Source organism: Pleurodeles waltl, chromosome 6 (genome assembly GCF_031143425.1).
Source record: "Pleurodeles waltl isolate 20211129_DDA chromosome 6, aPleWal1.hap1.20221129, whole genome shotgun sequence".
In the NCBI taxonomy this organism is placed as follows: Eukaryota; Metazoa; Chordata; class Amphibia; order Caudata; family Salamandridae; genus Pleurodeles; species Pleurodeles waltl.
Window position 1 is genome coordinate 524,001,111 of NC_090445.1, and position 72,089 is coordinate 524,073,199.

Consider the following 72,089-nt stretch of genomic DNA (forward strand, 5'->3'; position numbering starts at 1 on the left):
GGTAGAGCCACAGCTATTCGGGGCACAGGTGCAGCACACCTCAATTGCAAGGAAGATGAAGCTATGGCGAAGAATAGTGGACAGGGTCAACGCAGTGGGACAGCACCCAAGAAATCGGGAGCACATCAGGAAGAGGTGGAATGACCTACGGGGGAAGGTGCGTTCTGTGGGCTCAAGACACCACCTTGCGGTTCAGAGGACTGGCGGTGGACCCCCACCTCCTCCCCCACAACTAACAACATGGGAGGAGCAGGTCTTGGTGATTCTGCATCCTGAGGGCCTCGCAGGACTAGGTGGAGGAATGGACTCTGGTAGGACAAATCTTAATTATTACATCCCCCACCCTACCTGCATGCCATCACATACCCCCACCCTCGCCCTCACACCAGCACCCCAACTCCTCACATATGTCCCAACATCACAAACCACCCATCCCAACACCAAGCCCTGCATGCAACAACAAAGCATGGACACCCATCACTAAAGCATGGCCACTGCACATACCCATACAACCCCTAAACCATCCTCACACAAGGTCCCACACAGGAATGCAAGCACTGGGGTACACGGTCACCAACCCATTGCACACCATGACACACACAGATAACCATTCTTTTATACCCCTGCAGGACCCCTACCCAATGTCACCGGACAGGAGGGTCCACACATGTCCACACCACCAACAGAAGAGGCCCACAGTGATGACAGCACCTCTGTCCAACTGGATCTAGATGACCAGCCATGCCCATCGGGGACCTCGGGACAGTCGGTTCCCCTCACCCACTCACAGGCCACCACAGACCTTCCCCCCTCTGGAAACACCAGCACAGCACAAACCCAGCGGGCCATACCACTGTTCCCAGGACACGTCAATCAGCAGTGTGTCCACCACTACAGGGAACCCAGGATAACCCACCACCCCAACAACAACAGGGACCTGGGGGCAGCGGTAGTGGGCACACGGTCCAGGGGACAGAGGCCCCGGAATACAGGGGAACTGGGAGGGCTGCTGTGCGACAGGGGGCGGACAGGCCAAGGGAACCCACTCTCCACGAGGCGCTCTCCTCCATCATGGGAGCATACCACCACTCCCAGGAGACGATTGCAACAGTACTGGCCAAATTTCAGGAGACCCAGTGCCTGCAGGAGGAACAGTATATGGGTTTCAGGGAGAAACTCTGAACCATCAGCTCCACCCTGGGCACCATCGTAGGGGTGCTGAAGGAAGTACCCAACACCAGGAGGGACACTGTGGCACTACAAGGGGCCCCTGACACTAGCATGGACGATGAACTGCCCACCACCTCTGCCGGCGCTAGTGGACAGGACGCCCTGCCACAGGACCACCACACCAGCACCCAACCCCCTGCAGAGGGAGAACCACCCCGCAAACGGTCCCTGAGATCCAGGACAAAGACAGAGCACGATGCCAAGACCCTCCGCCAAGAAATGAGACTACTCTGATTGTCATCCTACTGTCCCACTTTGTCACCCTGTCCATACTTTAACTGCCCCAGCTCCACTTCCTATGCCCATTTGGGCAATGCACCTGTGAGGCTAATAGACTGGACTCCTCCATGGACATTCCTCCGCCATCACCCCTCACCATTTCACTACCCCCTCCAATATTGAGCACTTAAATAAACACACTTAAAGCACAAAACAATCTGGAGTCTGTCTGTGTTTTCTAAATAGTGTATTAGCAATTACAGTGACAAAATACTCTTTCAATTGTAATGTCAACATACCTATGTCACACAGCTCTAGTCTACGAGGAATCTAAGCAGATGTCACACAGTGGGACCCACATCTGTGAAATTGTAAGGGAAAGTGACAACTTAGTGACCATACAATGGGTGAAAACGACACACAGTAGAGAGGTAGTAGTGTTAAAGTACATGTAGTAGGCAGGTCTTACCTGTGTCTCACTGGAAATATTGCTGGATCACTGAGTCCCTGTTGTTCATGTCTTCTTCCTCTGCTTCCTCGTCTTCACTGTCCACAGGCTCCACAGCTGCAACAACACCACCATCTGGACCATCCTCCTGCAGAAAAGGCACCTGTCGTCGCAAAGCCAAGTTATGAAGTACACAGCAGGCCACGATGATCTGGCACACCTTCTTTGGTGAGTAGAATAGGGATCCACCTGTCATATGGAGGCACATGAACCTGGCCTTCAGGAGGCCGAAGGTCCGCTCGATCACCCTCCTATTTCGCCCATGGGCCTCACTGTAGCATTCTTCTGCCCATGTCCTGGGATTCCTCACTGGGGTCAGTAGCCATGACAGGTTGAGGTAACCAGAGTCACCTGCAAATGGTGAGGGACAACTGTTAGACACGCACTAACCTGGAGGGATATCCCCAGACCCAGACAACCATTCCCACTGACTTGCTTCCAGGTGCTCACCTAATAGCCACACACAGTGCCTCTGGAGTTGACCCATTACATAAGGGATGCTGCTATTCCGCAGGATGTAAGCGTCATGCACTGAGCCAGGGAACTTAGCATTCACATGGGAGATGTACTGGTCTGCCAAACATACCATCTGTACATTCATTGAATGATAACTCTTCCGGTTCTGTACACCTGTTCACTCCAGTGGGGGACCAAAGCCACATGGGTCCCATCAATGGCACCTATGATGTTGGGGATGTGTCCCAGGGCATACAAATCCCCTTTCACTGTAGGCAAATCCTCCACCTGAGGGAAAACGATGTAGCTCCGCATGTGTTTCAGAAGGGCAGACAACACTCTGGACAATACGTTGGAAAACATAGGCTGGGACATCCCTGATGCTATGGCCACTGTTGTTTGAAAAGACCCACTTGCAAGGAAATGGAGCACTGACAGCACCTGCACTTGAGGGGGGATTCCTGTGGGATGGCGGATTGCTGACATCAGGTCTGGCTCCAACTTGGTACACAGTTCCTGGATTGTGGCACGGTCAAGCCTGTATGTGATAATCAAATGTCCCTCCTCCATTGTCGACAGGTCCACCAACGGTCAGTACACCGGAGGATGCCACCATCTCCTCACATGTCCCAGCGGACGGTGCCTAGGAATGACAACAGTGAGCACAGAGTCAAACAACTTAGAGGTAAGTACCCACAGTTTACCCAGAACACCAATCATACACAAAAGGTGGCCTGTATGTTTGCTGAGTCTAGGCCTAGCTATGTGTGATGCAGTTGGAAATGAAGCCATGAAATGGCAGCTGCCTGACCTCTAAAGTGGGACAATGTGATGTGAGGTAACTGCGCTGGCATTGTACACTGTCGCAGTAGGCGGTCGAAGACCGCAGCGCAATGCTGCATTGGTTAACATTGGACCCTAGGGGTCCCAGGAGCCAATGAAGATGTATGCCGGCGGTGATGGTACACACCGCTGCGGACGTGACAGCCATTTTCTATCTATTCAATCACTCGATACCTGATCTTCGACAGGAGAGGACCTACACTGCAAGTGCTGCTGTGACCTCGGTCTGGAAAAGACAATGGCTCGAGTGCCCGGGGAAAGAGCCCCTGCCTTCACATCGGAGGAGTTGGAGAAGCTCGTGGATGGGGTCCTCCTCCAGTACACGCTACTCTACGGTCCTCCAGACAAACAGGTAAGTACACAGGGAGCATTTTGTATGTGCTATGCCTGTGTGGAGAGGGCTGGATGTAAGAAGGAAGGGGGGAGAGTACTGTGTGCATGAAAAATGGTGAATGCATGTGCCACATGGCAAGGGTAGGGATGGGGGCCAATCAGTTTGATGGTGCAGTTGGTAATAACTTCTCTTTTTCCCCTGTACATTTCATGTAGATCAGCGCCCACCAGAAAAAAGATATTTTGCCTGCCATCACCAAGGACATCCGTACCCTGGGGGTCTACCACAGACAGAGCACCCACTGCCGGAAAAGATGGGAGGACATTCGCCGCGGGAGCAAGAAGATGGCGGAGGCTCAGCTGGGGATGGCCTCCCAACGTGGGAGGGGTGCCCATCGCACCATGACCCCCCTGATGTTCAGGATGCTGGCGGGGGCCTACCCGGAGTTGGATGGGCGTTTGAAGGCATCACAACAGCCACAAGGGGGTGAGTACACTCTCATTCTGCTGACTTTGCGCGCAGTGGCGGGCTTGGTGGGGGAGGTGAGCTGTGGGTTTCCCTAGGACATGGCGAGTTCCGTAGGCAAGGCCCCTCCGTAAGGCAGGCCATGTGGCACCCCAGCCCACCTCTGTAGAGTGCCAAGTACACCTAGTCATGCCCCTGTGTCATCTATGTGTGCAGATGTTGTCCATAGCCTTGTAGGCCATTTCCCAGGAATTGAACAGTGGAGCCCAAGAGCGTGGCGTAGTGCAGGGGGCTTTCTGTGTCTGTCGTGTCCGCCAACGGTAGCGGTAATGGATGCACTCAACATGTCTTTCTTCCCCCCCTTTTTGTGGTCTCCCTGTTCTTGTGTGCATTAGCATCATCAGGCAGAGGAGCAGTGGCACCGGAGCTCCACGGCGGGGACAGGAGCTGACAACAGCGACACGGACTCGTCCTCTGATGGGAGCTCCCTTGTGGTGGTGGCAACATCTGTGCCCCCTTCATCTACAGGTACAGCCCCACCCCCCCACCAGCACCGCCCTCCCCGCAGCCCCTCAGTCTTTGCCCCGTGCCCGCTCACCCAGGAGGATGGGCATCACCTTCGACCCAGGCACCTCAGGCCCTGCCCCAGTCACCCCTGCTGCCCTCAGTGAGGAGGCCATTGGCCTCCTCAGGTCCCTCACTGTTGGGCAGTCTACCATTTTGAATGTCATCCAGGGTCTAGAGAGGCAGTTGCAACAAATGCATTCCTGGAGGGCATTCATTCTGTTCAGGCGGCCCTTCAGCGAGCTTTTCAGACTCTGGCCTCAGCACTGATGGCAGCCATTGTCCCCGTCTCTAGCCTCCCCCTCCAACTTCCTCCACCCCGACCCAATCCCCTGTACCTCAGCCTATCCCAAGCACACCATCAGACCAACATGCACACACGTCAACACCCAAGGAAAGCTCAGGCAAACATAAGCACCACACATCCCACAGGTACTCACGCAAGCATCGCACACATGCAGACACAGCAACATCCACTGCCTCCACTATGTCCCCTTCCTCCTCGTCTCCCTCCTCCATCCCAGTCTTGTCTGCACTCACACCTGCATGCACTACCTCTACAGCCACTACGTCCCTCTCCAGCACACCCACCACCCCACCCCGCTCACGTGCATCACCACCCCCACTACCATTCACACGTCCCCTGTGTCCTCTCCCAGTGTGTCTGTGACACCCCCTCCCAAGATACACAAACGCAGGCACACACCCTCCCAACAGTCATCCACCTCACGACAGCCTCCAGCGCATGCACCTTCACCCAAAGTCATCAAATGTACACCTCCTACAACCACCACCTCTTCCTCCACTCCCAAACCCCCTCCAGCTACCCGTCCCAGTGTGTCCCCAAAAACTTTTCCTGTCCAACCTTGACCTCTTTCCCACACCTCCCCCACCCTGTCCGTCTCATAGGTCCCGAACTAGCACCTCAGCCACAACATCTCCGGGACCAGTGGTGCCTGTAGTCACCGGAATCTGGAGTGCACTGGCCACCAGGGCAGCCAGTGTGGCAGGGAGCCACAGGACAGACAGTCCCCCACCTGAGAAGCATCAGAAGTTGGCAGTGCCCAGCGGGAGAGGGGGAGGACTCCAGCCACCAAAGCTGCTCCCAGGGGTACCGGTGGGAGTTTGGAGTCAGCTGTGACACCTTCCGAGGTGGGGAAGGGCCACAAGAAACCCGGGACCATTTGCGGGGTGGTTCTCATTCCGCAGGGGGTGGGGTGCTGGTGGCCTGTTGTTCCTGTGGCGGGCCTCCTGTCCACTAGCGGCAGCGGATGTTGGAGGCTGTTCATCGGTTTGGCTACTGTCAGGGGCCCAGTGGTGTGCCACGGCCTTCCTCATGAAGTTGGACATGTCTGCTAGCACCCCTGCAATGGTGACCAAGGTGGTGTTGATGTCCTTCAAGTTACTGTCCCCCGCTGCAACTTGTCCAGTATCTGGCCCATCGTCTCCTGGGAATGGTGGTTTGCTCCCAGGATGTTGGTGAGTGCCTCCTAGAGAGTTGGTTCCCTGGACCTGTCCTCCCCTGTCGCACAGCAGTCCTACCAGCTTCCCTGTTGTCCTGTGCCTCTGTCCCCAGAACCGTGTGCCGACTGCCACTGACCCCAGGTCCCTGATTGTCCTGTGTTTGTTGGGTGCCGTGGGGTCCCCATAATGGTGGATACACTGCTAATTGACATGTCCTGGGGACAGAGGTATGTGCCCCCTAGATGGGTACTGTGCTGGTGTTTCCTGAGGAGGGAGGCTCTGTGGTGGTATGGGAATGTGTCTGGGTAACTGACTGCCTGGAGATCCCTGATGGGCCAGTTTGGTCATCCAGATCCAGGCATCCTTAGCTGCTGTCATCAATGTGGGCCTCTTCTGGGGGCACTGGATGTTGCTGGCACCTCCTCTCCTGTGACATTGGGTGGGGGACCTGTGGGGATGTAAATGCAGTGTTATTATTTTATGTGTGTGTCATCTTGTGCATGGCTGTGTTTCCCTCAATGGCTGTTACTGCCCTCCCAGCTTTGCCATGTATGAGTAGTTATTTTGTGTGCTAGGTGATTCTCTCTATTGTGCATGCGTTAGTGATGGGTGTCCATGTAGGTCTTTTATGGGGGTCCGTGCATTGGTGTTACATGCATGGCGTGGTATTGGGGGGGTGGGTTGTGATGGTGGGGTGTGTGTGAGGTGGTGGAGTGATAGGAGTGAGGGTGAGGGTTGGGGTTTGTGATGGCATACAGGTAGGGGGGGATAGTAATAGAGAGTTGACTTTTCCAGAGTGCAGCCCTCCTCCTACTTCTGCCAGGCCCTCAGGATGCATGATTGCCAAGACTTGCTCCTACCATGTTGCTAGTTGTGGGGGGAGGTGAGGGTCCACCGCCAGTCCTCTGTACAGCTAGTTGGTGTCTTGCTGCTGTGGAATGCACCTTCCCCCATAGCTCATTCTACCTCTTCCTGATGTCATCTGTTGTTCTTGGGTTCAGTCCCACGGCATTGACCCTGTCCACGATCTCTGCCATAGCTCCATCTTCCTTGCAATGGATGTCTGGTTCACCTGTGATCCAAATAGCTGTTGCTCTACCCGGATGATTTCCTCCACCATGACTCTTAGCTCCTCTGAGGGCCTAAGGTGTCATTGTGGAGCCATTGGTGTAGTGTGAGTGGTGTGGGTGAGGGTGTGTGGGGTGATGTGTTGGGGTATGTGATTTAAGGTGTGTGGATGGTGGATAGGTGATGGTGGTGTGTGGCTGTGGTCTTGTCTGTGGTCTTGCTATCTCTCTTGCAGAAATTGTTTTTAATCGTAAAGGGTTGTGGGTAATGTGGGGGTGTGTTTTATAATGGTGTGGGTGTGTGGGTGTGGTGTATGTGTCTCAGGTGTGTGTTATTCAAATTGTCCAATGTGGAATGTTTTGTTAGGTTGTGTGTATTTTGAGCGCGGCGGTATGTTCGGCCAATAGTTTAGTGTCATTGAATGTCAGCTGCAGTGATTCGTGGGTCATAATGCTGTGGGCGTTGTTCTGTTGGCGTAACAGTGTGGATTTCGCTACTGCCAGTTTATCACTGGCCTTTGGGTTGGCAGACTTGTGTGTGTGTGGCTGTATAGTGACGGATTGCTATGTGTGGGTCATTATATGGGTGGCGGCAATCAGCTGGGGCAGCAGTATGTTGGCAGCAGTCAGCATGGCGGCAAGTGGTAACTTCCGCCAATGTCATAATGAGGGCCTCAGTGATTTAAACTGAAATCAAATTATTAGCACAGTTGATTAAAACCAACTCTACTCACATATTTGTACATTATAAACACTCAAACATGCTCTGGAGTTAAAGTTTGAATACACATAAAAAAATTGGTTTGTCGCAACACTAAATCATTTTTTTGAATATTAGGCTTAAAAATGCTTACATGCATAAATAGACCCACCTAACTAGTTCCATCCTTGCTTTGTTGGACTTAAGTTCAAGCACCCGCTTACATCTGTGAAAAAGTGACAGTGCATCCTAGTTAATAAAATAAAAACTCATAAAGACGGATGACACATAATTGAAACTAATTTACTAATAACTAATAACCAACTAGTACTAAGATTTACCATTTAGGTTCTCATCAGCATGCTGACATGTCAAAAATGCCAGGCAAACACTACCTACTCAGCTATTTTCTCCATTTGTTTATGGGCCTGAACCATGAATTTAGTCCCTCAACAAGAAAACGGGATTGAAATACAACTTAACCAACTAATAACAGCTGGCCTGTATGAGCGTATGTTCAGTGACCTAAAAATATTTTTCAAGTACATTCTAGAATATTCTGACAATGCCAGGCACACACAAAAAAACATGTACAAGTTATTCTTGTTTGTACCTACGAAGTCAACAGGAATGTGACTGTGCTTGCTATCTCCATGAAGGGACCATGGTGGTCATTACAACCCTGGCAGTCGGTGTTAAAGCGGCGGTAATACCGCCAACAGGCCGGCGGTAAATTATTAGCAATTACGACCTTGGCGGAAACTGCCAACAAAGACAGTCACTTTAACACTCCGACCGCCACGGCGGTACAAACAAACAACTTGGCGGTCACCGCTAACAGACAGGCGGGAGACAATGTACCGCCCACACTATTATGACAGGCCAATCCGCCACCTTTTCCGGGGTGGATTCACAGGGGATAAAAACAGGGCGGAAACAGGAATCCCGAAGGGAAAATGCTCAACTCTACACACCCCACGAGGAACGAGGACGCCATTGACCCGGAACTCCAAATTCTTCCTGCAATAGTCTTCCTGCTCCTCTACCAGGAGCACGAACGCCGGCGGCGAAGACCACGGTGAGTACTGCACCTACGACACAGGGGTGGGGGGAGGCAAAAAACAGGGACACACACACGCAACACCCCCACCCCCACCCTCACCCAGTGCAACACACACACTAATGCATATCAATACATCACAGCTGCACCCCCCAAACCCCCAGAAGAATGCAAGGACAATAGAAAATGAGTGTAACCATTGTAATATATTAAAAGCAAGTAGGCAGAAATATATATATATATACACCATGTACAAAATATATACCAAGCATAGTAGTCCAGGTAGTGCTCTAAGAAAGTCCGTGGAACACTGGGACCACACGGTATGGGCGAGGCCCACACAAGATCCCCGACCATGACGGAGAGAACACTGCAGGGGCATCAGAGAGCAACTAAACAGGCACCTCATGGGGAGGGAAAGGGGGGGCACCTCAGCCGCTTGAGTGCACAATGCCAAATCCACGAGGGGGCCACATGCCCACTGTTCAATCCTGGGGAGTGCAAAGCCACAGTCTCACAAGTCTCTACAGTGGGTGGGTTGCCCACTGTTCAATCCTGGGGAGTACAAAGCCGCAGTCTCTCAAGTCTCTACAGTGGGTGGCTTGCCCTCTGTTCAATCCTGGGGAGTGCAAAGCCACAGTCTCACAAGTCTCTACAGTGGGTGGCTTGCCCACTGTTCAATCCTGGGGAGTGCAAAGCCACAGTCTCACAAGTGGATGACAGTCTCCACTGGTTCTGGAGGGGGCATGGTGCCCAGAGTGCTTCATCCTGCTAAGGACAGAGGTAGTGGATGGATCTCTCCACTGGTTCTGAAGGGGGCATGGTGCCCAGAGTGCTTCATCCTGCTAAGGACAGAGGTAGTGGATGGATCTCTCCACTGGATCTGGAGGGGGCATGGTGCCCAGAGTGCTTCATCCTGCTAAGGACAGAGGTAGTGGATGGATCTCTCCACTGGTTCTGAAGGGGGCATGGTGCCCAGAGTGCTTCATCCTGCTAAGGACAGAGGTAGTGGATGGATCTCTCCAATGGATCTGGAGGGGGCATGGTGCCCACATTGCATCATTCATCCCGTGACGGACTCAGTTGCGTCAGTGCCCCTGCCACTCATGGGCTAGCAGTGCTTGAGACGGCGGTGCCCTGTTCAGCGGTGCTTGAGACGGCGGTGCCCTGTTCAGCGGTGCTTGAGATGGTGGTGCCCTGTTCAGCGGTGCTTGAGGCGGCGGTGCCCTGTTCAGCGGTGCTTGAGATGGTGGTGCCCTGTTCAGCGGTGCTTGAGATGGCGGTCTCCATTGCAGGGTCTCAGCTGCTGGCGGTCCTTCATGGCCCAGCGGGGCTTTTGCTGGCGGTCCTTCATGGCCCAGCGGGGCTAGTGCTGGCGGTCATTCATGGCCCAGCGGAGCTGGTGCTGGCCTCCTGGCCAGGTGGACTGGTGCTGGCGGTGGCCTCCTGGGCAGCTGGGCTGGTGCTGGCAGTGGCCACCTGGGCAGCTGGGCTGATGCTGGCAGTGGCCTCCTGGGCAGGTGGGCTGGTGCTGGCGGTGGCCTCCTGGGCAGCTGGGCTGATCCTAGTGGTGGCCTCCTGGGCAGGTGGGCTGGTGCTGGCCTCCTTGGCAGCTGGGCTGATGCTGGCGGTGGCCTCCTGGGCAGGTGGGCTGGTGCTGGCGGTGGCGTCCTGGGCAGCTGGGCTGATGCTGGTGGTGGCCTCCTGGGCAGGTGGGCTGGTGCTGGTGGTGGCCTCCTGGGCAGGTGGGCTGGTGCTGGCGGTGGCCTCCTGGGCAGGTGGGCTGGTGCTGGCCTCCTGGGCAGCTGGGCTGGTGCTGGCGGTGGCCTCCTGGGCAGCTGGGCTGATGGTGGCGGTGGCCTCCTGGGCAGCTGGGCTGATGCTGGCAGTGACCTCCTGGGCAGGTGGGCTGGTGCTGGCGGTGGCCTCCTGGGCAGCTGGGCTGATGCTGGCGGTGGCCTCCTGGGCATCGCGGATGATGGTGGTCTTCTCCGCCGTGCTCTGCCGTGAGAAGCCAGAGACTATTGCCAAGACCCCTGCCAGGAAATAAGCCTCTCCATGGTGCCCACATTGCATCATTCATCCCGTGACGGACTCAGTTGTGTCAGTGCCCCTGCCGCTCATGGGCTAGCGGTGCTTGAGACGGCGGTGCCCTGTTCAGCGGTGCTTGAGACGGCGGTGCCCTGTTCAGCGGTGCTTGAGATGGTGGTGCCCTGTTCAGCGGTGCTTGAGGCGGCCGTGCCCTGTTCAGCGGTGCTTGAGATGGTGGTGCCCTGTTCAGCGGTGCTTGAGATGGCGGTCTCCATTGCAGGGTCTCAGCTGCTGGTGGTCCTATATGGCCCAGCGGGGCTTTTGCTGGCGGTCCTTCATGGCCCAGCGGGGCTAGTGCTGGCGGTCATTCATGGCCCAGCGGAGCTGGTGCTGGCCTCCTGGCCAGGTGGGCTGGTGCTGGCGGTGGCTTCCTGGGCAGCTGGGCTGGTGCTGGCAGTGGCCACCTGGGCAGCTGGGCTGATGCTGGCGGTGGCCTCCTGGGCAGGTGGGCTGGTGCTGGCGGTGGCCTCCTGGGCAGCTGGGCTGATCCTAGTGGTGGCCTCCTGGGCAGGTGGGCTGGTGCTGGCCTCCTTGGCAGCTGGGCTGATGCTGGCGGTGGCCTCCTGGGCAGGTGGGCTGGTGCTGGCGGTGGCGTCCTGGGCAGCTGGGCTGATGCTGGCGGTGGCCTCCTGGGCAGGTGGGCTGGTGCTGGTGGTGGCCTCCTGGGCAGGTGGGCTGGTGCTGGCGGTGGCCTCCTGGGCAGGTGGGCTGGTGCTGGTCTCCTGGGCAGGTGGGCTGGTGCTGGTGGTGGCCTCCTGGGCAGGTGGGCTGATGCTGGCGGTGACCTCCTGGGCAGGTGGGCTGGTGCTGGCGGTGGCCTCCTGGGCAGCTGGGCTGATGCTGGCGGTGGCCTCCTGGGCATCGCGGATGATGGTGGTCTTCTCCGCCGTGCTCTGCCGTGAGAAGCCAGAGACTATTGCCAAGACCCCTGCCAGGAAATAAGACTCTCCTGATTGTCACCCTTGTGACCGACTCTGTCACCCTGTCCACCTTGAACTGCCATTGCTCCATTTCCTATGCCCCCTTGGGCAATGCACCTGTGATACAAATAGACTGGACTCTTACCTGGACATTCCTCCACCATCACCCCAGTCCATTGCTCATCCCCCTCTAATCATTAGCACTTAAATATACACCATTTGAATAAATACAAGTATGGAGTCTGTCAAATGATTGAACTATGTATTTGTTTATCAAGCTTTAAACACTGCAATACAACTGAACAGTAATATATACATAGGAATCATCTGTGGATGGCTACAGTCAACACACCAGGAGCGATAGTGGGGCACAAATATTTGCAAATAGAGATGCCAAAGGGTACAGTAATTGGCCATAGACGTGGGAAAATCAGACTGCTAATAACAATGTCAAACACAAAAGTGTCAATGTAAAGTGAAATTACAGTGTCTTACCTGTGTGTCATTGAAAGTTTTGTTGTATTATAGCACTTTTGTTGTTCTCATCCTCATCCTCTGCCTCCTCATCGTCACTGTCCACAGGGTCCACTGCTGCCACACGCCCATCTCCAGCCTCATCCTCCTGCAGAAAAGGCACCTGGCGACGTAAAGCAAGGTTGTGCAACATACAGCATGCCATGATGATCTGGAACACCTTCTTGAGTGAGTAGTACAGGGATCCACCTGTTAGATGGCAAACAAAACCTGGCCTTCAGGAGGCCGAATGTCCTTTCTATTATTCTTCTTGTTTTCCCATGTGCCTCATTGTAACTTTCCTCTGCCCTTGTCCTGGTATTCCTCACAGGGGTCAGTAGCCATGAGAGGTTGGGGTGACCAGAGTCACCTGCAAATGTCGAGGGACAACTGCTAGACACACACTAACCCTTAGGGCCCACACCCATACACTAACACCTACTGGGTGGGAACCAGGGCTCACCTATTAGCCACACCCTGTGCCTCTGGAGTTGTGCTATCACATATGGGATGCTGCTATTCCACAGGATAAAGGCATCATGCACATCACTTATGGGATGGTGCTATTCCTCAGGATAAAGGCATTATGCACAGACCTAGGATACTTTGCATTGACAGGGGAGATGTACTGGTCCGCCAGGCATATTATCTGCCCATTCATGGAGTGAAAGATCTTTCGATTTCTGAGTACTTATTCATTTCTCTGGGGGGGGGGCAAATGCAATATGTGTACCATCTATTGCCCCAATAATGTTGGGGATATGTCCCATTGCATAAAAATCTGCTTTCACTGTGGCCAAATCCTCCACCTGGGGGAAAACGATGTAGCTGTGCATGTGTTTAATCAGGGCAGGCAACACTCTGGTCAGCACTATTGAGAGCTGAGACATTTCTGCTGACAATACCACTGTCACTTGAAAGGAGCCAGTTGCCAGGAAATGGAGCACTGATAGCACTTGCAAAAGATAGGGGATCCCGGTGGGCTTACGGTTAGCAGATATGAGGTCAGGCTCCATTTGGGCACACAGCTCTGTGATTGTGGCCATGTTCAGCCTATAGGTGCGGATAATGTGCCTGCCCTTGATTGTTGCCAAGTCGACCAGGGACCTGTACACGGGGGATGTCTCCATCTCTTATTCATCCACAGCAGTTGCAATCTAGGGGGCAAATGGTAAGCAGCTGGTCAGTATTCCATATTTCTAAACACTACACTGCATTGCATGTTGTGACTGTAACAGTAGATTGTTGGATAGGCCCAAATGGTGTCTATGTGTACTGTGACGCAGTTAGGTGCCATGGCCTGCCCCCCCCCCAAATGGCGTCCGTCTGTCCTGTATGGAGGGACATGTGGAAATGAGGTAATTTTGCTGACGTTGTGCTCCATTGTGGGAGGCGGTCGAGAACCGCAGTGCAACTCCTCATTGATACCATTGGGCCCTGTGGGTTACAGTGGCCAATGGTGATGTACGTCGGCAGTGACGGTACACACCGCCGTGGATGTGACCACTGTTTTCTATCTGTTCACTCACTTGCTACCAGACCTTCAGCAGGAGAGTACCTACACTGCAAGTGCTGCTGTGACCTGTGTCTGGAAAAGACCATGGCTTGAGTCACTGGGGAAAGGGCCCCTGCCTTCACCGCTGCAGAGTTGGAGAGACTGGTTGATCGGGTCCTACCCCAGTACTGAATGCTGTTTGGGCCTCTAGACCAACAGGTGAGCACACTGTGAGCACGATGCATGGGGCATGAATACATGGAGTGCTGTGTGTGACGGCCTCGTGTGGGGGAGGTTGTGGAAGGGCCCTGGGCAGCGTGCTGAATGTATGGTGGGCAATGTCTGTGCGTAAGGGGATGTGAGGGCTATGGAGGGCCATGAGTGTAACAGGCAGGACAGTCTGACTGATACCTTTTCCTATGTGTATTTCTCTGCAGGTCAGTGCCAATCAATAGAAGGGCATTTGGCGTGACATCGCCAAGAACGTGCGAACCCTGGGGGTCTACGGCAGGCAGAGCATTGACTGTCGGAAACAGTGGGAGGATCTGAGACGGTGGGCACGAAGATGGCAGAGGCCCAGCTGGGGATGGCCTCCCAAGGAGGAAGGGGTGCCCGTCGAACCCTGACCCCCATGATGGCCCGCATACTGACAGTGGCATATCCAGAGCTGGATGGGCACTTGGGGGCATTACAGCAGCCACAAGGGGGTGAGTACAGTGCCCAATATACTACTTGGGTGTGGTGGGGTGGCATCCGGGTGGGGGATGTGGGCCTTTGGGAGCCCCTAGGCCAGGCCGGACATTGCAGGGTAGGTTTCCTGTTGGGTAGGATCTGATTTATACCTTCTCCAACCAAGCTAGTTGGCATCCACTACTGGGCTGGTGTCTGTGGGTCTCAGGTATGCTGCAAATATCGTTAGGTATCCCTGTTGGTGACAAGCATTGTGACTGTTAGTGCATTGACTAGTGGTTAGGGCTGTTTCCTGTGTGTGTGTGTCATGTACGTCAACGGTGGTGTAGTTGCTGCCATTGACCAAGGGTATCCTTTGTCTCTCCCCTCCTTTTTGTTTTGGCCCCCTGTTCTTATGCGTATTAGCATCATCTGGTAGAGGAGCAGAGGCACCAGCAACGGGGAGAGCTGCATCCCACAGGTCCCAGGAGGCCGAATCCACTGACAGTGAGGGCACCAGTGGGATGGAGGCCGAGAGGAGCACCACGCCGGAGACTGGAGGGGACAGTTCTGACAGTGATACCTCCTCGATGGAATCTCCCTTGTGGTGGCAGACACCTCTGTGCCCACCCCAACTGCAGGTACAGGTGCCACCCCCGTACCAGCACCGCCCTCCCAGCAGCCCCTCAGCATGTTTCCCGTGCCCGCTCACCCAGGGGGTTAGGCATCTCCTTCGCCTCAGGCACCTCCGGCCCTGCCCCAGTTAGCCCTGCTGCACAGAGTAAGGAGGCTATTGACGTCATGAGATCCATCTCTGTTGGGCAGGCAACCATTGTGAATGCCATCCAGGGGCTGGCAGGCCATATGCAACAAACAAATGCATTCCTGGAGGGCATTCATTTTGGCATGGCGGCCCAACAGAGTTCAATCCAGGCTCACGCCTCCTCCCTGATGGCAGCCATTGTCCCTGTTTTTATTCTCCCCTCTCCAACTTCCTCTGCCCAATCCCATTCCCCTCAACCCCAACTTATCCAAAGCACACAGGCAAACCAGCATGCACCCAGGACAGCACACAGGAGTGGTTCAGACAAACACAAGCACCACACATCATCCCACAGGCACTCACACAAACACCATCCAGATGCCTACATACCAACGTCCACTGCCTCCACTGTGTCCCCCTCTTCCTTCTTGTCTACCTCCCTCCCAGTTGCGTCTACACTCACACCTGCATGCACTATATCCTCATCCACTACCACCGTCACATCCATGCACACATCCCCTGTGTCCTTTCCCACTGTGTCTGTGCCCCCTCCTCCAAAAGTACACAAACACAAGTACTCAGACACTCACAACAGCTTCCATCCCATGCACCTGCACCCAAACACAGCAGACAGACACCTCCTACAACCACTTCCTCTTCCTCCACTCCCAAGCCTTCACCTTCTTCCCACCCCAATGTCCTAAGAAGCTTTTCCTCTCCACCGTTGACCTCTTCCATACCACTCCCGTACCCTGTCCTTCTCGTCGGGCCAGGGTGGTCATAACTTAGGCGAGCACCTCAGCTACCCAGTCTACGGCCACAGTAGTGTTGACATCTACTGCAGGTGGGAGATGATCCCGGGCACCAGGCAGCAACACTGACAGGGTGCCTGCACCAGATGCATCAAGGAAGGGCAAGGAGGCACCACCAGCTGCAACAGGGAAGGGCAAGGAGGCACCACCAGCAGCATCTAGGAAGGGCAAGGAGGCACCACCAGCTGCAGGAGGGAAGGGCAAGAGGCAATCCCCGGCTGCTGACAGGAAGGGCAAGAGACATGTACCAGCAGGCAGAAAGGACTCTTTCGGAGCCCCCTCCACCAACCATAGTGGTTCAGCCATCCAAGGCTGCAGGGGAAGGGCTGGAACCTCCCCCACCACTGCCAGTACTGCCACCATCACCGCCACTAGCACTGCCACCAACACTGCCACCAGCACCACTGCCAGCAGCAGCAGCAGCCCCAGTGGGCAGCTGTCCAAGGCTTCAGGGGATGGGCTGGAGCCTCCCCCCACCACTGACAGCATCGCCACCAGCACCACTGCCAGCAGCAGCATCCCCAGTGGGCAGCCATCCGAGGCTGCAGGGGATGGGCTGGAGCCTCCCCCCACCACTGCCAGCACCGCCACCAGCACCATTGCCAGCAGCAGCAGCCCCAGTTGGCAGCGCTCCGAGTATGCAGGGGATGAGCTGGAGGCACCCTCCACCACTGCCAGCCCCGACACCAGCACCGCCACTGCCACCACTGAGCAGCCGTCACCGCCAGCGGACTGTGTGTAGCCCTGCCTCCATGGGCTGTTGTGCGTCCTGGCCCCTGCAAAGCATGTGGATCTGACACCCAGGTGAGAGACTGTGACCTTGCACTCCCCAAGATCTGCATCACAGGGCACAATGCCCCCTCCAGAACCAGAGGAAGAAGCCATCCACTCACCCCATCCTTCACAGGATGAAGCACACTGGGCACAAAGCCCCCTCCAGAACCAGTGGAAGAAGCCATCCACTCACCTCATCCTTCCCAGGATGAAGGACACTGGGCACAAAGCCCCCTCCAGAACCAGTGGAAGAAGCCATCCACTCACCCCATCTTTCCCAGGATGAAGCACACTGGGCACAAGCCCCCCTCCAGAACCAGTGGAAGAAGCCATACACTCACTCCATCCTTCCCAGGATGAAGCACACTGGGCACAAGGCCCCCTCCAGAACCAGTGGAAGAATCCATCTACTTGAGAGCCTGTGGCCTTGCACTCCCCAGGACCAAGCAGTGGGCAAACCACCCAAATGAGAGACTGTGGCCCCAGGACAACACACAGGGCATGTAGCCCCCTCCAAGACCAGTGGTGTTTTATCATGTTCCGGCTGAGGTGCCCCCCCCCCATTCCCCGTCCCCCTGAGGTGCCTGTGTATTTTCGACCTGATGCCACTGCAGTGTTCTCTCCATATTGTTGCACAAGCGAGATGGGGCCTTGGCCTATGTGATGTGGACATTGTGGACTGGGCAGAGTCCCTCCATTTGTAAATATGTATGTACATTTGTATTTTGATGCACTTATTCATGTTATTTTATCGTATTACACTCACTTTCTTCCAATCATTTTGTTTTATCCTTGCTTTATTCCTGAGGGGTATGGGGTGGATATGTAATGTTTGTGTGCTGTTGGCGGTTACTGCCATGTTGCTTATTGATACCTGCATGGCGGTCGGTTTGTTAAAGTGGCTGTCTGTCTGAGCAGTTTCCACCGTGGTCATAATTCCATTTTTGTTATCGCTGGCCTGTTGGCGGTATTACTGCCGCTTTATCACCGACCTCCAGTGTTGTAATGAGTGCCTGAGTGATACTGCAAAGCACAAATCCTGAATCTCCCTGCTAAACACCAATGTAGGAAATCGGGGTATTAATTGAAGGTGAATTTCTAACTCTTTCACTGATAGGCCTTTTCCACAGTGCTAAGATATTCTTACCTAGTTGGGGTAGTTTGCGCTTAGGCCTATATAACTTTTGTCCACATAAGCTATCCACGCCAAATGTGTGTCTTTTCTTTTGAAAGTCCTGGGGATTCTAAAGGTTTCCAGGGTTTGTGGATTGTCTTGGATGGGACAGAGAAAACTGCCAAAATATAACTACATTTTGAGTTTTTCTGGAAAAATATTTAAAAATAGTTCTCAGAACAGGTCTGTTATTTCTCATAAAAATAGCATCATCAAATAGTTTGATGTGCTAAAGTCAACATCTTCCCAGCTTTCAGGAACATGCAGAGGTGAATAAAAAAACTACTTTTTTCCACAGTGTTGGCATATTTTTTAGCCAATTTGTACTATTTTTCTGCTTTCAACCCACTTCCTGTTTGTGGTGAGTGGAGACTTACTGGGTGGCAGGCAGTGGTCAATAGGAGAGTCACATCTAGGTGTGGTAGCTGCATATAAATATGCCATGAAAAACACAGCAGACCTGTCAAACAGACTGTGACATTGTAACATCAAGAAGAGGCCCTCTATGATTAGGGTCTGGGTGGCCTGGGTGTGAAAAAGGAAGGCCCTGCCAAAGTGTTAGTTAATATTTGCCTCTGACATGGACCGTCTCTTTGAAGTATGCTTCAAGTGTCATATGAAATACTCCAGCAGGCCTGCAAAGCAGGTCTTTACACTCCAGCAGGATTTGCCACTGTGATGTCCAGAGTAAGCCCATTCTGGGGGAAGCCAGTCTGTCTGAGGGGGACAGAAAATAGGTGCAGGCCTGGGTGTTAGCTACATCTGTTTCTGACAGGGTGGGCCTCTGAAATTAATCAAGTCTTTGTGCCTAGCCCACAGGCTATCCTGCCAAGGGCACAAGAAGAGCACAACAATACCATCCCTCACTTCAGGCATTTTGTCCCTGTCCTGGGAATTAGTTCACACTTCATTCACACCTATTGTAATGCTAATTACTGGCTGACAGAATAGGGTGTGCAGAATGGAGATTTAGCTTCCAGGGTTTTAGGTAGGTCAAAGGTAATTTCACAGAAGTCATCTTTACAAAATATATATATTCCAAGTACAAGTTAACCTGTGAATTGGGCTTGTAATCTGCATTTTAAAAAGTCCAAAATATACATTTGTTTTGTTTCCTAGGCACAGATAAAATTTAATAAATGTACTATTGTATCACAATGCCTTCCTAAGGGAAAAACAACCCTGCTACAGTGAAAATAGTGTTAAGGGTTTTTTCACTTTGAAGACATGTTTAATATTAAACATTTACATGTCCCGCTTTTAAAAACCATGAAACCTACTGCATAAACAATAAGGCCTACTTAGGGGTGACTTATTAATAATTACAGGGATGGTTTAGGCCTGTCATAAGAGGTTTTTTGATAGGTCAAATTTGCAGTTAAACCCTGTACAGTCATGCTACTGATGGTAGGCCTGCAGTCGTGTTTACATTGTCGCTGCAGAGGGCAGAACAATGGGTGCTGCAGTTCACTTTTGACATTAAACTTACAGGCCTTGGTTACCCATTGGTATCATATACTAAGTACTTTAAGGTAAGTTAAATATGCCACTCAAGGGTATGCCTATTTCATCATGTTTAAAGAGGGCATACAGCACTTCAAATCTGATGAGCAGGGGTAAAGTAGACAGAATTCTATAGCCAGCCAAAATAGGGGTCCGCAAAAAGGCAAACAAATCCAGGGTGACCCTGGAGAAAGAGCACATTTCCAACACAGACATATTAAATACAGAGGCAGAATTGCATGGTCAACCCACAAGCCAGCCAGTAATTATTGCAACGGCATATGCATGTACAGGGATAGAAAGAATATCCTAATCACAAAATAAGTGAAACAGACAGAATATTAGACACACAACTCCATTCTTCATATCAATTAAATCTAGATTTTACAGATTTCCCACGATCCATCCATTTACTCTCACAGATGAAAATAATCATAGAAAAATCTCCAATGCATGTTTGTAATATGAGCTGCGTCATAGCAGGCAGGATAATATGGGGTCTGATGTATTATGCATTTTTACGGATGCAAAATGAGAAAATCGCCATTTGCAACCATAAAATGGCCAAGTATTCTGTGCCTTCTCTATTTTGCGAGTCTGTACCCAGTTACCAACTCGTAAAATAGGGATTGCGATCCCACTTAGAAAGTGGCGTCACTTCCTAATTATGAGTTGCAGTGGTATTTATGATTGTTTTGTAACCATGAATGCGATCGTGAAACAATCACAGTTAACACCAATTTCAAATTGGTGTTAACCCATTCACAAATGGGAAGAGGTCGCTAGGGGACCCCTTCCCTTTGTAAATGCATGTGAAAAAAAAATTCAGAGCAGGCAGTGGTACCACTGACCACTGCCTACTCTGAAAAAATTAAAATAAAACGTGATTTTTCTTTCTGAGATGCAGCCAGTTTTCTTCAAAGGAAAACAGGCTGCATTAAAAAAAAAAATTCAAAAATGAAATGCAGTCACAGGCATGGTGAACTTCTGAGTCCAGCAGGCCACCATCCCTGTGAGTGCAGCCATTCCCAAATGGGTTGCAAATTGCGTCCTGCCTCATGAACAGGCAGGTCCCTTATGACCCATTTAGGAAACGCAAACAGTGTGGTTCACACTGTTGTACATTTTGTTTTGCAACTCGCAATTTGTGATTGGCCAGCTGCAGATTCACATGTATATAAAACAATTGTCTTGCCCCTCTTCAGTTATTCATGATTCACATGCACTCCAATGAGCCACTATACACCACTTGTAGCACTCAAAACAGAAAATATTTTGTGGATATGGTATATTTTTCCTTCCAGTATAAAACGTTTCCATATGCATATATATTGTGACCGCTTAAGATAATAGTCTTTTTAGGTGATACATTGAATGTGTCCTGCAAATTCTGAATTTTACTTAGGAATAATCCAAAGTAATCATTGTTTTGATATAGTCTGTGACCTGGTGGAGAGGTATTTCTCATTGAAATACCTTTCTACCAGGTTACAGTCTATATTTCTCTAACCAACCCATATTGAGCTAAGTAAGATTGTTTAATCACTACACAAGAAAATACATATTAATGATACCCTAATGTGTAAATTTACCAGGCAGATCAAAGCACGGAGAGGCAGAAAATGGTTAGCAGGTCTGGGGGCACAGAAAATTTGCAGAACTTTGGGGTTAAAAAAGCCAAAATCTTGGGGAATTACACCAGTGCTGGTGCCCCACATAGGGTTTCATTCATGTTCAACAAGAGTGCAACAAGAGTGCAAGAAGGTAGCATTTATATTTTCATATCCTACTTTGGTTTCTAATTAAATACAGAAGCTGAGAGCCTTCACCTATGCACTCACTTTAAATTAGGGTATCAGTCAAAAATACTATCTGCACTTGTTTAATGAGATCCTTTTTTGTTGGTGCCTTCTCTCAGAGGGTATGCTATGTGTCATTTTGGCCCATTTGTCCTGGAAGGGGACCTGCAGCAGCATAACTGCTGATGTGTATTTTGGTGGAGGACACCTACAAGGATCCCAACTCATATTTCACTAGCAGGGTAGACCTACTTGTAATATGTCCAGGCTGGGTATACGAAATCATCCTGGAAGAGTAAATTGCTAGAGCTGTTAAGAATTTTAAAAAAATCATGGTTCAACTCTCACAAGCACCTTGCTAGAGCACACTCACAGTGATAGTTTTTTCTCACTTTTGATAGCATGGGGAATCCTCTAAAAAATGCAGGGTATTTTTGTGAATATGGAACCCCCACAACTCATTAAGGCATTTCAATAGTAATTAGAAACACATGGTTCCAACAGGCCTAGAGCTCAGAACTATTCGCCGTAGAAAACTTGACCAAAATGACTGGAGACTTTCTGGATCTTAGTTCTCTCCAGTTACTTCGAGGCTAACTGTGACAGATCTTCAATGTAGTGAGATAGACTATGGTAGAAGGTACGGTGCAAAGTATTTGGACAAATAAAAATTGAGTAAAGCTGAAATCACAAACATGCATTTGAATGTATTTATGATATTGCAAATCAGAATAAATAGTTTGGTGGTAGCCCCACACTCAGGAACTGTTCAGGCCCCTTAATCCAGTTCCAGCAAATGTGCACCAGAGATTTGCACCTCTATAGTTAGCTGCATCTGTGCTTGAATAGGCTAGTACTCTAGGATGCAACTTCTTCAGATCAAAAAGATACTGTTACACATGGTAACAGTTTGAATTCTAAGGCCAGTGAATCCTGGATTGTTATGCTAATATACATTTTGTACAACTAGCTTTTTTTTTATAAAGGTAAGCCCTAATTTTGTTGGTGAATGCTTTATAGCAATTAGACATATATCCTAGCCTTTCCAAACTCTGGGCTATGCCCCTTATACTAAAGTGTGTCATGCCACAAATCCCACTGCATTTTCTGTAGGACTTTCAAATGGCAAAGACCTTCAATTTCTCTGAGCATCTCAAATTTTACCTGTTACTTAGGTCAAAGATGAAATAAGCTATCAATCAGAAGGGAGGGACCAACTTTACTGGAAACCAGTAGTTTCTGGTGTTCCCCCAGGGAACAAGAATCTTAGAGCAAAGCACTACTAAACAGCATGGTTGCCTGAGTGATGGGCTCCACTGCACCAGAAGTCCCCAGGGAAATCGGCAGGGGTATCCTATGACTTTCACCAGCAGAAGGGTTGGTGGAGACTCCTGGAACTACCAAGGCCCTGATTGGAGAGTCCCTTGTGGATTACCAGCCTGAATCAGGTGGTAGTGTGCAACGCCAGCCTGCAGAGGAGCCTGAGGTTCAATCACAACTGCAACATGATGATGGTGGCCCGGTGGGCAGAGTGCAAAGGTGACATCCCGACTTCTTCCCCCACGACCCACCAGGCTAGGATTGGGAATGGGCTAGAGACCTACTCCAGAGGGCAGGTGCAGCATGGAAGGAGAACCATGTTACCTGCTAGATAGCCTGGCTTCAGCAGTGGAGCCTCAGCCTTGCTGCCTGCACTTTATGCACAGGGACCAGCGATGGGGTTGGTATAACCAGCCCCGTTTGAGCCAGAGATATGGTCAGCCTCCGTTGGGGGCTATTTTCATCAAGGGGTTGTCCAATGCTACATCCATCCTGGAGAGTCAGAGAGGGCCCAGGCTGTGATCTGGTCCGCTGGGCAGGGCCTGGATACTTGCTGACTGGTCAGCCTCACAGTCCCCCTAAACTCCTTGCCACCTGTTACTAAACTAGGGTCCCTAATGTGGCCTGAGCTGAGAGCAACCCATACCACAGTAGATGAGCCCCTCCTTTTTTCATTCTTCCCCCCTTTCTGTTACCTTTCTATCTTTTGCTGTCTCACTGAGGACAGGTCGGGAAACCTTCCTGGCAACTGCTCTTCCTGGAGGATGTCTCTTAGAGCAGAATTGTGTCTGCCCCACAGATGGCCTCCCAGGCCACCATAACGGACTGGAATATGTAGGAAATTACAGGGCTAGGTCCCAGCCTTGAAGTAATGTACACTAAAATGTTTGATATCACTGTCGGGCCTACAGACCATCCAATGTCACATCTATTGCTAAATTAGACTGAAGGTATGTTGAAAACATGTAAATACCTTTTGTCAAGTTAATAGAATAATATTTATCATGTCACATCATTACTCTTATCTATGTTGGGCAAAGAATGCAGATTGTGTTGTGTTGTGATTAGAGCAGCTCTGTAGCTCACACAAGATAGAGTACATGGCAAATCCCACTCCTCTTTGAAGTCTGAACTAGTGCCAACACCGATGCACATATTGTCATGGACTGTCATCTTTTAGTGTCCTTATTGATGGAAGATGAGAGTTGCATGCATACCTGTCTACTGCTACATTGTTTATTGATTATTGTTGTTATTTCTGTTATTGCTGGCCTGTAGCATAGCTTCTGATTTACCCTGGCTGGCTCTAAAGCTCTAATGTTCTTTTGTTCTGAAATACCTATGTCCATACATTCCCATGTTCTTATGTTCCTCTATCCATATGTTTTTTCTTTCCACGGGGTGCCCGACTGGTCTGCTGTTGGCACTGCAATTTGCTTCCCCAGGATGACCAGGGTTGGTGCACCACCCAAGCTTCATGGCTTAGGGCCTATTCACACCTACTCTTCCCAACATGCAGGTTTGCCTCCACAAGACTGTACTGGTGATCCAAGTTGCATGGCAACTGTCTCCCCTCCTCTGCCCGATGACGACAACTTTACCTTTCCTTTGCTTGAAGGGGGATCTCTGTGATACACATCTCAGCTGCCCTTGCCCACTCGGTTCACCACCGGGTGCCTCCATGGACTGGCACCATGAAAGTAAATGTTTTTATATGCAGAAAATTTAGTAGACACCAATATTTACTCATAGTACGTCTGAATAGCTAAAGCAACTGATGTGACTAAAGAATGTTAACCCCTTATACAATGTTTATTTCCTAACCTTTCCATTTACATATATTTTTCAAAATGAATAATGGTCGCCTAAAATGTTTTTCATTTAACTCTGCAAATGTTTCTATATACACCCAAAGATCTATGTTAAGTAATGAATAGGGATTTGTTTTTTAGGGCCTCACTGCAAGTTTGGCTGAGGGGATTAGTCCATCACAAAGATGATATATATCCCATCTGCCATATTACAAGTTCCATAGTATTCAATGGAACTTGTAACATGGCGGACGGGAAATCAGTCCCATTTGCGACAGAGTAATTTCCTCCGCCAAATTCAAAATGAGGCCCTTAGTGAGGTAATAAAGAAGTTCACACATGAGGATGCAGCTTTTCTAAAGAGAATGATTCATGTGAAAGTCTAAGAGAAATAATTTTGTATTGGATAAGAAATGTTTCATTCGACACTTCTGCTTAAGTTCATTGTATTCCTAGTGAGAAGAAGAAGGGCAACCCTGTTCCCATAAGGGCATTGATTCTCTGCCTGAGGAAATAATAAGCAACATGTTGCAAAAGCTTTAGATTGTATTGTCGATAATCGTATGTGTTCCTAGAGCAGGGTATCTCAGACCCTTTCTACTTTGTCATTGTGGCCCTGAATCTCTCCTAGAGACTCTACTGAGTTTCTTTAAACTCTCTTCATGGAAGGTTCTGCTTTTATTGACTACTGACTTATTAAGCAGATATTTTGATACTAAAACTTTATGCCTATTGATCTCTCTCTCTGTAATTGGAACTCTTTATGTAGTCTAACTGACACATTTTCATCCTCATTCCCAGAGGGATTGTTTCCTTCATGGAATACCCTTAGTTTACTTATTATGATTAATTGATTACTTTGATATATAATTGACAAGTTTAACAATTGATATTGATGAATATATATGCTGATCAAAATAAAGATGAAATACTAAAAGATTTGACTAATGAAACCCTTAAAACTCACAACAACTCTCATTATTGAATGAAAATAGAATTGAAATTATGAGGACTATTTAAAATGATGTAATGCTTCTGGTAAATCTCAGCCAATGACAAAGATCCATTGGTTTATGAGTAACAGTGGGGATTTCCCTCTGATGAATGGTAAATTATTCACGTCAACCAGTAATTTAACTGAGATCTCCACCTGAGCACAGTTGGTAGTGAGAGGACTGTTTAGTTTATGAGAAAGAGAAGTTGTAATTAATTGCCCTGATTTACAGAGTTTCCAATGTCCCATCAACCAAAGCCCAAATTTTCAAGATTGATGGAGTGCTGTTTTGAAGCGTTTCAGAATAGGAGGCATGAGTATCAATAGGGTTATGCCTCTCAATCATATTAGTTATTGAGGTGTTGGTTCCAGTACTTGTTCATGTGTGTTGAATGAATTAGTATGATTATTGTACAGTAGTTGAGGAAGTTATCAGACTCTGAAGTATTCTAAGATCCCTGGATAACTAAAAAAGATTTGTGGTGCAGTTTGTGAGGTACCGTCAACTTCATAATTGAGATAGTAACTGTGAAGATTTGTTTTGATGTATGAATAATGTTAGTGAAACCTTTGGTGCAAAGGTGGAACTGCATTGATTAGGGTGGTTTCCCACTGGTTGAGATTTCATTTGTGTGCATGAAAGATTTTGTTGAAGAGAAAAGTCGAAGGTTATAAAAACCTAAATATTCTGGTTGTTGAATTGTCATTGGTGTTCTTTAGCAGAATGCCTATTTTGTGTTTCCCCAGAGTTGTGGGATTGTATATACAAGAAAATTGTAAAAAAGGGTAAACTGTTGCAAGAGTGAGGAGTTGAGTCATTTGTGCTGTCCTGGGATTGGTTGGTTGGTGTAAAACACCGGGAAATGATTGGATGTTCTTTGTGCACAACCGTACTGGGATTGGAAGACGATCGTAGTAGGAACTGACATATATGGAATTGAATCAAAACATTGAAGATTTAAATTACATTGTTTGCCATTTGTGGAAAAGTCAAAAAACATAAAGGCCCTCATTCCGACCTTGGCGGGTGGCTGAATCTGCCCGCAAAGATCGGACCACCGGGCGGCCGTCAATTCGGCCGCACCCCCGCCGCGGCCATTTGGAGATCCCCGCTGGGCCGGTGGGCGGAAACCTGGTTTCCGGCCTCCGGCCCAGCGGGGATCTCGGCCGCAACACAGGAGCCAGCTCCAAATGGAGCCAGCGGTGTAGCAGCCGTGCGACGGGTGCAGTTGCACCCGTCGCACTTTTTACTGTCTGCATAGCAGACAGTGAAAAGCTGCACGGGGCCCTGAGGGACCCTGCGACTCCCCATACCGCCAGCCTTTTCCTGGTGGTTCAAACCACCAGGAAAAGGCTGGCGGTAGGGGACTCATAATCCCCTGGGCAGCGATGCTAGCAGTGCTGCACTGCCGGATTACTACCACCAGGGCCATTGTGGCAGGAAACCGCCGGCCCCTGGTGGTGAGACCGCAGCACTTCTTCTGCGGTCGTAATGACCTGGGAAGCACTGCGAGCCTGTTGGAGGTTCTTCCGTCATAACAGCCCTGGCGGTCTTGAACCGCCAGGGTTGTAATGACCCCCAAAATGTTTTAAAGCTCTTCAAGGTTTAGTAAGAGGTGATGTGACAATTCCAGTACAGGAAGGTGAAGAGGCACCTCCCAAAGGTACACCAGCACATAATATGGCAATTAGTATAGAGTTGCACACATGTTTGTGGCTTTGTCAAAGATGCAAGATCACTGAAAATGAGGTTCCCTTGAGTTTTCCAGCATAAGGCATATTCCAATTAAGAATCATTGAAAGATTGAGAGAAAAGCTACATAAGATACAGTCACCACCTAGTCCCACACAGTACTGAGCATTAAATGATTGGGAGAAAAGAGCATATGCTAGAGAAAGAGAAACCTAAAAGGCTAAGGGAGCAGTGCATTATTATCCAGATGCAAGATGGGATGAGGAACAGCAGAGGTAGAGGAAATGTTTAGTTCAAGGAGCTAGACAGTACCCAACAATTACTACTGAAAAACCTGAGAAGTCAAAAAAGAATTAAGCTAAGGGAAATGAAGATGAAAAGATGAACGGACAATTCTGGATGTATTGCTAGCTGCTCATCGAGCACTTCATGTGACACCTGCTACAAATACTGAGGGTCCTTTGACTTCTAATGAGACAGTGGCTACAGCCCTTATTGACCTGAAAGCAATATAAATTGAAAGACTATTTCTACTGACGAAGCCTGTTCAACAATCTGTTATACCTTATGTTGTGCCTGTCTCAGTGACAGTAATGCCTCCAAGTGTTACTGCTTCTGTTGTGATTGTGTGAGCACTTATTGGTAGAGTTATAACAGCACAGCCATTGGAGATTCACACAGTAACTGCTCAGATTACTATCGTCCCAAATACAGTAGCTCAAGGAGCTATTAGAAAAGTACCTGCAACAGGTACATCCCAACATCGCAGAATTCACAAATAGTTGCTTGGACACCACCACAAACTGTTCAGTCATTAAGAGAAGGGAGAAGGATTGTCCTTACAACACCAATAGCACAAGTTAAGACAAATCTATTTGAAGATGGGATTTTCCCCCATAGTTTCAAGATACCACAGTAAATAAAAAGACAGGAAGAACAGAAAATCAGGTGGTCGTTAACCAAGAGACAGAGAAGGAAAGATCATGAAATGTCCAAAGATTAAAAATAGGGCTAGAAGAAATAATTGGAGGATCTTGAACATGTGAATAAATATCAAGAAAAAGAGTTTATTTATCTTAAAAACAGGATTACTAGGCATGCAGTGACTACAAATGATAAATTAACAGAATTAGCTCGAAAATATAAAGTCGATCTTTCAAAAAGTGTCCCATTGCAGAAACGCTTCAGGGAACACTTGGATAATGAGGCTATTGAGACAATTTGTTCTTCAGGGTTGCGGTTATAAATTGCTGTATTAGTAAAATGCATTTGCAAATCGAGCAAGCTTGAGCAATTAGAGATCAAATATAGAAAGAAACATGAAAAGAAAAAGGAACCATTATAAGTGTCTGAAGCAAATAGTAAGCCAGTGCCAGATCCCTCAGATGAAAGAGAAGCTTTGGATTTTCCGATGAGAGAAATACCAGCTGGATGTTACATCCATGTACCTTGGAGTAGAAGAGATATTTTAGTATTTACAAATGATTTCCCAAAACTGAGGGAGGACCCTGTACAGTGGTACACACAAGTCGATTGCTTTGTGAAGATTTCAAAGGTGTTGTGGACTGATTTGAATAGTTCTTTGATCTTGTAATGCCAAGTGTAAAAATGCTGTACGACTGCATACCAAACCATGTACAGATGCACGTAGTGATGCACCATTTCCTGTTGAAATGATGTGATGATTATCTTTCAAAAAGGTAAGGTTTGTGGAAAGGATATTGATTGGATAAAGATAAAGCAACCACACAAGAAGAGTCAGTACAATGGATGGCGTTGAGCTTCAAAGTAATGATAAAGATGTTGAATTTAAAATGGCCCGACAAGAAGCAGCTGTATGACTGTATCCAGGTAGGGCAGTAGATGAGTTACTCCATGATTTGAGAGAAACTGTGGATCCAGAAGTATTGGATTTTACAGGGAAAGATCTCATACTAATCAAAAGTGAAGAACCAGTCCGAATTACAAAGAACCCCAAAGCAATCTTTCAGAGAACACCACCATACAATTTGACAAAAGAAACAGTGACAGCAATAGCACCACTGATCAAAAACATGTTGAGGAAAGGAATTCTAAAAGAAATGGAGGGAACACTTGCCACTCAGTGGGCTTGGGCTTGCAGCCTCTTAATGGTATATATTGGATTGTTTAAGACATCCGAAAAAATAATAACATTGTTGATCCATGTTCTCCCATTGCACTTAATTAAGGCTCTATCCTTTTCCAAGTTCCGAGCACTGCAGAATGATTTACCATTGTGGACTTGTGCCAGGAATTCTTTTCTATCCCATTGAATGAGGACAGTAAGTTCTTGTTCTCTATTGTATTCAGATAGATGGTTTTGACATGGAGCTGAGTTACACAGGAAGATACTGAGGGTCACAAGAGTATACTGAGAGTCCTACCTTGTTTAATCAGATGTTGAAGAAAAATATCGAAACTCTACAGTTGGCTTGTGATTCACTTCTTGTGCAATACATCAATAACCTACCTGTGGCATTGAGCACTCAAGAAACCTGTAGACAGCACACCATTGCTTTGTCAAATCAGCAAGCGGAGAATGGACATGAAGGCCCTCATTATGATGTTGGCTGTCTTTTCAGAAGACTGCCGAAGCCACGAGTGCCAGAAGACCACCAATGCTGGCAGTCTTCCGAACACCATATTACGAGTACTAAAGGATTTCCACCACAATTTGGGTGGATATCTTCCAGTAGTCATGCTGACAGTGGGAGCCGCAGGGGTGGTTCCACCACTGCCCCCACCCCACCAAAAGGACTCCGTCACCCATATTACAACCTGTAATATGTCCTGGCAGTGTCCTGATAGCGGGCTGCTGCCAGCGGTGGAAGCGCCAGTTCCTCTTCCCTTCCGGACAACCTCCTCACCGGACAAGGGAAGTCGATCGTCCAACAGGGGAAGGAGGTGGGAGGGTGAGGGGTGATCTATGTGCATGTGTGAGTGGGTGTTGTCTGCGTGTGTGAATGTAAGTGTGTATGTTTGTGTTTATGCATGTGTGTATGGGTGTTTGAATGCATGTGTGTATGGGAGTGTGTATGGGTGTTTGAATGCATGTGTGATTGTTGAAGTGAGTGTCTGTTAGAATGTTTGTGTGAATGCAGGTGAGTGTATGCGTATATGTAAGCATAGGTGAATGAGTATATGTGGGTGCTTGTGGGTGTGTGCAGGTGTGTATGCAGGGAGGGGGCTATTGGGAGGGGGTGCTAGTATGGAAGGGGGATGAGGGGATATTGGGTTTCGAGGGGGAGTTGGTGGAGCTGTCTGCCAATGACAGGAAAGAAATTTCCTGTCACTGGTTGTCTTTCTGCCAGGGTTTTCGTGGCAGTGCTTCAGTCTCAGAAACCCTGGCAGAAATCTGACCCACTGGCAGTCTTCAGTAGAGCGGGGATGTGGTGCATTGGTAGAGGCCAACCCACCACACTCAAAAAGTGGAGGTCTTTACCACCAAAAGGGCCCTAGTGGTCCCATCAGCGTCAAAATGAGGGCCAAAGTGTCACTGAGTAAACTGCAATATTGACAAAAAGAAGTCCAATGTTATGTGTGTGCATGTGGTATAAGTTACAACAGAAGAAGCAGATCAGCAGGCACCAAGGGGATCAACAAGATTGAGAGTACCTTTTCAGAGGTATTCTGCACCTGAATGGACTTACTATGTGAGCCAAGTGCTAAACGTACCAATATCAGATTTGATTAATTTGAGTTCGGAACTGAACATCATGATATCACAGTAAACACAGTATTTGAATCAAGTTACTGAAAAAGACTTCTGAAAAAGAAGCATATGTTTAAAGCACTATTGAAAGACAAAGGGGGGTCATTCGGAGGCCGCCCGCCAGAGTTCCCCCCTCCAGAACACCGCTCCGCGGTCATAAGACCGCTGCGGTGATTCTGGCTCTTGCACTGGGCTGGCGGGCGGCCGCCAAAAGGCCGCCCGCCAGCCCAGTGCAAAAGAGCCTTCCCACGAGGACGCCGGCTCAGAATTGAGCCGGCGGAGTGGGAAGGTGCGACGGGTGCAGTGGCACCCGTCGCGTATTTCAGTGTCTGCAATGCAGACACTGAAATACAATGTGGGGCCCTCTTACGGGGGCCCCTGCAGTGCCCATGCCATTGGCATGGGCACTGCAGGGGCCCCACGACAACCCATACCGCCATCCTGTTCCTGGCGGGAGAACCGCCAGGAACAGGATTGCGGTATGGGCTGTCAGAATACCCCATGGCGGCGCAGCAAGCTGCGCCGCCATGGGGGATTCCCAGGGCAGCGGAAAACCGGCGGGAGACCGCCGGTTTTCCCTTTCTGACCGCGGCCAAACCGCCGCAGTCAGAATGCCATGCGGGGCACCGCCAGCCTGTTGGCGGTGCTCCCGCCGACCCTGGCCCCGGCGGTAGTGAACCGCCGGGGTCAGAATCACCCCCAAAGTGTAAAAGTCTGAAAATAAAGACTGATAAACTGTTAAATAAAATAAAATATTTCCCGAGGCCCAAGGCTGCACACGAAGAGTAGGGATACCATTTTAGTAGAAGACGAAGTATGGTTAGGGACAACTAAATGAAGATTGCTATAAATAAATCTGAAAGAACTAACTGTAAAAGAAATTAAGGAAAATTGAGAAGCTGTTTAGCGCAAAAGTCTGAAAGTGGATTATTGAGTTTACTTGCTGCATAGTTTTACTCAATGGTCTGACTTTAGAAAAACATGTTTTCTGACCAGAGCTAGATGTAAGATTATTAAGGTTATTACATTCTTAGCAGTAGTATTAGTGGCTAGAGCATTTTTTATAGTTATACATTTCACACCGGAGACAGAGATGTTTATGTTTCTATTTACTAACATGACATCTGCACATTAATTCGATGAGAATAGATTGAAAGCATCATTTGTGGATTACATGAAAGAAAGCTATGCAACATTTGTTTATTATAGGTTAGTTCAAGAATATACGCAGGCTTTAGATGCAAAGGAATGTTATGTGTGTGCACACCTACCATTGTCAGCTGTGGAAGAGATGACATATCATCTCATACCTCTGTCATATGCAATCACATATAGTATTTTACTTAGCTTAGTATTAGGGTACTTGTTTCTGATCCAGGGGAACCTGGCCTGGCAGCTCTGGCTGGATTGTTCCCAGGGGGAGAATGGTCAAGACTGTTTTGCATATGGCTGGGTCCAAACTTGAGAGGTGTGGTGAGCAAAATAATTATAGATTAAACCTTGATCAGAAACTGGGAGTGAATGTTTGATTTGCTCCATATTCTGTCCATCTTGTGTTTGATTTTCTTTTGTTACCCTATGTGGGAAAGGTGTGCCCAGACAGATTAGAGAACACAAAATATTAAAGATATCTGAGAGTTTGAAGAGAAAGTGAAGAGACTGAACCAAGGATGGGAGTGAACTTTGAAGATTCATTTGAGAAGAAATTATGAGTTTTGATAACCATCAGATGGGGGGGATTGTAGATGTATTTTACATTTAAAGAAAAATAATGTAGAAAGTGCAGAACATAACTATATTTACTCATACTAGGCCTGAATAGCTGAAGGAAATCTTTCTGACAAACTGACATGATTAAAGAATGTTAACCCCCTTATACAATGTTATTTCCTGATCTATCCACATACATATATTTTTTGATAATGAATAACAGTTGAACAAAATGGCTTACATTTAACACTGCATATGTTTCTATATACTCAAATATCACTGGTAACTAATTAATAGCAATGTGTCATTTGGTGAGGTAATAAAGACATTCACAAATGAAAATGCAACTTTTCTAAAGAGAACAAATGATGTAAAGGTCTAGGATAAATAACTCTGCATTTAATAGATGTTTCATTCAGCACTGCTGCTCAAGCTCATTGTATTCCTGGTAAAAGAGTAGGAGCAAGCCTGTTCCCATTAGGGCATCAAAAGATGATTAGCCGACTGAAGAAAACAAGAATCAACATGTTGCAAAAGCTTTAGATTGTCTTGTCTATATCAGTGTATCTTCCTAAAGCAGGGTCTCAGACCTTTCCATTTTGCCATTTAGACCCTGAGTCTATACTAGAGACCTTACTGAGTTTTTTGAACCTCTCTTTATGGGAAGTTCTGCTTTTATTAATTATTGACTTATTGGTCTGATATTTTGATACTAAAACGTTATGCTTATCGATCTCTCTCTGTAATTGGAACTCTTCATGGGTTCTAACTTCTAGCTTTCCATCATCATTCCTAGAATAGGGATTCTTTCATGTATGGAACATGCTTAATGTACTTATTATAATTTATTGATTACTTTATTTTGATAATTGACCAAACTATTTATTGATATGATATTGATGAATTTATATGCTGACCAAATAAAGAATAAATACTAAAATGTTTGATTAATACAACTCTTAAAACTCACATCAACTCTCATATTTGACTGAAAATAGAATTGAGATTGTGATGTCAATTTAATCTGATGAACAGCTCCTGGCTAATCTCAGCCAATGACAAAGATTCATTAGTCCATGACTAACAGCGAGGATTTTTCTCTGATGAGTGTTATGCCATTAATGGAGTTTGACCAATGACTTTGTGTTTCACCACTGCGCATATTAGTTGCTCAATGTTCACCAGTAGCACATGGTATGTTTTGTTCAGTTGAGCCGCCTATTGGCTTTGACATGGCATTAGCCATTACTTTCTGTATTCAGTTTAGCCGCCTATTGGCTTTGACATTGCATTAGCCATTACATTCTGTATTCTGCCTATTGGCTTTGACATGATATTAGACATTGCATTTTGTACTCAGCTCAGCTGCCTATTGGCTTTGACATAATATTATACATTACATTTTGTATTCCGCTCAGCTGCCTATTGGCTTTGATATGACATTAGACATTGCATTTGATATTTAGGTTAGCTGCCTATTGGCTTTGACATGGCATTAGCCATTACTTTCTGTATTCAGTTTAGCCGCCTATTGGCTTTGACATTGCATTAGCCATTACATTCTGTATTCTGCCTATTGGCTTTGACATGATATTAGACATTGCATTTTGTACTCAGCTCAGCTGCCTATTGGCTTTGACATAATATTATACATTACATTTTGTATTCCGCTCAGCTGCCTATTGGCTTTGATATGACATTAGACATTGCATTTGATATTTAGGTTAGCTGCCTATTGCCTTTAACGTGGAGTTAGACATTGCAGTTGAAAATCCAAGCTGTATTTTTCCAAGCTGTGTTTTTGCACAAGATGAACCAAGCTGTTTTCCTATCACAGTAGACTAGACCTGATAAGAGAGGGTACATTGAGTGTTTTTCTCTCTGCTTGAGCTTGGGAAGATGAGCAGTCTAGGAGATCTGGCCAGTCTCCAAAGGCTTGCGTAGTTTTCCCGATTCTGAGAGGAGGGGGCACACCTTTGTAACGGATGTCACAGGCTTCAGAGAATCAGATTCGAATCTGCCTGACTTCGTGCTGGAACTTGGCGCCAGTTGCCAGCATCCCGTGTGGGTAGATAAATCTCTTTCTCGCAGCTGACAGGAGTCATCAGCTTGCAGACCCTAGAAAGATGAAGCTGTAAGTAGTTTCTCACACAGTGAAGTATTTGTTTTGCTTTGCATTCAATATCGTATAAATATAACCTGCTGTGTATATTGCAAACTGTGTTTTCATTGAATGTGTGCTTGAAATCTACTAATTCCCCTCTTACGAAATTGCGGTTGGGGAAGAATTAACAACAATAAAAGTCTTCTTTGAACTCAGAAGTGCATTCTTGATATGTTATGTAAGTGCTGAAAACAAGATAAGAACAGAAGCACTACAGATGAGTTATAAATTCTTCTTGTTTACCAGTAATTTAACTTGGATCCCCACGCCAGCAATGGCCTTCCACTCATTTGCCTTTTTCTTCACCTAACAAATTATCTGTGTGATAGGCAATACAAGGTACATTTTAGAAGTTATTTTGGGTGATTAGGTCACTTTTGGAACTAGTCTTGCCAATTCAGGCATTTGCTAACACTCACAGTATCTTTGCCAGATATTTGCTTTCAAAGGCCTTCAAGGGTGTGGCTTTCAAAGGGCGCATCTCTGCTGTATATGTAGCCCAACTATAATACTTAGTCCCTGCCCCCCAGGACTTACCTCCACCAGTCCTCTGACTGGTGATGGCCTTTTCAGACTTGGCACCAGTTCCTCAAGGTTACCATCTTGCTCCTTTCTTTCTGTCTTTCTGCTCAGGTTCATTCAGGCTATGCATTCTTTATCTTGCTGTGATCACTTGTTTTTTTACCAGTTTTTCTCTGTCTTGACCCATTTTGTTGTGCCTTTTTTCCTCTGTTTTAATCTATTTTGTTGTGCTTTTCTCTGTTTGTTTTGATCCAATTTGTTGTGCCTTTCTCACCCTGTATTACTCGTTGCTGTGCTTTTCTCGCACTATTTTTAATTATTGTGTTGTGCCTTTCTCTCCCGTTTTGATCTGTTGTATTGTTGTGCCTCTATTTTGACCCATATTGTTTCTCTCTCTCTCTTTCATAATTTGTTTCTCAGCCTTGTGCGTCTGGACCTGTTTCCTGCACTCCCTTCCCCAGTGTTCCTAACCAGATTTCCCACTCTTCTGCTGCCCACCACTTTGCCTCCCCCCCACAGCCATGCCCACGATCCTTAGTGCTCCTCCTGCATCCAAGGACCTACTTAATGGTGGCAGCAATGCAGACCAGCCAGTAAGCAGGTAGTTAGACCCAACGTCCCCAAGGACATTCCTGCAACCAGTCCACTGATGGGTCAAAACCTTTTTAGACCCAGCTCCACTGCCTTGAGTCTCCCACCTAGCTCCTCTCTCTCTCTCACACTCTCTCTCTCTCTCTGTCTCTCTCTTTCTGTCTCTCTTTCTGTTTCTCTTCCTCAGTCTCTCTCTTTACTCAGGTTCCTTTAGGCAATCCTTGCTGTGATCAATTGCTATGTGTCTGGTCTTCAGTCTTTTTGACTCTTTTTGTTGTGCCTCCCTCCCACTATTAATAAAACATTTTGATGTGCCTTTCTCCCTCTGTTTTGATCTATTGTGTCTTTCTCCCCTGTTTTGTTTAATTTCATTGTGCAGTTATCCCTCACTTGTTTACTTATTTTGGTGTGCCTTTCTGCCTCTGTTGTGAACCTATCTAACTTGCGCTCCTTGTGCTCCTGTTCTCCTTTTCAAGCACTCTCTCTTCCAGCACTCCAAACCATATTTTCTGCTCTTGTCCTCCTGCATTTCCAGTGCTTAATTTGAGCAGTTGGTGGTAGGACCCACTGGTACTCACTTTTGGGGACCAGAGCTTATTTTTCCTTTTCAGATATTAGCTGAGAGCAAGAGGGAGAAAAAGCACACAAACTGGAAAGTAGGAAGATACATATGAAGAAACTGTGAAAGAGAGAGAAAGCAGAGACTGTCAAAAGTGAGATAAAGAGACATCAGTGCCTGGTTGTGAAACAAACAGGCCTAAGGTGAATGTAACTCTATGTTGTTATTCTGCATGCTGCTTTTAATAGCATTGCAGGAGCAGAGCTTGGGAACCGCCATAAATTATTACAAATTAAGCACTGTGCATCCCCCACACCCCTACGCACTACCCCTTGCTTTCTTTCTAAGGACCTACTTAATAACAGCTACAGCATGGACCAGCTGTGAAGCAGGTGTTTCATCCAAGACCCCCACCCCCAGAACTTACCCCCCACCCCCACCCCCACCCCTAGAAGCTGGGTCTGGTGGCTTAGTGGACTAATGCATCCACTGTAAGAATCTGTGTTCAACCTCATGGTCACAGGTTCAGATACTGGCAGGTCCACTCAGCCTTTCATCCAAAATTCTGAGGTCGATAAAATGAGTACCATTGAGTTGGGTAACAATAAACATCTGTTATCAGCACCTAGACATCAAAGGCGATCCTGTCTGTACCTGTCTACGTCTTCAGCATGTCCTGCTCTGGGAATCTTGGTCATCCACTGACAAACGACTACCCCTCATATTTCTACAAGCCCTCAACCTAATTGCTGTTCGACGCACTGCAGCAGTGCCACACAACATGGAAGGTGTTTTCACCTGCACCTCCTAATGCTTCACCTACACCCCACCTATGTCACCATCACTCCACCAACAGCCCTCAGCACACTCAAACCAACCTTCATTCACATCCCAAATCTCCTTTTCCTCACAAAAACGTGGCTGACCCCAGCATCGGCAATGGACATTGCCAATGCCATCCCCTCTATATATAATATTGTCAGGCAAGACCACCAAGACAGAACAGAAAAATAAATCACCAACATCTTTAAGGACATCAGTTTATCCACCTCCACCATCAAAGCTAACCACATAGAGCACCTCTTCTTCAAGCTGCAAATCACAGCCAACTACACGAAGTGCTGCACCCTGCTCCATAGACAACAGGACCCCATCCCAATTTCCCTAGCAACATCATGGACTTCATCCCCTCCACTTGTCATTGACTCCAGAATCTTCATCATCCTAGAAAACCTCAATTTTCACTTACAAAACCTCACTGACCCCCAACTCAGTCATCCTCTTTGAAAGCATTGCAAATTCAGGACTCACCCAACACATATCCGCTCTCACCTATGGTGCTTGACACATTCTAGACCCAATGTTCCCCATAGGCAGCAACATCACAATCAACAAACTAGCACTCATAACCAGGACCGACCATATCCTTGACAGTATCAACATCAACATCCCCCACTATAGAAGACCAACCACCATAGGCCTGGCATGCTGTTGCAAGAAGAACGTAGCAGGGAAGAATTATGCTTCTGCTCTCCAAGAACCACCCAAAGCATACCAGCAACCTTGTGATAAACATCAAGAATTTTAATGGCTGGATCACTGCCTGCACCGACACACTGACCCCTCGCAAACAAAGCTGAAAGGAGAGAACACAAACTCCAGCCAGCTGGGAATCTTTGGATGACCAAACAACACTTCCAACAAATGAAATGTAAGTGGAAAATGAGCCAGGAAGCCACAGGCAAGGGCACCTTGTAATTTGCCTTGAGATGCTATGAGGAAAATTGCATTTTTGATTGAGGGGTGGGGTAGACCCTTCTCAAGTAACAACTGGAATGGGCCTGGGCAGATATTGCAGAGTTCCACCCTGCGGAATTCCAAGGAGTTACATAAAAACTAGGCCTGGGTGGTAAACTCAGCTCCACGGGTGGAGTTCACAAACTTTTGCAACTCTACGCTCCCTCTGTACTGCAGAGTTCAGCAAATAAACTCCATCAACTGCTGGCAGAGTAGAATTTAGGTGCACTTACCTCTCATCCCTACTTTACAAGTTTAAATGTTGCTCCAGACTTTCCAAGCACTTACATCACTGTTGTCAAATTGACCCAGCTCCCTTAGGGGTGGGCTTCCATCCTCCACAGAATCTGCACTCTAATTGGTTATGCGAGCAGAAGTGCAGAGCATAGCCAGAGTCCCTAACAATCTAAGAGATCCAATAATGGTGCAAATCTGCTGACATTATGGGGGTCATTACAACATTGGCGGTAAAAGGCGCTTACCGCCGTGCAGAAGACCACCAATACACCGCGGCGGGAGCCCGCCACAGCTATTATGACACACATCACGGAATCCGCCGAAATTCAGACACCCACACAATACCGCCACACCAAAGGTCAGCGATAAACATGCGGAAACAAATCCTCCACCTCCACGCCAACAGAAACACGCCCATGCCATTACGACCCACGAATCCACGCGGCGGTCTTTTAACTGTGGTATTCCATTGGCGGTACACACCGCCGCGCTCAAAATACACACACAGCTCCAAAACACCGCCACATTGGACAATTACAAATACACACACCTGATACACATACAAACAACACTCCCACACATCCAACACAATATAAAACACACACCAACATCACCCACAAACCCCTACGACCAGAAATTAGAGAGAAGGCCATAGAGAGACAGCACAGAATAGAGAACCCCATCACACAGAGGCACACAACACCATCACCCACACAACATCCACGCACAAAACACCACATAACACTACACTCACCACACTCATCACCACATACACCACCTCACACACACCACCCCATGTCACGCCAAAGACACCCCCGCTTCTCTGAGGAGGAGTTAAAGGTCAGGGTGGAGGAAATCCTCCGGGTAGAGCCACAGCTATTTGGCTCACAGGTACAGCACACATCCATAGCCAGGAAGATGGAGCTATGGCAAAGAATAGTGGACAGGATCAACGCTGTGGGACAGCACCCAAGAAATAGGGAGGACATCAGGAAGAGGTGGAACGACTTACGGGGGAAAGTGCGTTCAACGGTATCCAGGCACCACATTGCGGTACAGCGGACTGGCGGCGGACCCCCACCTCCTCCCCTACAACTAACAACATGGGAGGAGCAAGTCTTGTCCATCTTGCATCCTGAGGGCCTCGGAGGAGTCGTTGGAGGAACTGACACTGGTAAGTCAAATCTTAAGTATCATATCCCCCACCCTACCTGCATGCTATCACACCCCCCCACCCTCACACCCTCCCCTATCACTACAACTCCTCACTAATGTACCCATAACACCAACCACCCATCCCAACACCAAGACCTGCATGACACAACTAAGCATGGATACCCATCACTAAAGCATGCCCACTGCACATACCCAGAACACCCCCCAAACATCACCACACAAGCCCCCACACAGGAATGCCTGCACTGGGGTTCACGCACACCCAACCATTGCAAACCATGAAACACACACATGCAATAATCATGTACTTATACCCCCGCAGGAACCCGAAGGAACGTCACCACACCAGAGGGTCCAGACAACACCACTCCACCCCCAGAGGAGGCCCACAGTGACGACAGCAGCTCATTGTAGCGTTCCTCTGCCCTGGGATTCCTCACTGGGGCCAATAGCCAGGAAAGGTTGGGGTAACCAGAGTCCCCTAATAGCCATACACGGTGCCTCTGGAGTTCACCCAGCAGACCCTCAGCGTTCGCCCCGTGCCCGCTCACCCAGGAGGGTGGGCATCACCTTCGCCCCAGGCACCTCAGGCCCTGCCCCTGTCACCCCTGCTGCCCTCATTGAGGAGGCCATTGACCTCCTCAGGTCACTCACTGTTGGGCAGTCTACCATTGTGAATGCCATCCAGGGTGTAGAACGAGAGTTGCAACACGGTAATGCATTCCTGGAGGGCATTCATTCTGGTCAGGCTGTCCTTCAGCGAACCCTGCAATCTCTGGCTTCAGCACTGATGGCAGCCATTGTCCCTGTGTCGAGCCTCCCCCCTCCAACTTCCTCCACCCAGACCCAATCCCCTGTACCCCAGCCCATCCCAAGCACACCTACAGACCAGCATGCACACAAGTCAACACCCAAACGTAGCTCAAGCAAACATAGGCACCACACACACCACAGACACTCACACAAGCATCACACCCATACAGACACAGCAACATCCACTGTCTCCACTGTGTCCCCCTCCTCCTCTTCTCCCTCCTCCCTCCCAGTGTTGTCTACACACACACCTGCATGCACCACATCTACAGGCACTAGGACTCGCACCACGCCACCCAGCATCCACAAGCCGCTCACCTGCACTCACCACCTCCACTGCCATTTACAAGTCCCCTGTGTCCTCTCCCAGTGTGTCTGTGACGCCCCCTCCCAAAGTACACAAACGCCGGCAATCACTCACCCAACATCCATCCACCTCACGACAGCCTCCAGTACCTGCACCTGCACCCAAAACAGCTAAAGTGACACCTCCTACAACCACCTCCTCTTCCTCCACTCCCAGACCCCCTCCAGCTACCCATCCCAGTGTCCGTCAGAAACTGTCCCTATGTCAAATTGACCTTTTTGCCCCCCCTCCAATTCATCAGTCCTGTCGTAGCGCCTCAGCCAAAAAGCCTCCAGTACCAGTGGTGCGTGTTCCAGGTTTTTGGAGTGTACCGTCCACCAGGGCAGACAGTAGGACCCGGAGCCAAGGCACTGTCAGCCCACCCCCTGTAAAGGCTCTGAAATTGGAGAGTGGACGATGGGACCGTTTCAAGACTCCTGGTGGGACAACAAGTGAAATGAGATCCAAGGCGATTGGTGAGTCAGCTGTAACTCCAAAGAAGGTGGGGAAGGTCCCGAGGAAGTCTCCCCAACCTGTTGTGAGTGTCACGGCGGAGAAGTGCGCCATCATTTCTAGCGGTCCAGACACAACCGTCAGCACCGTCGTTACTGGTCAGGAGACCACGGCCGGAGTCACAGCCCAGGAGGGCACAAGTATCGTTACTTGTCAGGAGACCACCGCCGGAGTCACAGCCCAGGAGGGCCCCACTATCGTCACTGGTCAGGAGACCACCACCGGAGTCACAGGCCAGGAGGGCCCCACTATCGTCACTGGTCAGGAGACCACCGCCGGAGTCACAGCCCAGGAGGGCCCCACTATCGTCACTGGTCAGTAGACCACCGCCAGAGTCACAGCCCAGGAGGGCCCAAGTATCGTCACTGGTCAGGAGACCACCGCCAGAGTCACAGCCCAGGAGGGACCAGGATCCCACAGCCCCGCTGGGCAATGATGGAACGTCAAGCCACACACCAATGTCCAGTGTGGAGTTCGTCATGCCACACACCAATGTCCAGTGTAGAGTTCGTCATGCCACACACCAATGTCCAGTGTGGAGTTCGTCATGCCACACACCAATGTCCAGTATGGAGATCGTCATGCCACACACCAATGTCAGTATCCGAACCGCCATGTCAGAGCACTGCTGAACAGTCCATAGACCGCCATGGCTAAGCACAGCTGAACAGAGCAAAGACTGCCATGGTGAAGACCGCTGAACAGGGCAAAGACCGCCATGGTTAAGCACCGCTGAACAGGGCAAAGACTGCCATGGCTAAGCACCGCTGAACAGGGCAAAGACTGCCATGGTGAGGACCGCTGAACAGGGCAAAGACCGCCATGGTTAAGCACCGCTGAACAGGGCAAAGACTGCCATGGCTAAGCACCGCTGAACAGGGCAAAGACTGCCATGGTGAAGACCGCTGAACAGGGCAAAGACCGCCATGGTGAAGACCGCTGAACAGTCCATAGACCGCCATGGCTAAGCACCGCTGAACAGGGCAAAGACTGCCATGGTGAAGACCGCTGAACAGGGCAAAGACCGCCATGGGTAAGCACCGCTGAACAGGGCAAAGACTGCCATGGCTAAGCACCGCTGAACAGGGCAAAGACTGCCATGGTTAAGAACCGCTGAACAGGGCAAAGACTGCCATGGTGAAGACCGCTGAACAGGGCAAAGACCGCCATGGTGAAGACCTCTGAACAGGGCAAAGACCGCCATGGTTAAGCACCGCTGAACAGGGCAAAGACTGCCATGGCTAAGCACCGCTGAACAGGGCAAAGACTGCAATGGTGAAGACCGCTGAACAGGGCAAAGACCGCCATCGTTAAGCACCGCTGAACAGGGCAAAGACTGCCATGGCTAAGCACCGCTGAACAGGGCAAAGACTGCCATGGTGAAGACCGCTGAACAGGGCAAAGACCGCCATGGTGAAGACCGCTGAACAGTCCATAGACCGCCATGGCTAAGCACCGCTGAACAGGGCAAAGACTGCCATGGTGAAGACCGCTGAACAGGGAAAAGACCGCCATGGTTGAGCACCGCTGAACAGGGCAAAGACTGCCATGGCTAAGCACCGCTGAACAGGGCAAAGACTGCCATGGTTAAGAATCGCTGAACAGGGCAAAGACTGCCATGGTGAAGACCGCTGAACAGGGCAAAGACCGCCATGGTGAAGACCGCTGAACAGTCCATAGACCGCCATGGCTAAGCACCGCTGAACAGGGCAAAGACTGCCATGGTGAAGACCGCTGAACAAGGCAAACACCATGTGGGTATGAATAGGCCGCCACATCAGGCATCCTTATCCCATGTGCAGCTGGGACAGTGACAGGACAGGATCTTTCACAGGGAGACTCATCCAGTCTGGGCACCAGTCCCACCCAGTACCAATAGAGAACTGCATCTACTTGCGAAAATGTGGCTTTGCATTCCCCAGGATGGTCTAGTGGGCAAGCCAACCACTGTAAAGACTTGTGAGACTGTGGCTTTGCACTCCCCAGGATGGCACAGTGGGCAAGCCACCCACTGTAAAGACTTGTGAGACTGTGGCTTTGCACTCCCCAGGATGGCACAGTGGGCAAGCCACCCACTCTAAAGACTTGTGAGACTGTGGCTTTGCACTCCCCAGGATGGCACAGTGGGCATGCCACCCACTGTAAAGACTTGTGAGACTGTGGCTTTGCACTCCCCAGGATGGCACAGTGGGCAACCCACCCACTGTAATGACTTGAGAGACTGTGGCTTTGCACTCCCCAGGATACATCAATGGGCATGGAGCCCCGTTGTGGATCTGGCTTCGCATTCATGTGGCTGAGGTGCCCCCCCTTCCCTTCCCCCTGAGGTGCCTGTAGTGTTTCTATCTGATGCACCGGCAGTGTTCTCTCCGATTTTGGTCAGGTATGTATTGTGGGCCTCGCCCATGCATTTTTGGACTGTTGGTGCACGGACATTGTTGTGTACATATCTGCACTACTTCTTGTATTGTATATATCTTTATGACAGATTTCGAGATATATATAAGTATATTTTTGTATGACATGTATATTGGCACATTACAATGTTTGACCGCAATTCGCTTTGTCTTTGCATTCTTCCGGGGGGATTGTGGTTTGTTCATGTGATATTTTTGACTGCATTGGTGTGTATGTTGTAATATGCGAGGGTGGGGGTGTTTGGTGGGTGTCCCCCTAACTTTTGCCTTCCCCTCCCCGTGTCGTAGATGTAGTACTCACCGGTATCTTCTGCCCCTACGTCGATGTTGGTCGTAGAGGAGCAGAAAGACAAGGGCAGGTAGGATTTGGAGTTCCGGCTCCATGGAGTCGTCGTTCCACGTGGAATGTGTTCAGGTGAGCGTTTTCCCATAGCAAAAGCTGTTTCCGCCGTGTTTTTATCCACGGAGAATCCGCCCCGGAAAAGGTGGCGGATTGGTGTGTTGTGATACTGTGGGCGGTACATTGTCTCCCGCCTGTCTGTTGGCGGTGACCGCCGCGCTGTTTGTCTGTACCGCCGTGGCGTGCGGTGTGTTAAAGTGGCTGTCTTTGTTGGCGGTTTCCGCCAGGGTAGTAATTCCCTTTATTTTGTCCGCCGGCCTGTTTGCGGTATTTCTGCAGCTTTAACACCGTCCCCCAGGGTTGTAATGACCCCCTATGTCTTCACAGATCAGAGAGAGGCTCTGTCAAGCCACAAGACCCAGTCCTCCAACTTCTTATGCCCTGGGCACCTGGAGATCACTGCTGTCATTCTCTTCCTGTCCTTATTGCTTCAGGGTTGAGAGCCTAAAGCAGAGCTTTGTAGAGTCTGTGCTCGAGACGCTAAAAGGTGAGATAACTGAATCTTCAATTTGCCTTACTTCATTTGAATGCAGGTTTTTTTAAGGGGTACAGAGAGACTCCACTGTGAGCTGTTCACCATCAAACGGTATTGAACATAAAGGGCTTTATATACAACACAGCTGGCCTGTATGTACAGCTGATGTGTCACCTACCATACAGGAACACAGGGTGGCTGTGGGCAGAACAAAGGTTGTGAAATGAAGAGTGTGACTTAGCATAGATTTTAAGAGTGAAATGAGCTGTAGGCAAGGAGACTGGGTGAAGGAACAAAAAAGTTGACTGATAGATATTAGCTGAGCAGGAGAAGGGCTGGGTGAAGAACAGGAAGACGAGTGGGAGGCCTGTGCTTTAAAGAGTAATGGGGAGAGTTGAGATGAAGGGAGTGAGAGAGGAGAGTTTGTCCTAATGTATGCAGGAGGCTACAGGATTCCATCAAACCAAGCTCCAAACTTGGAATTCTCTTCTGCAAATCACAGTTTTCAAGTGCCTTTGTTCAACTAAAATGAATCTGGACTTCAAGTCCCAGAACGCATCAGATTGTTAAACACAAACACAGGGACGGAATACTGTGTCCTTGGTGCACTGGGGTCACCTGTAACTGTAGGCTTGGGTGAAGAATTGCTGACAGTCAGTGAAGTAACCAAGTCATGGCAAGTCTCATCTGGGTAAGGAGAATTAGTGAGAAGAAGGGTGAATGAGGAGGCTTATGATGAAGATGAAGGGCTGTTCTACCCAGAAATCGAAGGGACGCATAGCAGATGTGATTATCTTCAGCAAGGAATAATACTTTCCGATTTAAAGGCTTAGGGGCATATTTATACTCTGTTTGCACCAAATTAGCGTAATTTTTTTACTCTAATTTGGTGCAAAACTAACTCCATATTTATACTTTGGCTCTAGACCCATTTAGCGCCAAATTTATGGAGTTAAAGTCATTTTGTGGACGTGGAAACCTACCTTGCCTTAATGAGATGCAAGGTAGGCGTTGTCGTGCAAAAATGACTCTATGGCCTTAACACCATATATATACTCCCGTGCAAAAATGGTGCACGGGAGGGAGGAGGGGTAAAAATAAATGGCGCAAAGCTTGCTTTGCTTCATTTTTTAACACCTGGGTCAGGGCAGGCGTTAGGGGACCTGTGGGCCTATTTCCATGGTGCAACACCATGGAATAGGCCCACAGGTGCCCTCCCCAGGCCCACGGACACCCCTACCCACACCAGAGGGACAGCGGAGGGTGGGGGATCCCATCCCAGGTAAGTACAGGTAAGTATTTTATTTTTTAAAGTGCCATAGGGGGTCATGAAATGGGCCCCCATACATGGCACAGGGTGCAATGGTCATGCCCAGGGGACCCTGGTCCCCTGTGCTGGCCATTGGATGCTGGGTATGACTCCAATCTTTTCTAAGACAGGAGTCATGTGGTATGGCTGGTTTTGCGTCAGAAATGACTCTATGCAGGTTCGAGTATTTTATTTTTTTACTCTAACCTACCTAACATTCTTTTTTGGTGCAAAATCCCCCTTCTTCCATAACGCCAGCCCCACCCAACTAACATCATTTTTTTTTATACTAGCTTACCCTTTGCACTGGCTTGCAGCATTCCATAACTATGGTGCCTGGCTGGTGCACAGAAATGATAAATTTGTGGGTGCAAAACTTTTTGATGCAAAACTGCATCAGGGCAGTTTTGTAACAAAAAGTATAAATCAGGGCCTTACTACTCTTGGTCAACTAACGATTTTCTGATGGCAGCATAGGTTCATCAAACAGATGCAAGAAGGGAAATTCCAGAGACCACACTTGCATCCTTTACAACAGTGGTGGCGCATGCTGAGATAAGCTCCACTCGCTGGCCTGGCCTGATATGTTATGGGCATGGGCTGTATTACACCTATGTGTAGCTATAGGATGATGCAATGCAGTGCATTGCTACTTCACACACATTCCTATGCCTACAGGTATTGTGTAATGCATGCATTCTCATGATATTTAATGTGCATACCACTGACTGAAGCTCACCATGTGTGCAGTACAATGTATTAGAATCCTGGCAGTGCTATGTCACATCTCTGGCCTTTAAACTGTCTACCTTGGGGTGGCTGAGCAATACTCAGCCCACTTGTGGAACTCTGAGGAATTCCATGGAGTCACACAGTGAAACTCTGTGAGATCCACCCAGGCCTAATAAAAACTCTGTAAGATCCTGTGAAGTTCCGTGAGCGGGCAGAATTCAGGCATGTTGCGATTCTTGTGCTGAATTTTAGCACCAGAAGCTTGCTCTGCAGTACAAAATAAGTGTAAGTGGCACCACACAGCATACCAGATGGTGCTGCTTCTTTTTTGCAGTGGCAACTTTCTCAACGCGAACTGTCAGACCTGCCATGACCGTCTGCATTGAGAAATCTCATTGAGATGCATTCTAGCTCCTAAAAGTCATGCTAGGGGACACAGATTCTCGCTTGCATTCACCAATTTAACGTTGGGGAGCGACAGGTAAGAAAAGACTCTGCTATGAGACAGTTGGCAGAGTTTTTTTACGAATTTTGCACTCCAAGTGCAATGCAGAGAGAGAAAAACTCCAAAAGCACTGCTGGGAGAGCAGCAATTTTTACCTACCACCAATCTGTGTCATGGTGAACCACACAACCACTAAATTAACCTGTACTTACCCCCTTAGTAACTTGGCACAAAAGCAATCAGGCTTCACCTTGAGGCACTGTGTTAAGAATTTATGTAGCACACAAACAGTAAAAACAAGTGAAAACACAACAGAAGAAAAGTCCCACCACAATTTACAAAAATAGAGAACATTTTATTAACAAATGAAATTTCACTAAAATGAATTACATTAAATAAGTAGTACTGGAGTTATGATTTTTAAAAGTTTTACGTGAAAAATAGCACCTAAAAGATCTAAGCCCCAACCACATGTATCTGTCTGTGACACAGGAACAAAGTCAAAAGTTAAGGCTGACATGATAGAGTGATGTTCGGCTACATGAGGTGTATTGGGCCTGATCTCATCTTTCCTTTGATTTAAAAAAATATTGGGAAAAGGATTCTAATAAGGTAAAGTTCAGCAGGGTAACACAGCCTGTAGTGTCTGAGGAGGAGTCATCATCAAGGAGACACTGGAGGAAGCTGAGGTGAAGATTTCACGTCCGGACTTTGTCACTTTTTTAAAGGTTGATAATCTCCAGCAGGACAAATCCGCAGGCTGTAACCAACGAGGGCTCCATGAGGCTGGATATCTTCAGTGAGAGGTCCAGATGAACAAGATTAGCTGTTGTAGAGAAGAACATAGCTCGAAATATCATAGAGTCGGGCCAACTGGCGATGCACCTTGGGTGGATAGGTGAGCAGATAGGTCCCACTCAGCCCACTTTCTTGAGGAACATTTTCTAAATCCCAAACTTTCAGAGTTAGTCAGGGGGCTCAGGACTCACTCCAGCAGAGAGCAGGTGAAGGATTTAAGGTATTTTGTAATATAAAAAGACTGCTTAGTTGCATTAAACATGGAAAGTGTTTCATACTGATATATGACTATAATACACTAGTCCTAGTGAGGATGGAATAATATTGTCCACTTCAACTGCTAGAAAATCAGTTATAACACGTTGTTGAGCATTGGTGCCAAAACACACTTCATCTCCCATCATGCCCCCTGAAAAACTGAACGACTGACATTCCAAGCCAATTGACATATTTACCAAAAAGGCGCTCACTGAAATGCCCTAAACCACTTAATCTTGTCAATACTGGAGCGGGGATTACTCCAAGTGAGGAGAAGAAGTGGTGATTAACAACACCAACATTTATGAATAAAGGGAGAGAAAACAAGATGGAAATAATGAAGGTAAGCTAACTGTGAACAACATATACACATCATTCTAACTGTGCATATGTACTTCATTTGAAGTGTAGTAAAAATGCATTTTTCAAAACAGTTGTGTGGAACAGGGTGCCAGCTCCTTCTAAGGAAACTAATCTTTATTTAGGGTGGATGAGCATCCTTTTTATTTTTAAATGAAACACAGGGAAACGAGAGCAGGTTCATGAAGCATGAGAAATGTTTCACCCGGTGGCAACGACAAGAAGGCATGTGAACTAAAGTGATCTAACAGACTCCTTGTAAGAGGGCACAAAGGATGGAAAGAAATGAGCAATTAAGATAAACTTTAGTTAGATTCAATCTTCTGTTTTTCCCTTCCAAAAAATCCATTAATTTTCATAGGATTTCATATCACTTTTGAAATGAGACAAGCCATTAACAGTATGTTATTTATAATTCCTGAGGTTCTGGGAATGTTTTTAATGCAAAAGAGGTGTCTGAGTATTGGAGTTTGTAACACTAACACATTTAAAACCTGTTGGCTAAATGTTACTATTCTTTCAATATATGTGTTATACTTTTAGAGTCCCAACCCAGAGGAATTTGGTGTGGCCCTGATGATGACCTCATAAAAAAATATGCCCAATATCTAAGAGGCCGAAATGCACTGGCTAATTTGACATGAGGAATGAGCTTAAAGGGCCCCTTGTGAACATCTGTTAAAGAAGAAAGTGATTACTGTTCATTTTAGCATGATGTGAAACCACAATTGAAGGGGCCAATCTGTAGGTTATTTTGCACTCCTCAATGTATCAATGAGCATTTGATTATCTCATTTGAGCCATTCCAACAATTAATCCCATTAAGATCTCCTGTTAAGATTAAACAGGGAAAGGACTCTGAATATTGTTTATCTACTTAGGAACATTTTGTGTATATGTTGAATATTCTGTTTGATTTATGGCATTATTTTTTCTTCCTGTGTGTTGTTGTGAATATATGTATGTGTTATTTTATGTGATTTCTTCATCTTCAAATATTCAAAATGAGGTGATGGTGTACAAAGAGATAATGTGAACAACACTGAATGAAATAAGAAAACTATTTAACCTTAAAGGCAGGATTAATTTACTGTGATGAATTAAATTGATTAATCTACTTGTTAAATGTGTTTTTTTCAGAATTGTGACATAAAATCTGAGTTTGCCGTTAAAGAAGGTATTAAATGACAATTCATTTGAGACCAAACATGGCATTTCTACATGTTCCCAATCAAACATTAACACTTATTAAATGTAATAAGGTAACCCAATGTTACCATATGTGGAAGTAGCCTTACAGTAGTGAAAAACACAGTTAGAGATTTTTCACTAACAGGACATCCAAACTCAAAAAAACACATGTCCTACTTTTTAAATACTATAAACCCCCTTCTGTGGGCTTTTAGTTCCTACCTCTGTGGTGACTTTTAAGTTTTAGTAAGCACTGACAATGCCAATGAACACACAATCAAGCCAGAACTAAAAATGTATGTAGATTGATGACTCTCCTCCTGTCATCTGTGCTCTTGCCAGACAAAAACACCGTAAATTATCTAGTTATAAAAGACACTTTAATAACATTTAAGTGTCATATGTATGTCCCTGAAAGCTCAACCTCAGGCAACTAGCTAACTAAACAAAATTATCATAGATGTGTGGAGGGCAAGCACTTTTCTTGTGGAAGTAGACAAGTTCTGTCCAACCCACACAAGTATTCCTGGATCCCAAAACGTGGGCTGAGCCAAAGCCTCTTTCTAGTGATGCTCACCTAATTGTCTGGTGACAGCTGCTCTGTCAAGCCAGACTGACCATAAAAAAGAAGGTTTAGACCTGGAAAACAGGTTGCAGGTTGCAGCCTCAGTGCAGTTTAAAACTGTTCACAGGCTGTGGCGGGTTGAGACATATTTTAAAGAGCTACTTTAGAGGGTAGTACAATAAGTGCTATAGGCGTACTGACAACATTGAATTTACAGGCCCTGGGTACATAGAGTGCCACTTTATTAGGGACCTATAAGTAAATTAAATGTGTCAGTGGGGTGTAAGCCAATGTTATTATTTCTAAAGAAGAGAGCCTTAATGCTAACAAAAACAAAATTCAGAAAACAGAACAAGAGAAGGCAAAACGTTTGGAGGAAGACTACACCAAGGATGTCAGTCCTAATAGGCTACCACCAGCAAATTCCCAAGCACCAAGAAGACAGCCCTTGCAAACCGCAACAATGTTGACTTCAACAGCTCACAAAACAATTTTCTCCATTGTCAAAGACCTTCCCTCGCCTATACCCACCTCCATCATGTCACTCCTGCACAAGAACTGTGCAATGACAAATCTGAGTTTTTGAGCTGTCAAATTCACAGCCATATATGATGAATTCGAAACTCAACCTGACCCCAGAAACTTTGCAGCCAGTCTGCCAACTAGAACAAAGACTGTGCCCTGACCACATGGTAAACCATCACCTCACACAAAAACACCACAAGCATATAGTCCATCCACTCTGGGCCCCATCAGACCCATGGCCCCACAACTTTTTCAACAATGGACTCATCTCCATCAGCAAAGCCCTCACCTGCATCCACAAGCCATTCTTCAATAAAGCCACATTCCTGCAAGCTTGCAAACATGCAGTTGTCAACATTCTATAGAAGAAACCCTCAGCAGACCGGGCCAAGCTTGCAAAATGCAGACCAATCTGTCTACTACCCGACCAGGCAAGGTTTTGGAGAAAGCCTTCAACAGAAGCTTCACTAAACACCTGATCAACCACCAGCTCCTCGACAGCATACAGTCGGGATTCATACCTGACCATTGCAGAGAAAGCTGTCATCGCAGTCACAGATGAGACAGAGGGGAAACAGTGGCCCTAATCCAACAGGATCTCTTAAAAGCATATGACTTGGTCTCTCAGTCCATCCTAATCATATGACTGCACAGCTCTGGCACTCAGGGACCTAATTTCCAAAGGACCTGCTCATTCTTACAGAAGAACTCAAACAGTCAGTATCCCACCTTACTCCACTTGAGCTAGGGAACTTATCTGCAGAGTACCTCAAGTCTTTTTACTCAGCCCCACACTTTTCAACATCTGAATGACCCCACTGGTCGACGTCATCCTCACCCATGACACTGACATTGTGTCCTATGGCAATCACATGCAAATTTTACTTCACCAACACAAGGAACAAATTCACCACCTGTATGACCAAAGTGGCCATCTAAATGAAGTCCAGCTGCCTCAAACTTAATACTGACAAGAGCGAAGTGGTGATTTCCAGCAAGATGCCTAACCATTGGACTCCAACTGGTGGTCTGAAGACCTTGGACCCACCCCCAGCCTACATGCAAGAAACCTCTGGATCATCATTGATATAAGCTGGACGTGACAGCCAAGGTCAGCAGTGTCACTACATGCTTCTTCCACACTAAGGATGCTAAGAAAAAATTATGAAGGGCCATTTATTTTTAGATAGGTGACCCAGTGAGTCCTTGCTCTCACAGAGGTGTCCCATCCCAGTTTTTAAATACACCAGCAGACACCACTATTAAAAGTATACTTTTCACACAGGTGATTGTCTAGGTGTTTTTATGTTTACCTTAGTTCAGCTGGATCCCATAATTTCCAGAAAGTGAAAACATTTACGCACTCCCTCCCGTTCTTTTAACGGTGAGGTTGAGTCCACCCAGGTGGCATTGCCCTACCTGGGTGGGGCTAGGTGGTCAAATGATGAAGCATGACACTATATAGTGTGTGAGACCACCTAGTCCGTAAAGGAAACACCCCCCAGCATCACTTCACGACCCTTCACAGCACTCATATAACATCCACTCATCAAGTGAGTTTAAGGAGCACCACGGAACCTTCCCCTGTGTGCAGCTCCTTAATATAAGTGAACCCCATACTATTTTGTTTCACTGGGCTACTGAAAAACACCAATAAGACTATGGCCCAGGGTCTGATCACCAGCAGGATGGACTATGGCAAGTCTTGCTATGCAGGGATCACCCACCACCTCAAAAGACACTGTGTACCATACTGACTGTAGTAGTCAGACTCGTCCCCAACCTCTGATGTAAGTCTCACATCACACCACACCTGAGAGAGCTCTACTTGCTCCCAGTATACTTGTATGCACAGTTCAAGCTTCTCACTCACACTTACAAAACACTACATACATGCCTTTCTGATAACCGCATTCACTTCAAATGGTACCATACCACTCCTGGGGCTAGCATCGTACATCTGCACAGCACCAGGATACCTACAGTGCCATACAAATACAGATAATATAACATAGAATAACATTTCAAGGCCTGTGACTACCTACCTGCTCATGTGGTCTGTGAGCCTTTTTGCATCAGATCACTTTGTACTTTAAAAGCGATATCCTGGTTTGCTGGTGTCTTTCTTCAGTTAATATAGCACACCACCACCAACTCTAACCAAACTCTACTGCTTGTAAGAGCATCTCATGCATCAGCAGTACCTTTTGTGTGATCTGGAAACAAAATCAAAAGTGTGGCCAAATAAATTATCTCTGCATAACCATATTTGCCCTGGGGGTTATTCTAGTTAATCAGTTATGTGCTCAAATCCTTGGTCATTCAGCTTTTCATTTACCTCTTGTAATAGTTATTGCAAAACATTCCCAGTGGTATCCATTTTAGTGTAACAGCTCAAAGTGTTAATTTTCATCCAGGGGGTGACCACACATTTACCAGACCAGTGGTATAAATTATAGCAAGTCAGGTCCATACTATCCTGTGTCAAACTTTACTGTACTTATTTGTTTCCCAACCATCTCAATGCTAAAAGTGATAAACATTGATGGTACTGCTTAGCTGGCCTGATTTAACTGCCTTGAGAGAATTTATGACCAGCCTGAGAACCATCACTCTCATATGTCTTATTTTACGCAAACCCACCATAACCTGTGGAACTCTTGGATTATTGACCCAAGACAGAACTTGTAGGAACCAACTTCTGGTAAAATTCTTCACCACCAATGCTAGACCAGAGAAGATGTACTTAGATGCCAGCTCTGATTTCATGATCTATATTTAGGGGGGATCCCCACCATGACCCTGGTGTTTCTTTGTCCCATGTATTGAGGCATTTCAAGTCATTTCACCCAATAGCCCTAATACATAAAATGATGCTAGTCTATGCAAATTCAGGTATGAACCGACTTAGCTTCCAGCAAACTATTAGTGGGCAACTCTCAAACCCTTTAACATACTTGCAAAAATAGAAACTCATTTATCAATCTTTACCATATTTATGATTTAATTTCAACATATGAGGAGGAAAATAAATCATCTACCTTAACATTGTGTACAGCATATAAGTATTACATATTACTGTGCTTAATAATATTTATTGTGGTTTCATTACCACTTGCCAGCCCCAACAGGCTTTTTGAATTTGTCAGTAGGAGGCAGTAAGTGAATACACCTACGCTCTCACCCATACAATTAATAACGTTCATTTTTAATTTAGTCATACACATGCACATGTATTACGTATCTTAAATCTGTAAGTATTGTAGCTCATTTGAGGGCCATATCTATGCAGGGAAGATGATGCATTCAGGCAATTTGCTGTTTTGTGATCCTGCTACTTGCAACCACATTGTTCTCTTGAAAAATACTCTATTGAAAAACTAGGTCATGAAAAACATAAATGTTGAGCCATGTTTTAATTAAGACTCTGGCTCTACTCTGCCCAATTGCCTGCCAAACAGAGAATCCCTGTAGGTCTCTTCCTTTCAATTTGATTTTTGCATCTGACTTATTTTGACTTTCATTTGCTTCAGTGCTTACAGCACCCGCTCAAACAGAACACAAATCTTAAACGTCAGCCCCAAAAAAATTCTCAGTTAACCCTGTTTCAGAAGATGGCGGTTTACTAAGTCTTGAATAAACTTTGTATCTACTTGTTAGACTGGGGCCTCTCTGCAGGGTCACCCCCAAATGTTTTGCTTACTCCCTTTCTTTTTTTGCTGAGTTTGTTTATGTTGGCCTTAAGTTTCTTTACTACTGCTAACCCGTGCTAAAGTGATTGCACTTACTCCCTAAAACATGGTAAAATTGGCTTACATCTGATTTCCATATACATTTACAAATAAGTCCCTATAAAGTGGTATACCATATACTAAGGACTACTGGTAAATGAAATGTGAAGTGGGCCTGAAGCACTTATTTTCCCACCAACTTAATAAGCATCCTAAAACATGTCTCAGGCCTGCCATTGCAGCTAGTATGAAGTTTCAAACTATCCATTTGATTTGGCACAATAACCACTTGGCCAACCTTAGAACTCCCTTTTTTATACATAAACCACCTCTAGGGTGGACCCTAAACAGCCCATAGGGCAGGATGCATTGTACATAAAAAAGGTGGACATGTACTTTTAAGTTTTACGTGTCCCGGTACTAAAAAACTCTCAAATAAATTTTTCACATTTGTGAGACCTACCTTTACCCCAAGATAACAATGTGTTACCTTATTACATTTCATAAGTGATAACAGTTGATTGGGAACAGGTGGACATTTCATGTTTACACTGAAATGAAATTTAATTGCAAACCGTCTATAATGGTAAAGTTGGATTACAAGTCAACACTCTGAAAACTGTCACTTTTAGAAAGTTGCCATTTTCTTTACCTAACCATTTAGTGCCTGTAACCTGTTCCCTGGGTATATTCTTCCCAGACAGCCACACAATAGAGCGCCAGGGTGTTGTCAGAATAGGCCATCCTGACTTAATGGGCGGGTGGAGCTACTACCTGTCACGCTTATACTTCAAAGACCCTTCCTCAGCTTGCACACAAAAACCCTCACACTAGCCTAGCGTGACTAAAAACAGACTGGAACAAGGGCATGGAGGCAGGAAATTCCAGACATCTCTGTGGGAAGAAAACTCCTGAAACTTCTCCCAATTCAAAGTGGGTATCAGGTATAAAAAAAAGACCTTCACACCCACTCTTCAGTATACTCCTGGACCTGTGGATACAGAAGTAGGACCGTCCTCCTGCTTTAGGCTTAACCTGCTGTCTGAGAAGGAAGATGAGACCTGATCCCAGGCTGCCTGGGTGACTCCAAAGGCTAGTTAGCTGGCCCCCTGTTCTGAACACAGGGGCACAACAAGCTCCAATGATCTCTCTCCAACTGAAAAGCTGACCTGCTGCACTGGACCTGCAACTGGGCCTGCCTGAAGTCTGCTGGCTTCTCCTAGAGTAAGTTCCTGAACTCTAAGAGGTGCCTCACAGGTCCTGGACACACCCACAGCCCATCCTTTGGGCCTACGGAACCACTCCCCTAGCCTTTTGACCCTCAAAAGGAGTGTCTGTCAAGCTGAGGAAAATTCAGCCTGACAGACATTCTTTATTTTCAGGTCAGGAAGCCAGGAGGTAGCTCTTGAATGTCTGAGCTGAACTTTGCTGGGCTGAGGAGGTCACAACTCCTGTAGGCATTGGTGACAAGGGGGAAGCATTATTCATTCCTTCACACCTGGGCTCTTCAGGTGTAAGCCTTGTAGTGCCTAGGACCGAGTGTTCATCAGTAATACATCCTCATAGAGTGGGGTGGGGTCATCAGGGTCACAGACCCCATCCCACTCTGTGATGAAGTTGGGACTGCTGCCTTCCCTCAATGGCTGACCTAAGGTCCACCAATGAGGGAAAGCAGCAATCCCAAAACTCCTGGAGCATTGGAGATTGAGCTGCAAGTAAGTGTGTGCTTTTTTTTCAAAAAATAATGTTCAGTGCGTGTGTGTATGTTTGAATGTTTGGTAATGAGTGTTGTGAATGGATGTGTGTGTGCATGTGTCTGAATAAATTAGTGTAAGTGAGTGTGTATGTATGCGTTTGTGTACCATCTGCCCACCTCCATCCTAAAATGACCATCCGCCACTGCCTGGACCTTTGATTTGAGATCAGTTGAACCGCTTCCCGAAGAAAAGGTGAAATTCTGAAGGTTTAGACTCTTTGCAACCGGTCACCTTTGCACCAAGATTTTGCTGCCCATGCCGATCCCCAGTGTGAGCATTCAGTGAACCAGCAACCTGAGATCTGCACTTCACACTACAGCATCGACAGCCAAAGGTGATTGCCAATGCAAAGCTCAGTAACGACTGACCCTGCTGCCCATCAGGATGTTCATTGTTAGAAATGGGTTCTTTGGTTGGCAGTTAGGCTACCCCCTGTCACTATAGTCTAAGTCACACAATCCAAATGATCATGTGCCCACCCTCTGGAAGCTTGGCACTGAGCAGTCAGGCTTTACTTAGCAGGCTATGTGTAAAGTATTTGTGTAATAATCTTCAATAACACAGTATAGTGCCACAAAAATACACCACAAAGGGTTTAGAAAAATATATAATATTTATCTGAAAAGATGCAGGTCAAAATAATTAAAAGGCAATAAGTATATTTTTAGATATCACTGCAAAAATGATATAAAGTGTCTTTTGTCTCTTAAAAGCAATAAATGTCTCGTGCAAGTGCAAAGTACCTGGTTTGCGTTCACACGGCAATGCATTGTTTATTTTTCATGCAGGGAAGGCTTTGTGTCAATTCCCGGTGCTCAGTCTTGGATCCTCTTCGGGTTGTGGGGTTTTCTGACTCCCCGGGGACGATGCGTGGAAATCCAGCACCGAAAGGACAAAATCACAGGAGCTGCTTCGATCCGGTGGGCGTCGCGAGGAAAGTTCTACCCCACCGCAGGCGCTGAATCGATTCCTCTCTGGAAGTCAGGCTGCGTCGCTCTGGCTAGGCTGTGCCTCGATTCAGTGGCCAGTGCGTTGAATTTCCAGTTGCTATGCTGGTGCTGCATCAATCTTCTCATTGAGAAGTCGGGCTGCGTTGTTCTGGTTCGGCGTCTGGTGAATTTTTCAACACAATACAGGCTGTGCATCGTTTCTGGCAATCTGTTCATCGATTTGCACCACACAAGGAGTTTTTCTTGCAGAGATGAAGTCTTTTTGGTCCTGAGACTCCAGGGAACAGGAGGTAAGCTCTATACAAGCACTTTGAGAGCACTTCTCAGCACAGCCGGAGAGCAGCAAGGCAGCAGGGTAACAGCAAGGCAGCAGTCCTTCACAGAAAGCAGTCAGGTGAGTCCTTTGGGGCAGCCAGGCAGTTCTTCTTGGGGGGTTGCAGGTTCTGGTTCAGGAAGTGTCTGTGACAAGAGTGCCTTGTCAAGAAGTGTCTTAGTTGGTAAGGTCAGAGGCCCTGCTTAAAAACCCAAATGTGCCTTTGAAGTGGGGGAGACTTCAAAGAGTAGCTTAGAAGTGCACAAGGTCCCCTTTCACTTCCATCCTGTCTGCCAGGGTCCAAGTAGGGGGTGTGGCAGTCCTTTGTGTGAGGGCAGGCTACTGTCCTTTGACATGTAAGTGTCAGGCCCTCCACCCTCCCAGCCCAGAAAGACCCATTCGATATGCAGATGTATGCAAGTGTGACTGAGCATCCTGTGTTTGGGGTTTGTCTGAGTGAATGCACAAGGGAGCTGTCAACTAAACCTAGGTAGACGTGGGTTGGAAGGCACAGAAGGATGTAAGTGCAGAGAAATTTTCACTTTCTAAAAGTTGCTTTTCTAAAATAGTAATAATAAATCTAACTTCACCAGTCAGCAGGATTTTGTATTACCATTATGCTCATATTAAATATGACCTTCCTAATCCTTTCAGATCAGAAGATACCACTCAAACAGTATATGAAGGTAGCCCTAATGTTAGACTATGAAAGGAGCAGGCCTCACAGTAATGCAAAAACAGATTTAGGAGTGTTACACTACCAGGACATGTAAACGACAAAGGTACATGTACTATGTTTTGTCACCACAGCATCCTGCCCTATGGATTAACTAGGGCCTACCTTAGGGGTGACTTATATGTAGAAAAAGGGGAGTTTAGGCTTGGCAAGTACTTTTAATGGCTAAGTCGAATTGGCAGTGGAACTGCACACACAGGCACTGCAGAGGCAGGCCTGAGACATGGTTAGGGGGTTACTTATGTGGGTGGCACAACCAGTGCTGCAGCCCCGTATTAGCATTTAATTTATAGGCCCTGGGCACATGTAGTGCACTAGCCTAGGGACTTTACAAGTAAATTATGTAAGCCAATTGGGTATGAGCCAATGTCACCATGTTTTAAGGAGACAACATATGCACTTTAGCACTGATTAGCAGTGGTAAAGTGCGCAGAGTCCTAAAGCCAGCAAAAATGAGGTCAGAAAAAAAGGAGGAATGCAAAACATTTGGGGGTGACCCTGCACAAAAGCTGTTTCCAACGTTCATGCTATAGTAATGTCCATCCACAATACTCTTCTTGCTCCTTGAGGCCTACTCCACCACAAACTGGATGCTTTGCTCTGTGCTTTGGAAGATAACATTCTCAGCCGGAATAACCTGTTCCCTGTATCCAGTATGTGCTCCATCACATTTAGCCTGAACCTTTTACTTTCACTTGGTCTCAAATACCCATATACGCATGAATGACACTCAGTGCTTTTACCTTAAATATTTGAAATTCCATATCTCTGGTTCTAGTGATTGCATTTTGTTTTGTTATGCTGTCATATACTTTACTAAATTGTACTCTATTTTATTTTAATTGGTATGGGATTTTTTTTTCTGTAGTGTGTTGTAGCAGTGAGGATATGTAATGTCCCTTTGGGTGTGTCTGAAAAAGGGAGTATCAGGTCCTTATAGAGGGAATAAATCTAGAAATGAATTAAACATGTAAATTGTGAAAGGAATTGGTGAAAAAGGAGATAGGTTTCTGTGGGAAAGTTGCTAGGATTGGATGTAGGAAATTCTCCAAACACTGGTTAGTGCACAGAATACAAATTGCAATTCACCAATACATGTTCAGAACATTGCTCAGGACATTCCCAAACCAATAACATTAACAAGAATAATGACAGTTCTGTCTGATTAATTGGTAAAGAAAACAGAAAGACTCCTGACTCATGCTGATACTGTGGGCTGGGAGCTCTCTTCCATTGTCCAGTGGTTTCCCTCTGTTTCCTTAGGGGGCACAAAAGGCAGAATGCCTCCCAGTTCTGATGAAAGCCCAGCTGAACACTTAGGACTGAGCCGTGGTTGGAGAGAGAGTGGTGCATAGACACCTGTCATAAAGATCTACAGGTGTCGGAGGAACTAGGAGTGGCTTTCTTAGCAGCCAGGAATGTGTCGATCTTTGTCATTTTTTGTTTTGGGGAGGCCCATGTCAAGGTGCTGAAGTTACCCCCGGAAAGTGTATCTTCTGTGGACAAGACTTCCAGTTTTACCCCTCTCAGAGCATGTTCCTGTAAATAAAAATGTTTCAGCTGGAGTTTGTAGTTGAGGTGTTCAACCAGAGCATCCGGCCTTTGCTCCCCAGAATCTGGAGGATTTTGTGAAAGAAAAAGCTAACTAAGTTGGTAGGAAGGTAAATTTTAGAACAGGAGTAAGGGGGCAAGGGGGCAAAGTTAATCCACCAACACAGCGACCTTGGTGACAACCAAACCTGCTTTGTTTCACTCGCAGTGTTTGTTGCAAAACCTTAAGATTTCAGCCAGAGCTGCATCCCACTTTGGGGGACCCTTGCTGGCTTCAGCATCTGGTTTTGACCTGCTGAAAAGTTTGAGCACCAGAGAAACATCAAGATTATAAGGTAAAATCTTTGTGACCCTCAGGACTTACCCAACCTCTACTCCATCACAGTTGGTCTAAAATTGATTGTAGGTTCCAGTCTTCTGTGAATGTTCACTTAAAAATGTAATCTTATGAATTCTTGGCAACTTTTGCCTCAAATTTAAAATTCCTAATTCTGATGGCCTTATCTATTTTTACCACATGGTTGTATTTTTGCTTATTTGTACACTTGTAGACTTTCAGTATTTTGACCAACTTTTAACCACAGAAGTCCTGCAGGTCACTTTTAATAGACATCTCCAGGTATTACCCCTTGGGGGACCATTGCATAGGAAAGTCTCCACCAAGTGGCCTCTCCAGTTGCATAATTGGATACAGCACCATTTTGTGCCATCTCATTTGTAAGACTGAGTACCTTCCGAACCTAGGCAGGATCTCTGGGACTCTCTGGATCGACTGGACTGAGAGGTCCAGAAGTGTAATGAAGAGTTTGAGTCTGAGGTCTAATTTTTATACCAGATGCCTACTTTGAAGTGAGAGAAGCATCTAGATGTTTCCCTTTGAAGTGCACAGGATTCCTACCTAACCTTCCCTGGCTTCAGACTAACTACAGGAGGTATGCAGCCTTTTGTGTGGAGGAAGGACACAGCCTATTTAAGTGTAAATAGGGCTGTGCCCAAATCTTCCCTCCCATCCTGCCAGTGATGGCCTATCCAAGCACCCCAAAGCCCTCTATTGTGTGCAGCCCTCTGAGAGATATATACAAAGCCCAACTGCCAACTACACAGTCATGTTGTAGGCAAGTTACAGGTACTAAATGGCTGAGGCCGTAAAATGCCAACTTTCTAAGAGTAGCATTTTCAAAATTGTAATTTAAAATCCAACTTTACCACAAGAGAGGATTTTTCATTACAATTCGAAAGGCACTAAACACAAACTGATTACCTGTTCTCATTTGGAAGTTGCAGCATATTAAATGTAACAAAACTAACTTTCAAGTTATCCTATGGGAGAGGGAGGCCTTGGGGTAATGAAAAGCGAATGTAAGAGTTTTTCACTACAGGGACATGTAAACCATAAGAGCAGATGTCCATAGTTTTAAATACACTGTAATTTACACATTGGGCTGTCCAGAGCCTACCCTAAGAGTGACTTATATGTGGTAAAAAGGAGGTTTTGGCCTGTGTAAAGGTTTATCTTTCCAGGTTGAAATGGCAGGTTAAAACTACACACACACACATGCTGCAATGGCAGTCCTGGGGCATTTTAAAGGGCTATCTAAGAGGGGTACACAATCAATGCTGCAGATCTACCAGTAGCACTTAATTTACAGGCCCTGAGCACAGGTAGTGCCACTTTACTGGGGACTTTCAAGTAAATTAAATATGCCACTTTGCTATAAGGTAATTCTTCAAGGTTTTAGGGAGAGAGTACAAGCACATTGGCACTGGTTACCAGTGGTAAAGTGTACGGAGGCCTAAAAGCCAACGAACCAGGTTCAGAAAACAGGAGAGAAAACGTTTTTTTGCCTTCATTCTCCTGTTTTCTGAACCTGCCTTCACTCTCCTGTTTTCTGAACTTGGCCCTATGGAGAGTGCCATGTCCAACACTGCTGAAGTACTTTCCCCCCCAAACTCAATGTATAGAGACTCACAACGGTATTCTGGGAAGCCCAAGTGGCTGCAGCGAGATGTCTTGCATTGTATCTCCTTTGAATGCTACCTAGGAGGGTGCTATATCTTTTGCTAAACCTACCTGACTACTCCTGGAATGCTGTTAATTTTTGCTTCATAAGTAGAGATAGCAAAAAACTTCAATCATCTACTTAACGTAGCAGTGGCAGACCATCTCATCTTCAAAGAATACAAATAAAATGCTCTGCTATAGTCTACAAATTAAATATAATGTGTGTCCTGCCTTATCCTGTCTCATACAGTGGATTTTAAATTTTCTGCTCAAAATCGAGGACTATAACATCTTGAATAACTTTTGAAACTTGGTCATACATCATAGAATCTGTTCTCTCTAGACATAGAAATCACCAAGATAGATGTCTCTATAAAGGATGTATGATGGAACCACGCATGCATTTAACATGCATGTCTTTACAATGCGGTTACTACAACAAATGATCATTACAATGCATATGTTTACAACAGAGGTTTTAACCACACACATGCCTTTACCAAGCATGCCTTTATCATGAAAATTTCATTGTAAAGGCATAGTTGGTAAAGGGATATGCGTGGAAAAATGTTAGGTGTTTTGTGTGTGTGTGTATATTCATGTATTTATGTATATATAATGTATATATATATATATATATATATATATATATATATATATATATATATATAGTAGATATATGGATAGATATTTGGATATTATATATTTAGATATATAAAATCACCTTGCCACCCAAAAACTCTACCCACCTCAAACCCTAAAAACCCCTTACCACACAAAAAATCATACCCACCCTAAAATCTAAAAATACACTTACCATCCAAAACCAATACCCACCCTAACCATTAACAAAACTCTTACCACCCAAAACCCTCCAAACAACCTTACCACTCAAAACCTCATACCCACCTTAAAACCTAAAAACCTCTTAATACCTCAAAACCCATACCCACCCTAAAACCTAAAAATGATCTTACCTCCCCCAAAAATAACCACCATAAACCCTAAAAGCCACTACCATCCAAATACCCATATCCACCCTAAAACTTAAAAAACAATTACCACCCAAAACCCATACCCACCCTGAAACCTAGAAGTGTCATTACCACCCAAAAACCCGTACCCCCAATACCTAAAAATGCCCTTACCGCCTGAAAACCCAAACCCACCCTAAAACCTAAAAATGCCTTCGCCACCCAAAAACCCATACCCATCTTAAAACCTAAAAACCCCTTACATCCTACATCCCATACCCACCCTGGACCCTAAAAACCCCTTACCACCCGAAAACCTATACCACCTTAAAGCCTAAAAACATCCATACAACCTAAAAACCAGTACCCACCCTAAATCCTAAAAACCCTATATGTATGTATGTATAAAATATTTAATGCTTACCTGCACTTACCTGAAACCTTTTCCACACATACACCTTTACCATTCATGCGTTTAGAAAATTAAACAAATAATACTTAATAGAACTTAACCTTTACCACCCATATGCCTTTACTATTTATGCCTTTACAATGAAATTCATAGTGAAGACATGCGTGTGAAAGGTATATTTGTAGCAAAAGCTTTTGTGGTAAAGGCTTGTTTGGTAAAGGCATACACATGGTAATGGCTCCGTAGTAACGGTTATATATGTGGTAGTGACCGAATTGTAATGGCTGTTTTCAATCTATAAACTGTCAAAGAAGGAAAAATGGTGGCTTACAGAGGTTGAGCGGTACATTAAAATACAATCAATCAGTAGAGGTGGTTGGACTTGCATAATTCTGTGTAGAGTAATCATGCAAAATAGCCTAGGAATTCCTCAAGATGGTGCAGAATTACACAAGAAAGATAAGTCTGCATTTAACGCTTTTTTTAGGAGCTAAAATGCTCAGAGGATGCATTTTTGTATTAGGAAAAGCACTAAATTCAGCAGAACACAGGCAGCAAAGGGCACATCGAGTTTGCTAAATGTGGGTTGGTGTAGGTTTTTTTTCTCCCAAAGAGTAATGCAGAATTACAGATTTTACTTCAGTTACTCCTGAGTAATTGAAATTCTACCCAGGCCTACCAAACAGGTATTTTTTGTCTCCAAATTCTAATAACAGCAATTCAGTTTTAATTTCTAATCTCAAGTGAGTCATGGCAAAAATTATAAAAAGTCCACCCCATTACTGCTGCAATCACACCTAAATATGCTGCAATTTAGGAAAACCAAATGCTCTATTACCAAATTACAATTATCCTTAAACAGGTTTCAGTGAGGAACAGTAGTTCTAAATTCGTATTCTTCATCAAAGTACTAATTAGAGACAGTTTTATATAGCACATCTCACGTTGCATGCTGAGGCCTTTATTTTGAATGTCTCAGGTGCATTATCTCATACTCAGAAAGCATGTGGGAATTAAGCAATTCGAGGAGAGTGAGGCAGTATAAGGGCTCCCTGCGGAGTTCCTCCATCACTGTGCAAAAAAGGCAACATCCACTACAGACGAGCAGAGAAATTCTCAAACATTTTGTGCTGGCTTAGCATCACAAAAGTGAAGCTAACCAGTACAAAATGTTTTTTTCCTGATTCACTTTTCTGTGCAAAACTAGTTTTGTTCTGGAAACACCCAAAAGTAACACAAAGCTGCGGGAAACACTGCTTTCCATTACTTTGCGTCAAGGGGTGTTATATGGGCATTCCCATTTAACCACTCATGCTTTTTTATGCTTAAACCTATCTACTAACATTAATAGACAGGGTTTAGTGCCAAAAAGGAATGCTGCTGAAAAGCAGGCATTAAAAGGAGAAATGTTTACATTACTCCGTTCCTTTCAGACTTTGCATGTGTGCTGCACTGTACAGCATATAGACAAAGTAGTTAAAGGTTTTTCACTTGCCACAGTATTTTGCACAAAACATATGGTAGACTGAGGCACACACCCTAGCACCATGGCTCTAAGGTTTGTGACTGCACATGGAAGCTGAAATCAGCACTAGTGCTAGGGAGAGGGGGTAGTGTGACATTTCTCCGTGAATAGGGTGCCCTCCTGCTCTCTCCCTGTCATGCAATGCTGCACACCGTTTTTGGCTGCTTCTCTGCGTTCTGTGACATCTTTCAGAATCTGGGCTCAGTCTTTAGAATGGAGTTCCATAGCAGGTATGTTTTAAATGAGAACCCATCATCTTAGGCTTTGTGTAAATATGGCAGTGTAAAGGGCATCAGTGCGCATTGGGGCACAGATGGAGATGCCTTAGGCATGACACCTGTGCACCAGCACAGGAAATGTAATACTAGAGTTAAGAATCTTCAATAAGTGCAGGATTACTAAAACACTACAATAGTTACTAAACCAGACACCATTCTATTTTAGTTATCAAATATATCTTACTTGAGGTGCTAGCATGATACGTTGTGGGGCAACTTTCACCAATTCATGTACAGTCATCACATGCCAAACACACTGAAAATCAATTGCGATCTAAAATGCCTATTTTAAATTTAGGTATTCAGCTACATAGCACCCCTTGATCATATCACAATTTCTTCCAGTTTGTGGACATCATTACTCATCACTGACATGACAATTGTAATACATGCTCTGTGATAATCTGAATGATCCGAAATTAATAGGTATATTCATAATGTCACATAAAATAAATAATTCAGTTAATAGTAATAATACTCTTTTTAGATCCTTATAAGCACCATCTGAGGCCTAGAACTTCTGCCTCCAATGGAATGTGAAATCTAATGCAGAGCACTGGAAAGCTCACACATAGCTTACAATACCATTTACAACTTTCGCAGATGAACTTCAACAAATTGGGCTGCACCCTCACTCTTAAACTAGGGGTCGGCATATGTACCTAATTTGCTGTAGCCTAATTGCACAAAATGACAAGAACATTATGCATGAATATGCTGAATTACGTGAGAAGTGAAACCCTGCACTTCTGCTATTTTCTTGGCACAAAATGAACTAAAAGATGCATTTGCCATATGAAATTAGTGCTAAGTACAACAGAACAGGAACAGCAGAAGCCTTACCACTCACACTTTGTTCCTATGCTCTTGGGTAGGCATGTTTGCTCCAAATTATGAGAACAGGTCTAATCGCATACATTTCAGGAATATCGTCACAAGAGGAATGTGAAATTCCTGAAATAACTCTGATTACCCAGGCGTGATTAAAATTTAGCCTAGACCTACCTTAAACCCTTAAACCTCCCAGGATTCTAATTGGGGACATACACCTAATCCACCCTCCCTAGAAGGGGAGAAGGTGGCTAAAACCTCAATAGGCACCAGGATTTTCTGTAGTGGGGACCTGCCGACCCTGAATTTGGGCCCCTTTCATGCCCCTAAAATCCGAATTCTCTGAGGGGCAAATTAGGGGATTTAGCCTCCACTCTCTGGGGAGCACGAGGATCAGAAAGCAGACTAGACATGAGGAGTACATTTATAACTAAATAAAAAGGAATAGGATAGCCAGAGGTGTACATTCGGGGGGCTTGGGATGTTACACCCCCCAATAAATGTATTTTCTGATAAATAGTTGGGTACAGGTGCTTTCAGTCGGGTATGGTGAGATGTCAGTTGGATTTCAGTTGGAATTTTTACACATACAGAGACACACACTCTATCTGCTTAGAAAGCCCTCAAAATATTGGTTGGTTTACGAAATATTGTGTTTTCTCTGTTAGTACTCCTACCAGTGTGCATTTCTCTCCCTTTTCAATGCCCATTAGGTCCTTCTGATGAACCTTTCTTGTTGTATAATGTATGTAAACATGGTATGCCAGTCTTATTGTCAGAAAGTCTGAAACTCACACCCCTCGGTTTTACTGACCAAGCTATGCCCCTGAGGATAGCAAATGGTCAGAAATAGCTTCAGCTGGCACCCCGTCCCCTAAAGAATCTACAGTCCTTCTGGTGGGAGTAAATTTGTGGATTTATTTCCAATATTCACTCCTGATGGAGGGGCAGAAAGCCACAAGAGGTGAAGGGCACATTGAGTATGTCTGCTTATTGCAGCTGGGTGGCACTTTTCCTCTGTCTCTTAGCTGTATTATAGACCTAGGCAAGGAAGCAAAATAACTGTTCAGAGTATCACTGACTATAGAGGTGGCATAACTTACTGCATTTTCCTTGTGTTCACCTTAATAGAGGGCTTGAGAATTCCAGGGCATCCCCTCTTCAAGGAGAGAAACTGCTTCCAGTGAAACATGGAGCTACAGTTTCAACCCATGGCCTTCTAGTTTACTAATACGATCCCCCTGGTGCATAGCCAAAGTTCTGATGATCACACCTTTACTAAGAAAAGTGTTTTTATTTTTATTTGAGGGCACTGTTCCAATCTTTAGTGGCACACCTAATTAAGGATTCACCACAGTGCAAAAAGGAACACTTTGTCCAGTGTGTAATTTCGCCAGCGAATAATTTGTTTTTAATCTAAATGGGATGGGTTTGGTCCTTAGTAGCATCTAGTCACTCTGCTTTTCCTGACCAGGTCAAAAACTCTTTCTGCAGGCACACCCATGGACACATGAGAAGAAAGTTGGAATACTATAATCAATGATTAGATATATGTCTGGCAGAGAGGGGGAAACATTTCCATTCTTCCTTCCTCAGGTGGCAAAATGTGCATTTGGTACCCACAGCTATGACATAGTGCCAAGATTTGCTTATTCTCTTCACCATTCCTTTTTTTACACCAATTCATAGTGTTTAGTGTGTTTTCTGACCCTGGGGAAGGAAGGTGGAGGTGAACCCTCTCATTGTAGGGGCCAGAAAGATTGTTTGGTGCCTGGGACTGGGAACAAAGCAGACCAGACTACCAGAGTTAAAAGTAAGAAATGGAATGTATAGATGGCTTGACCATATTGGCATCAATCCTGGGCTTCAAACAGTAGTAAATGGGTTTACTCGTTCTCTGCTAGGACATATGCCAAAACTATGGCCAAAGAAATCCCAGTTTTCTCTCACTGGAACTACTGTGTTCAAATAATGGTGGCTGGTGATCTTTGAATGTGGTGGGGTAATACTTGCCCCAAATTCTAGTAAGTGAACAAAGTGAGCCTCACATGTTCTGGGAGGGTTTGGAAAGGTATCTCCCTTTGAAAATAATTAACAAATGGTTAAAATGGTAGATTTTAAACACATTCCTATACTGTTAATAGTGTGCCAATGAAACTCAAAGCTAACTATGAGTTGCTCCCATATTTTACAATATTTATTATTGGTGCTCCTCCCATATAAGTACCTCCAGTGAGTCATAGGCAGTATGTTATCATGACTACAATGCATTTGCCATAGGGAACCCCTCATGCCAAGAACTATGTACAATATACCAGTATTAGCATGTTGCTGTTGATTTCACCATTTGCCCTTGGTGACCAATATGTCAGAAATTACCTCTTTATCATGACCAGCAGTTTCTCATGGTGTGCCCCCTCATGGAATATGCTACGGTTCTCCTTGTTGAGGCAAATTACATCTGATATGCCAGCACCACAATTTTGGCTGAGATGTCCCATATGCCAATATTTGCCTACACTATGCCATAAACTGAATTTTACCATGTTTGCAACAAAAATGGCAAAACTTACCTTCAGTATGCCATGGCCTGCATTTTGCCATTGGTGCACTCCCTTACAGCATAAATTACCTCTCACATGCCAATGCTATGGTGTTACAGTGGGTGCCACTATTAGTCAAATATAACCATAAATATATAATGGCCTGTACGAGACTTACAAACCTAACACACACTCATAGTCACCCCCTCCTTCACTTTCGATTCTTCACTCACACTCATCAGTCATATCAATGCATTCATTCTCACTTTTACTCACTAACGTGCTCTAATTTCCTGTTATTTGTCTAACTTATTCACGCTCTCTAATTCACACACCCTCACTCATCCTCGCTCATGATTCTCAGTCTTACCCACAAACTCAAATTCACTGTTTTATATTAACTGATTCTCAATCACTACCATACAGCTAGGTCCAAATTAAGGTGGTATAGTATGCAAAATAATGTTGTACTGGGATGCAGTCCCAAGTGAGCACCAGTGGCTGAGATTAATTCAAGAATTACATCCATTACCTTTTGAATACTTCAGTACATCTGTGATAAGGCAGTGTGTTGAAGTGAAGTAATCATGACAAAGTAAACCAATATGACAAAGAAAAATTACAAAATGTGAAAGTGACAAATTTGGAGCTGTTGTGCAGAAAATCCATTGAACACTGCAAATCTGTATTTTTCATAATTATTTTTTTATTAAGATCAAAGCTAAGGTGGAGGGTTTGGTTGGCAAATATTTGAGGGCTAGCATTATTGGAACGGTTTATTGTAGTATTATGGAAATGTCTAAATTTTAGATTAAGGTTTGTTTTACGATTATGGACAGGATTTGGTTTAGGACTAGGGTCTGGGTTAAAGTTAAAGTGAGCGCAGGAATCAGGTTTAGATGGAATGGAGGTGCCGGAGGTTCTTTCAGCTTCAGGAATTCTGATAGTCACATCGTTGTGGGTACATTTAATTTCATAACCGTAGATTCATCTTCATTTTCCATGATGTGTTGTTATGGAAGAGACCAAAAGCATGTTTCATTTCTTTCAGATGGGCTATTGCTGCAGAGAACACAATGGCAGCTGAGCGTTGAATCAGAGAAAGGAAATAAATATATAAATTGCACAAGTTGGTTGTGGTAAAAGCTGCTTTTCTATCACCTTCTAATGAGGACGTTACTGCACCTGAGGGAAATTGGCTGGAGCAAGAACGAATACATTGGAGTTACATTAAACCCCAAATTGGCCACACAAGTCTGTATTTGTAGGTGCGGCTCCTCTGCTATGACAGAGGAGTGCCGCCCCCGTTAGCAGCAGCAGATGCATAACTTTTACAGCAAAACAATAATAAACTAGGTTTATTATTGTTTTGTATTATTGGGGTGGGGCATTAGGGCTGATGAGACTGAGGGGGAGTGCACAGCTGGAGAGAGCAGACACAGGCTCCCTGTCTGCCTGGGAGCACCCTGGCTGACAGTTCCCAGCCAATCCAAACACTGCTTTGAGCAGCGTCAGGATTGGCAGCAGGGCAGGCTGGGAGCCTGTGCCTGCAGTGCAGGAAAGGAACAGTGAGGCAGCTGTGGCAGCGGAGGAGAAGCAGGTGAGTGATTTTTTAAAAAAAAACAATTTTTAATTACTTCGCTCCCCCGCACTCCTCCCCTCGTGCCGCACATCCCCGCCCCAGCAAAGCCCCACAACCCACTCCTGTGTATTTGTTAAACATGTCAGAACAGCACAGGGTAAAAAGTTATTGATACATTTGTCACACTCTTCTAGATGTTCTGTACACAGTTATGGTGCATCTTGAGGTTTCCATAAAGTACTGTATAGAAATATTCTTTTGCAGCATTTTCACATTGTTGCCTCTGGTTCTTCGCAAGAAGCAGATTCCTCTCCACTAGCATTTCGCAGTTTGCCCTCTTTAAATGTACTGCAGAAGTTTATAAAAAAAATTATTTGGCATGTGACTGAATACAGCCACCTGCCTAAAACAAACGGTGAATTAAGGAAAACAGTATTCTACTGCACAGCTGCATTTGCTTAGTTGGTTTGTCACACCGGTTACTCCTGTCTTCACCTTGTCCCATCTAGAAACACAGAACAAATGTGCTGAAACGGAAATGCACTAGTCTATCAATGTGCGAATGATGCATGCTTCAAACCTTACAACAACAGACTGCTCCACACACAAACCAGAATCTGCATATGATTTTTTTCAATCTCCAGAGTTGCAACTGTCCTGTTACACTGAAGCATGGGCACAGGACATGCCAATTTGTATATTTTGTCCATTAGCTTGAACTGAGTTTCAGACTTTATCTAATGCACAGTTTCTTTTGCAAAAAACTGGGAGCCCAACAGAATATCATTGTGATTTGCAGTTATAAAGTTTTGACTTTTAACAAATCCTGGCTTTTGTGAATAGGCTGTCAATATCTTGCACCAAAACTGTGAACCGTTATTGGTCTTTATCATAGTTTTTATATTGGTGTTATTAAATGCTTACACATCTGTCTCCTAAGATAAGCATGCATGCTCATTGCCAGTTACCAGGGGTTGAGCCAGGGATTCATTTATTGAGACATTGACTGGCTCTTGTGTTGGGATTGCGGCCTTATTACTAGTAGTGGGTACCTACCAACCCCTACTAATAAACCACCTTCCAAAAAAAGTGTAGGACTTTGGAACTTGCACACAAATTGTCTAACTGAGTCCAAGGAAATGTATAAAATATTATTCTTTCACCACCGTAGCATGCACCCTGTGCTCAACCTTATTTTTGAGTTGCACAGGTACATTCCATCCTCCATGGCCCTGTGAACACATGCTTCCAGTTCCCATACACAACAGAAACTGAAAGTGCATGGCTCCCTGTAGCACATTTTTACCCTTCCTTTGGACAACACTACAATTTTAACAAAGTTAATAGCTTGAAAAATGCACTAGCCAATAACAATAGGGTGGCATTATAAAATAAAGTGTCCCTACAACTATTGATGGGTTTGGGCACTTCATAGCTCATTGTGCAAGCACTCTCTAACACATCCTTGTGATCATTCAGCCATTCATGGACTCATGCTTGCATTCACCCACTTAGACAGGCATAGCAAAACACCCACAAACAGGAAAATGTATATATGGAAAATAAGGTAAAAGAACAGATGTAGAACAAACAAACATGGCAGGCACATGCATGCAACAACAAATTGAAATAAATATAGCAGAGGGTGGTTATCTTGCAATGGTATTTGTGAGAAATTGGGTTGTTGGTTGGGGAGCGCTGCCACAACCCATGAGTGAACCACAAAAGTCCCAAAATTAACGTGTGCTTAACCCTCTAATAGCTTGGCACAAAAGCACTCAGGCTTAACCTAGACAATGCGTAAAGTATTTTTTCAGCACTCAACTGCATTAAAGTGAAAACACAACACAAGAAAAGTCCCACTCCAGTTTTGAAAAATGAAACATTTAATTAATTATTTGACACCAAAATGATAAAACTCCAACTAGTAGTATCAGAGAAATGCAATTTCAAAGATTTAAGTATGGCACTTCAAAGCACAAAGTGCATATCGAGATTATCTGGTCATGTGAGACCAGGTAAGTCAC